This window comes from Arachis hypogaea, chromosome 20 (assembly GCF_003086295.3).
Source record: "Arachis hypogaea cultivar Tifrunner chromosome 20, arahy.Tifrunner.gnm2.J5K5, whole genome shotgun sequence".
In the NCBI taxonomy this organism is placed as follows: Eukaryota; Viridiplantae; Streptophyta; class Magnoliopsida; order Fabales; family Fabaceae; genus Arachis; species Arachis hypogaea.
In genome coordinates, this window is record NC_092055.1 from 77,048,599 (window position 1) to 77,120,687 (window position 72,089).

The 72,089-nt window shown below is 39.6% G+C and overlaps 2 non-coding genes across 2 annotated transcripts; one reads left to right on the forward strand and one right to left on the reverse strand.

Annotated features, from left to right (window-relative positions):
* Positions 1-37,388: 37,388 nt before the first annotated feature.
* LOC112788403 (small nucleolar RNA R71) lies at positions 37,389-37,492 on the forward strand. The gene has a single exon (XR_003195768.1). It is a non-coding gene; the product is annotated as a small nucleolar RNA R71 (small nucleolar RNA).
* Positions 37,493-66,230: 28,738 nt separating this feature from the next.
* Positions 66,231-66,337, reverse strand: LOC112788708 (small nucleolar RNA R71). The gene has a single exon (XR_003196062.1). It is a non-coding gene; the product is annotated as a small nucleolar RNA R71 (small nucleolar RNA).
* Positions 66,338-72,089: the final 5,752 nt, after the last annotated feature.

Genomic DNA, 72,089 nt, shown 5'->3' on the forward strand with positions numbered 1-72,089 from the left:
ACATTTCTTGCAATCTAAGTTTCTGCAATTTAATTTACTTGTTCTTTAAGATTCAACACTTTTACTTTTTGTTCTCTTTAATTTACTGCAATTCTTCCCTCTCCCTTTATATTTCATGCAATTTAGCTTCTGTCAATTACAAACCACTCAAACCAATACTTGATTCGCTTGACTAAATCAACCACTAAACTAAAATTGCTCAATCTTTCAATTCCTGTGGGATCGACCTCACTCATGTGAGTTGTTATTACTTGATGCGACCCGGTACACTTGCCGGTTAGTTTTGGGTGTTGGAATTCATTTTCCAAAAATATACCATCAAGTTTTTGGCGCTGTTACTGGGATTGATTAGATTGACAATGATTAAGTGAAGTGGAGATCTAGATCAAGCACTTTTTCTTTTCTGTTTCTTTAATTTTTAACTAACATACTAACTGTTTGAATTTTTGCTTAAGATAACTAAAACCCCACTTTAGCAATAGAGTGGGATTTTCCTGGCTTTTCTGATTCTATGCGTTTCTTGTATTTCTGCTCCCTGAGTAAATGATAGAAGCAATTTTCTTCAATTGATCATTCAAGCCTATCAACTGTTTGATACATTGTGTCAACTAATCCTCTAACCACACTTTGGCATGAGTATATTCAATTTTTATTTCGAATGTTTGTGATTGTGCAGATCATGGAGGGGAACTCAACGAATTCCAGTAATTGTGGGAGTAGTGTCCTCACCTTAGATGACAATGCAACCCATGATTTGAAGCATCTGCTCATCACCATGAACGATGTTGCTCAATGGCTTGAAGCCTTCCCACAAGGAAATTGGTGAGCTAGAAGCAGAAGTGCAACCATCCACACAAGAGAAAGGAGTGATGGAAATTGAAGGTGTAAATGCAGTTGTGAACCAAAACAAGCAGATGCATCAACAAACTCTGCAACAACTGGAGTTGATGGTCAGAAAAATCAATGAGTTGCGAACTGCTGTAGTAAATGCATACAACCTACCTCAAAATTCACATGGTTGGAATCAACCTAAAAAAGGTTTTGGAGTAATTAACTATGAGCAACAAAGTCATGAGCGATTACACTCTCCAAACAGTACCTCAAGCCTATTCCAACACAAGTCTCAGAGTGATGTGTACAACCCACCCTGGAGGACTCATTCCAACTAGAGGAGGATCGAGCACCAAAATCAAGGACCAAGGGACTTCAATTACAACAACCCCAACTTCACAAACCACCAAAAACACCACCATACCAACAACAACCACTACACACCACCACAACACCCACCTTTCCAACCCCCAACACCCCACAACCAACCAATCTCATAAAACTCTCAGAGGATCACCAACTTGGAGATCTTAATAGAGAGAATGATGAAGCACCAAGAGGTGACAACAAAGAACCAGGAAGCCTCAATCAGAAGAATTGAGAGGCAAATGGAACAACTGGCTAAGAACCTTGCAGAAATGGGGGAAAAGAGGGCAAATACTTTCCCTAGAGCCACTGAAGACAACCTGAAAGACAATGAAAAAGTTGCTAGGTGGGAGAAATAGAAAGAAATCATAGAGGAAAGTGAGAGGGCTACGGAAAAAGAAACAATCATCAAAGAGAAGCACCACAGAGAAGTTTCTCAAGAAGAAATAGAGGAAAGAAAGCCCACAGTAAGAGGAGAAATTCAAAGGCAACATAATTCTCAACTTCCATGATCAGAGGATGGAGGATGTCAAGCTAGTGACAATAAAGAAGCGCTTGTTGGGAGGCAACCCAACCTTAGGTAGTTTTATTTTCATAGCTATTTTAAAAAAAAAAGGGTCAATTAGTTTTATCTGAACTGCAAGAAGCTAAGTTTGGTGTTGCACACCATAACAATCTAAGGGAGAATGAAGGATTTTAAGTTTGGTGTTCCACCAAAAACTTCATCATAAAACACATTCTTACCTTCTGCATAATGCTGGCCTCAAGCAATCAGATAAACTAGTTAACCAATCTGCTATTTCACAGATTTCAGTTCTATCACCTGTAGCAAAGAAAAAGAGTTCCACATATGGTTAATTTGATACATGAGAACTATTGGCAAGGTACTAAGTTTGGTGTTCCCACACCAAAGTAAGTTCAAAAGCCCACAAATAACTCATGCATGCTAACCATTTTTCAAGTGCTTGGGAACAAGCAACTTTCAATATCATTGCAGAGTATCATACAAGTTTTTGAAAGGATTAAGCATCATCAACCAGAAAGAGGAAAAAGGAATGTGAAGACCAGTAATGATGATGATAAGGAGTAAATCAAGCAAACTCCAAAATGTTGTATTGTTAAGTGAGTATTTTGCATTACTGCTATGATTGAATGTGATATTATACCCCTATCTGTCTTTCTGTCTAGTATAATTTTTCTGTAATTCAATAATTAAGATGCTTGATCATTCACAACCCTGTACTCCCCAAACTTGTTTGCACTCAATGTCTCAAAAAAGCATCACATGACAGTTCTTTAAAAAGAAGGATTAAAGAATTAAACAGTTTTGAGGCAAGCAAAAGATTAGGAGAAGTGGTGGTTCTAGTTGTATGATTATGCATTGAGGTTGCATGCTTGTGAAAACTTGCATGGGAGCTCATAGGCAGGACATAGAGTTCAAAGAAGTATTGTGGAGATTTTCAAACATTTATTGATCTAAGAAATAGCAAACAAAAGAAAATAAAGAAAATACACAAAAACAAAAAGAACATTGCCTAAGGTTCTGAGCATCAATTACTAGGCAGAAAAGAAGGAAGAAACAAAGACTCAAAAAGTTGTAATCCTAGTAAATGCTTGTGGTTGAATTGTGTCAAAGAGAGAGGTTTGAGCAAGTAAATCCGTAGGGGTGCTTTAACACCTAATACCTTAAAACCAACTGGTTTAGGAGTAATGATTGAAAGTTTACCTAAAGAGCCGCTTTGAGACATGAAACTTAGAGTCAAGGCCAAAACACAGAAATTATAAGCTGCTTCAAGGTGATTACCTATAGAGAGATCTCCATGATATTATTTGGATGAAAGTTCTAAGACCTAAGACTTCTAAGATGTAGGGACTAGTAAGCACTGAAGCCCTTACATGAGCATATAATTTAGAGTTCACCCCACTGTCACTTAATCACTTCACTCACAGGATAGCACATGTTAGTCTTCAAATCCATTCTAATTGAAAGAATCTTTGAGCATAATTCTTTTCTTGCTTGGGGACAAGCAAGTTTTAATTTTCGTGTTGTGATGACAAGTCATCTTAGCCTAGTTTTACTAGTCTTTTTCTTTGTTTTTATTACGTTTTATGCACTTTCTTGGATTGTAAGTAAGTAATTTTGAATGGAATTGCATGGTTTCTTTGAATCAATCAACCACCATCTAATTGATACTAAATCATGAGGTTTAAGCTAAATTTAATTAATTTTTAGATGATTTATAAACCATGTGAATTTGGTGATACTTTGATTGGTTGTTTTGATTACTTGTAGGTGAAAAAAAGAAGAAAACAAGAAAGCGTGGCCTAATAAGCGTGGCCCAAGGAAGAGAAGAGTGTGGCAAAGGAAACAAGGAAGCATGGCACATGGAAGGAAAAAAGCACAGCGCTATCTTCAGGAGCGGAGCACTCTCTAAAGGAACACAACAATGAACCAAGGAAACAAGGTTTGGATGCTACGCTCTCAAGGAGAACGGAGCACACTTTTGAACCAAGAAAGAAAGGGGAGAAGAATGATGCTCCGCTTTTGCCAAGAGCATTATCGGGCTCCATCCAAAATAATTACAAGGGAAAATATTTGCCAATGCTTGCCACAAGGTTCGAACTCATGAGCAAGGGGAGTGGGGGAGCGCTACTCACAAAGGAAATAAGCCAAAAATGGCTAAAATGCTACCCCCAAGGATCGAACAAAGCACCTTAAGGAAGCAAGGAGTAAGGCGCCACTTCCTTCACAAAGAAAAAGAGCCAGCGCATGCCTCCAACAAGTGTCGAACTTGGGACCTCACCCAAGCAAAAGGAGTGCTACGCTCCCAAGGAGAGCAAAGCGCTACTCTCCTCATTTCCTGCACAAGTTTGACACGACCAGGAGGAATTGGAGCGCACAAGACACACCAAGGCAGCATGATGCTGCGGTCTCCACAAGAGCGGAGCGCTATCCTAATTGCTAGCCAACATTGGCACGCAACAAAGAGCTCCAAGACAAGGCAATTCTCCGCTCCCCACAAGAGCAGAGCATTCCACTAGGAGCAAATACTCTTGGGCTAAAAATTCAATTAAAAATCCAATTAAATTCAATTCTTCACCAAATTAAAAAGCCCACCCAAATTCTAAAATCCAAGAATAGAAAGTGTATAAATAGAAGCTAGTTTGATTTAGTGAGGACCTTTTGCTTCTTTGAGAATTTTCATTTTTGTAATTTTTAGAGTTTTTACTTTGAATTTGGATCTTGGAGAATTTGGAAGGAGAATTGATCTCTCTTCTTCCTTGTTCTTGCTTAAGCACTCTTTACTTCTTGTCTTGGATCTTAGGTGAAGAATTGAAGAAATTCTATTTCAATCTCACCTTGAGATCTCTTGTTTTATCTTTCTGCATAATTCTAAGAATTGTGATTTGATTGCAAATTCTGTTTACTGCTTTCACTCTTCTACTTCTTCTGCAATTTACTTTTCCATTTTCTTTTGCAATTGTTCTTGTTGGATCAAGGAAGGATTTGAGATCTAGACTTATTTTCTAGTCTCTTCCACTCCTGAGATCTTCAATTTCTCTTTTAACTTATGCAATTAAGCTACATTTACTTTCTGTTTTAATTCTTCAAGCATTTCTACTTTTCTGTTTGAGATCTACTTCAATTTAATTCATCTTTTGCTCTTCTGTTTATTGCAATTCACTTGTGATTGTTTAATTTCTACAATCCCAGCTCCCTGAACCCTTTTACAATTCAAGCAATTTATACTCCTTGCACTTTAAGATTCAGTCATTTACATTTCTTGCAATCTAAGCTTCTGCAATTTAATTTACTTGTTCTTTAAGATTCAGCACTTTTACTTTCTGTTCTCTTTAATTTACTGCAATTCTTCCCTCTCCCTTTACATTTCATGCAATTTAGCTTCTGTCAATTACAAACCACTCAAACCAATACTTGATTCGCTTGACTAAATCAACCACTAAACTAAAATTGCTCAATCCTTCAATCCCTATGGGATCGACCTCAGTCATGTGAGTTATTATTACTTGATGTGACCCGGTACACTTGCCGGTTAGTTTTGGGTTTTGGAATTCATTTTCCAAAAATACACCATCAGGGGCAAGGGGGTTTTGGTTTATAAGAGGAACAAGAAAAGGTAAATCAAGCAACTGATTAAAGGAAGCAAGATAAAGAACTCTTGGCTAAGACTTAGGTAATTGAGATCACCATCCTTGTCAACAATTCAAATATTGATAATTAAGAGGAATCAAGCTCATTAGTTTTACTCACTAAAGCCTTAAGTACGCAATGTCTACTCCTAGGCTTGGAGTATATCAAATGGCTTGATCAACATCAATCCATAAGTCCCAACCTAGCTACTAATTAACTTAGTAGTAGGCTAGAGTCAATGGTTATCAAAATGATCCCCAAGGGTTCTAGAATTACCAATTCAATGAAGCCCATGGACTCAAGATCACTCAATCCCTTTGGCCTAGGCCAAGGGTCAAGAGAATTACTCAAAAACTAGTGAAAGCATTCTATCAAACACCTAATGTGCAATAAAAGTAAACATCCTAAAATGCTAAAATTAAGGAAACCCATAACTAACATAAGCAAGAACTCAACAATATCAATGAAGATAAAAACAAAAGAGACATGGAAATATAAATTTGCATTAAAAGGAAATTAGATCCACAATGTTCATCAACATAAAAGATAGCAAAATGAGAATTTAACATTACAACTAAGAAAGACAATATGTAGAATTGAGAAATTATAAAAGAAACAAGATGAAATCAAATAATTAATTCAAGATCCAAGGCAAATTAACCTAATCCTAACCTAATTCTAGAGAGAAGAGGGAGCTTCTCTCTCTAGAAAACTAACTAAAGGCTCATGTTGACTAACTAATTGCTCCTCCCCTTGCTTGGACTTCAATTCTGCATGAAATACACTCAGAAACAAGTTGGATTTGGGCCTGGGCAGCTCAGAAATTGCCCCCAGCATTTTGCCTTTAAGTGGGTCACGTGTAAGTATCGGCGCATACGCGCCATGTACGTGTGCGCGTCGATTGGCTGTTTCTTCATCCGCGCGTACGCGTCAAGTACGCATGCGCGTCTCTATGCGAAATCACTTCTGCGTGTGCGCGCCTTGTACGCGTGCGCGCCCATCGATGCATTCCCAGTTCTTGTTTCGTCATGCATTCTCCACTTTGTATGCTTTTCTCCTCATTTATTCCATCCAATACTTGCCTCATGAACCTGAAATCACTCAACAAACACATCAAGGCATTGAATGGATCTAAAGTGAGTTAAAATCACCAATTTAAGGGCCTAAAAAGCATATTTTTACACTTAAGCATAATTAAAGGGGAAATTATAAAACCATGCTATTTCATTGAATAAATGTGGGAAAAGGTGAATAAATCCCCTAAAATAAGCACAACATAAACCACGAAATCGGGGTTTATCAAAAGACACAATTGGAATGATAGCCAAACAACTTCATATTCCAAGTCTCGCATTTGAGCACAAAGGCTTGATTGTTGAATCCAGTCACTTCCACAACAACCACCAATCCTTCAACGCATGGCTTTTCACAAGTACATGCTCCCCAGCATGAGTAGATTCATCAACCCCGCACAAGTAATCCTAATCTTCTTTTAAATAATCAACTTCAAGAAAAGTTAAGAAAGATAAGGAAAAGGACTACCATGACAAAATAACATATTTTTTCCAAGATTAGCCAATATAAAAATGGCAGTAATTAGGTCATCCAAGTTTGAACAGTTACTGTAACACCCTACCACACAGAGCTTTACGCTTAAGTCATAATTCAAGGGTGGTGAGACATTACGACACCTAAAACAAAGATACATACATAATATTTTGAAAAATAATGATATAACTAGGAGTCTGTGAAAAAAAAGAAAACGAAATGATGTCTGTATCACACTCGAAGCGTTAAAGCGAGAAATGCGATATAGAAGAGAAAAATATATACATACATAAGATCCATATTAGATACATAATAAGAATTACCCTCGACCTGTAAAGAAAAAGTCAGCTAGAATATTACAAACCATAAAGTATGCAAAATGCAATCCTGTTTCTCCAAAATAAATCCTCTAAGAGGATTATCTAATAACAAGCTCAAAATTGGAGAGAGATACTAAGTACAAAATAAATCTCAACAAAAGAGAAATCTTCTTCGCTTGCCAAAAGGGAATCCTGCACACTGATGCAGAATTCAGAGTCTACAAACTAATCGGCAAGTGTACTGGGTTGTACCAAATAATACCTCAGGTGAGTGACGGTCAATCCCACGAGGATTGATGGACCAAACAACAACAATTGAATGATTCACTTAGTCAAACAAGAAGAAAATGGTGTTTTGAGGTTCCAAATGTATGAAACAGTAAATCAGGAATTTGGAAGACAAATAGTAGGTTTGGTGTGAAATGTATGTGAGATATTTATTTTTCGGATTAAGATTTTTTACCAACTATTTTAATCATGCACGGTTCAATTTATGGCAAACTGTAATTGACTAAACCCTACTTCTTTAGTGATTTAGTCTTCTCTAACCTAATCAACCGTCAATTCCTTGGTCACTTAATATATATTAGAGGGATAGGCTCAATTCTAGTTTATTAGCCACAAAAACCCTAATTACCCAAATATAAGAGGATTATATGTCACGTATCCCGTTAAGTCCAGACAATTAGTGATTTAGGAGGAATTTACTTTCAAGCTCATATTCAAGTGAGATAACGTTTCCAATAATCAACAAGAATTCATGTAGAACAAGAGTTATTTTCCAATACACTCAAATTCATAAGATGAAGAACGAAATTAATCCTTGAATTTAAATCAATACATTAATTAAAGTAGAGTGACAATAGTCTTAATCCATAGAATAAACAGAGCTCATAAACTTAACAAGGAGGTGTAGTTGCTCATGGCTTAGAGAGAAAACTAGGGTTCCAAGGTGTGTGAAAAACGGAATGAGGTAGAAGAACAGAGAGGAGAGTCCGAAGGGACAAATCTTTTCCCTTTTATATCTAACCTAATTTGATTTAAAAATAAAATAAAATAATAATTACTAAGTCCCAAAAGATTGTGCTTAGGAAAAGAAATAACAGAAACAAAATAAAATATAATAAAAGTAACCCAAATCTAACTAATGAATCCTCTTCATAGAAGTGGATCCGCGCTATTGGCACTAAACACCAGAATCGGTGTTTAGAGTCCTAGGTAGTAGAAAGCTCCCAAACGTTGCTGTGTTCTTAGTGCTAAACACCAGGCTCGGTGTTTATTGCCCCACGAGGCAGTGAGTCACGAAGCATCTGGCATTGAATGCCCAGGTTCGCGTTTAGCACCACTCGAATAGAATCAAATGGTGAAGTTTCGGGTAACCTGGCGCTAAATGCCAGGTTCAGCCTTTTTAGCGTTGCCTTTATAGAATGGTTGCACACATTACGAGACACATGGGCACTAAATGCTAGATGCGGCATTTAGCGCCAGCTCAACAGATTCAAAATTCTTCTCTTTCCTTGCACAGAACTCTGCCCAATCGATCCAAACTTCACCTGGAATAATTAAAATAGTAGAGCGATTCAAAGTAGCATCCAAATAGGCTTCAAAAACTAAAATCTTAACAAAACTCAATAAATTCATATCTAAAATAGTAAGAAAATAAATAAAAGATGCTCACGCATCACAACACCTTGAATTGTTGCTTGTCCTCAAGCAACTAAAAATAATATATGACTGATAAGTGAATTTGCCCAAGAATTGAGTTTTCAATTAAGCTCCTGTCTATTCACTGATTGGGGTTTGTGACACTGTGATTCTGAATAGGTTCGGTATCTCACTATCCTTTGAAACTCAGAAAATGTCAATATCCTTCAGAACTAAAACTTGGATAATGTTATGGATTCTCTTCCTTTTTAACATTTGATTAATCCTTGAACACAACTTTTTTCTTATATTTTCTTTGGTGCTTTGCACCTCGAGCCTAGCCGTGACTCTAAATATTTTGTATCAAGCTTTAATTGACAAAAAAATACCAGAAGCACTTAATTGGGAAACTCTTTGAGTTTGGATTTTTCTTTTCATTTTCCCAGTTAGTGGTGCTTAGAGCCTTTGGCATACTCTTTAATTGTACTTGTTCTTGACTCTTAGTGATCTATCTCAAGAATTTCTTGACACATTCATACCACAAGCATATGGCTAGGAAAATAAACCTTTGAGCTTTTAATCACATTTGACCTTCCTAGCCCTTAATTCTCATAGCCTTGGACCTTGCTTTTTAAATTTTTTTTCTTTTTGTTGTCTATTTTGCTTTAAGGATTAACTTTTTGTTTAATTTAAAGAATCCATAATACTTTTCTGAATTCCTGTACCTCAAGAATCAACACTCTTAACTTCAATATCCATTATGCAATCTTCTTTTCATATATTTAGAACCACAGATAAATACCACCACAATAGGATAACAAGAGAACTAAGAATATGTAACTCAAATCTCATACATTATACTACTTATGTTCTTTTTCTTTTGATTTTTTCAAGTTTAGTGAGTAATACATAAGACAACTTTTCAAAATAACCATAAGATACCAAATTAATTAACTAAAATAGAAAGACTAAAAATATTATTACTCATGCAAAGGCTTTAAAGAGAAAACAGAAAATAAGATATAATAACTGAAAAAAGAGAAAAGAAGGGAAATAGCAGATAAGAAACTCAACCACCTCATTCATGGTGGCTGCTCCCTCCTGGGAATCCTCTCCAAGCTCCAAAATCATGCCTCAGCTCATTCATATCTCACCTCTGGCTCTGCTGCTCCTCGGCTAGCTGGTAGAGAAGGGTAGAGTGGCCCGCATGGCCTATCCACAACTGATCAACTGATGATGTCAGCTGCCCAATGGATGCTATCAATTGATCCCAATAATCTAGTGGAGGGAAGTACTATCCCTGAGGCATCTCCGGCTGCTCTTGCTGAGGAGGAGGGATTGGCTCTTGAGGCGGTACTCGGGAATACCCCTTAGCATACTCTATACCCCTCTTGGTGATCGAGTTCTCGATGTCAATGGGGGTGTGATGAACGGATATTTTATACACTTTTTGGCATAGTTTTCATGTAGTTTTTAATATGTTTTATTCAGTTTTTATTAAGTTTTTGCAGGTTTTCGTATTAAATTCATAATTTTGGATTCCAATTTGAATTTGTGTGTTTTTGTACTGGTGCACAAAATTGTGATAACACTTTTCACAACTCCGCACAACTAACTAGCAAGTGCACTGGGTCGTCCAAGTAATACCTTACGTGAGTAAGGGTCGATCCCACAAAGATTGTCGGCTTGAAGCAAGCTATGGTTATCTTGTAAATCTTAGTTAGGAGATTTAAATGAGATAATTAAATATGTTTATGAAAAGTAAATAACATGAAATTAATGGTACTTGTGATTCAGTAATTAGGAACAGGTTGAGGTTCCAGAGATGCTCTGTCATTTGAATCTCTGCTCTCCTACTGTCTTCTTCTCCAAACATGCACGGCTTCCTTCAATGGCAAGCTGTATGATCCTCTCGGATGAAAAATACTAGGTATGATCTCTGCACGGCTAATCAACTATCGGATTTCTCATCTCGGATGACAAATACCAGGTACAGCTACCGCACGGCTAATCATCTTTCGGTTCTCACTAGCATCGGAATAGGATCTCTCTATCCTTTTGCACACTGTCACTGCGCCCAACATTCGTGAGTTTGAAGCTCGTCACAGTCATCCCTTCCCAGATCCTACTCTGAATACCACAGACAAGGTTTAGACTTTTCGGATCCTAGGAATGCTGCCAATTGGTTCTAGCCTCTACCACGAAGGTTCTAATCTCACGGACTCGGTCCGTGGATCAAAGACCCAAGAGATACGCACTCAAGCTGTCGCCTAATGACTACTGATAAACCCATATTTCATAAGTTCTTTTGTGCTTAATTTGAGGGATTTATGCAATCCTTCACCTACTTATTCACATTAATTGCATGGTTTTACTTTCCCTTCCTTATTATGCCATATTGTGAAAAACATGTTTCCAAAGCTTTAAAAATTAATTATTTTAATTACCTTTATTTCCATTCGATGCTGTGATTAGTGTGTTGAGTAGTTTCAGATTTTCTAAGGCAAAATGACTTAAAGGATGGAAAAGGAAACATACAAAAATGGAAGGAGAAGGCAAAACGGAGCTTTGAAGGAAACTGGTATTCACGCGATCGCATGGACGACGCGATCACGTGCCAAGCACGAATCAGCAGCGACGCGGCCGCATGACTGTCGCGACCGTGCGCCTTAAGCAGAATGCACATGACGTGGTCGCATGACTGACGCGACCGCGTGGCAAGGAAAAGCTCCAAATGACGCGACCGCGTGACCCACGCGGACGCGTGACAGAGGCCACGCACCAGAAATTGCAGAAAACGCTCATAGCGATTTCTGAAGCCCTTTTTGGTCCAGATCCAAGTAAAGACAGCATAGACCAGAGGTTATAAAGTGTGAGAATGCACCCATTCAAAGAGAGCTTGCATATTTTATTTTTCAATGATTTAGATTTAGTTGAGAGGGAGATATTCTCTCTCTCTCTCTTAGGATTTAGGATTTCTTCTTGTTTTAAGAGTGACTCTCAATCCAGGTTTTATATTTCTTTGTTTTAAACTTCCCTTTCACTTTATTTATTTACTTCAGTATCTGAGTTGGCTATTTACCTTTATAATTGGATCTATGAATTCTTCCATGTTACAGACTGTTATTTGAATTAATGATAATTGAGGTATTTTCAATTTATGATTGTTCTCTTTGATTTAAGTTACCATTACTTCCCATCTAAGGACATTCTTATTATTTCAGCAATTTTACTTTTTTCCCTTTTGGTCTTGGTTAAGAATTAATGAACTCAACAGTTATTAAACTCAACATAATTAATAATCGTTATCTTGCTAATTGAGCTGAGCTTAAGTAATCCCAACCTTTTCTTAAGAAATAAATAAGATTCAAAGGTCAATTTAATTAGTCCCCTAACTTTCCTTTGCCCTAGTAAAGGTTGACCAAGTGGAGTTTAGATTCAACTTTCATTATAGTTGAGAGAGATAACTACGTTGGACCTCCGACTTCTCTTACCTTGCCAAAAGTCTGCTTTACAGTATTTATTTATTTTAATTGCCATTTACTTTAATTGTCATTTAAATTACTTGCTTCTCATCTTCTAAACCCCGATTACAACCCTTATAGCCAATAATAAGAACATACTTCCTCGTAGTTCCTTGAGAAGACTACCCAAGGTTTGAATACTCGGTTAACAATTTCTAAAGGTGTTTGTTACTTGTGACACCCAAAACGTTTGTATGAAAGGACTTTTGAAGGTTTAGAAACTATACTTGCAACGAGGATTTATCCGCAAATTTCTAGACCACGCAAAAGTCTCGCTCATCAACTACATTGAGCTCAGATAGAATAGAAGTGCTTTTCAAGCACACGTTCATAGAATTGAGAATAATGATGTGTGTCACGGATCACCACACTCTCTATATTGAAGTACGAGTGAGTATCTTAGAATAGAATCAAGCGTGATTGAATAGAAAATATTAGTAATTGCATTAATCTATTGAAACACAGCAGAGCTCCTCACCCCCACCTATGGGGTTTAGAGACTCATGCCGTAGAAGATACAATATCCAATAAAAATGTCATGAGTTACTAAAATGAATCTCTAAAAGTATTTTTTATACTAACAAGTAACTTAGGTTTACAGAAAATGAGTAACTAAGTGCAGATAGTGTAGATATCAACTTCCGAGACCCACTTGGTGAGTGTTTGTGCTGAGCTTTCAAGCTTTCACGTGCATATGCCTAAAGTTGGAGTTAAACGCCACCCTGGGTGCCAAAATGGGCGTTTAATGCCAAGAATTATGCCAGTTCTGGCATTTTTCGACAGAAAGTTTTTGGCTGGCTTTTAATGCCAGTTTGGGCCATCAAATCTCGAGCAAAGTATGAACTATTATATATTTCTTGAAAGCCCAAGATGTCTACTTTCCAATGTAATTGAGAGCGCACCAATTGGGCTTCTATAGCTCCAGAAAATCCACTTCGAGTGTAGGCGGGCCAGAATCCAACAGCATCTGCAGTCCTTTCTCAGCCTCTGAATCAGATTTTTGCTCAGGTCCCTCAATTTCAGCCAGAAAATACCTGAAATTACAGAAAAATAGACAAACTCATAGTATAGTCCAGAAATGTGATTTTTGAATAAAAACTAATAAAAATATAATAAAAAGTAACTAAAACATACTAAAAACTATGTAAAAATAATGCCAAAAAGGGTATAAATTATCCGCTCATCACAACACCAAACTTAAATTGTTGCTTGTCCCTAAGCAACTAAAAACAAAATAGGATAAAAAGAAGAGAAAATACAATAAATTCCAAATATCAATGAAGCTCAGTTCCAATTAGATGAGCGGGACAAATAGCTTTTTGCTTCTGAACAGTTTTAGCATCTCACTTTATCCTTTGAATTTTAGAATGATTGGCATCCATAGGAACTCAGAATTTAGACAGTGTTATTGATTTTCCTAGTTTAGTATGTTGATTATTGAACACAGCTACTTTATGAGTCTTGGCCGTGACCCTAAGCATTTTGTTTTCCAGTATTACCACCAGATACATAAATGCCACAGACACATGACTGGGTGAACCTTTTCAGATTGTGACTTATCTTTGCTAGAGTCCCCAGTTAGAGGTGCCCAGAGCTCCTAAGCACACTCTTTTTGCTTTGGACCACGACTTTAACCGCTCAGTCTCAAGCTTTTCACTTGACACCTTCACGCCACAAGCACATGGTTAGGGACAGCTTGATTTAGCCGCTTAGGTCAGGATTTTATTCCTTTGGACCCTCGTATCCATTAATGCTCAAAGCCTTGGATCCTGTTTACCCTTGCCTTTTGGTTTAAAGGTTTTCCGAGGGTTACCTAAAACTGGAGGTCGATCTCGGTTGAGATCTTCTGTGCTGGTCGGAGCTGTTGTGTCTGACTTGTTGGACTGGCTGCACTGCTGATCCTTGGTCACCGGAGGGTGGGGGGTACCTGCAAGAGACTCCGATGCTTAAGTTAGCACGGGTATTAAGCAGGTTTTATGTAGAATTAGAGTATGAGTTATACCTGGGTGCTCCAGTGTATTTATGGTGGTTGTATAGTGACCTTTCTAGATAAGATAAGTTAGTTATCTTATCTTATCTTTATCTTTGAGTTGAGGTCAGCTTATCTTCAAGGGAACCGCCCTTATCTTTATAGGCTTGGACGACCTTTGGATTTGGGCGTGTTCCTCTGTTTGGGCCTTCTTGGGCCTTCCTGTCGATTTGGCCGAGCTCTTTTTGAGAAGAGGTCGGATAGTCTGACCTGAAGAGGTCGGTCGCTTTGTCACCGATCATCCCGGGTCGGATAGCTCGACCCGGGGTATGAACAGTGCCCCTGCTTGAGCTCGGTCTTTCTTGTTGAGGTCGAATCCTTGGCTTCGGTCCTTTTTAGTGAAGCCGAACTCAAGCATTTTGTCGATTCCTTTCTTTGTAGAGTCTTTTTGAATATGGAACGTTTCTTCTTTCGCTTCTTCTGAAAGCGCGCGCTTTTGCCTTTAATATTTTGATTTTGGGAAAACGCGAAGCTTTAAATACCTTCATTAATTGGTTTTAATTGCCCATTTCCCTTGGTTTTTATTTTGAATCTTTCAATCAAAAAACGGTTTCTCTCCTTCGTAACTTCTTCCTTCACTCTCTCACTTTCTGTTTTCATCCGCGTCGTTCTGCCTTTCCTTGCGTGATAGCGTCATTTGGCGATTCTCTGGGTTGATTCTATTTTCCCGTCTTCAGTTTTTGAAGCTTCTGTTTAGTTCCAGGTTGGTTTTCTCCTTCCCTTTCTTTTGCATCATTTTCCTGTCTAATTTAGAGAAAGCCTGATTTGGAGAAAGTTTGAATTTTTCTGTTTTAATGTGCCTGATTGTTGTGTATTCTGGGATTTCTTCATCTTTTTGTGTGATTTCTTTGACTTTCTCTGCTGCTTGATGCCTTTAGAGTTTTGCATGTTGTCGTCGCTTCCGCTTGTGCTTTTGATGATTGTATTTGAAATGATGATTTTTGTTTCTGAAAAAAGGTTGTATCTTTGACGATTTTCCTGCTTTCGGCTTTTTGCTATGCCCTTTTGTTTGGTGAAACTGTAGAAAGATGGTGGCTTTTTGTGTTTTTGCTTCCTTTGCGGTTATTTGAGACCTTCGTAAGCTGTAGAAATTTCCTGAAACCTTGCTTTGTTTCTGCCTCCAAAGGATGCCCCAGGACTTTGGTTTTGAGTCTTGGCGTTTTCCTTTCCTATGTGTTTGCTTGTGTCATTTTTGTCGAGTTATTTTGCTCCTCGTCCGAGATGTTTTTTAGTAATCCAATCTTCTTTTCTTATTTGTAGGATTAGTCGGCGTCATGTCTTCTCGTAATAACATTGTAGAGGTGTCCTCCAAAGTTCCTGAGGGGATGTCTGATTGGCTGGACTCCCTTGTCCTAATGTGTGTCTCTGTCGTGGATGCTGAATTTTGTGTAGAACTGAGGAAACGTCATAGGATTTATAGTGGCAGTACCCGGAAGAGGGATTATGAACTCGTAGCTCCTGATTCCGATGAGAGGGCTTGCTTTTCTTCTTTCGTCGAGGGGGAGCGTCCCTTCTTTTACGCTTATGAATACTTCTTCAGCCAGTTAGACGTTACTTTTCCTTTTACTACTTTTGAAACCGACCTGTTGTGGTCATGTAACATTGCTCCATCCCAGCTTCATCCGAATTCCTGGGGTTTTATCAAAATATTTCAACTGCTTTGCCAAGAGTTAGGCATACACCTTCTGAAACTCTTTTCCTTTATCTTTTCGTCTTGGCCAAGCCCGGAGGCTCCTCCAAAAAGAAAGCTTCCTGGGTTTCTTTCAGGTCGGCCCAGGGGCATAAAGTTTTTGCCATGTATGATGAGTCTTTTAAAGATTTTAAGAACTATTTCTTCCGCGTCCGTGCTGTTGAGGGGGTCCGCCCCTTTTTTCTTGATGAAAATGATGAGCCTGCTTTTCCTCTAGAGTGGTAAAAGAGTGTGAGAGTGCCATGTTATACATGGGAGATGCTTAATGAGGTTGAGCGGACTTTTGTGGTTGTTCTTGAGGATATGTGGGGCAAACCACCCCATCTAGATACAAAAAGATTCTTGAGTGATCCGTCTTTGGTTCGAACTACTTTGGGTACTGTCTGATTTGTTTTTATACGTGCTTTCTGAGCTTTTCTTTTCTTGTGTTGTAACTTGTTGTTATGGTTGATTCTGTTCTTTCAGAGATGTCGAAAAATAATGATTCCATGAAGGCCTATAAGAAGGCGAAGAAGGCTGCTGCTGCTCAAAACATCTCGGCCAAGGCGGCCGGGGAGGGATCTTCCCAAGTGCAAGTGAAGCCGCCCGTGCCGAGTTCTCCTGGGTCGAGGAAAGTGATCCCGACTCCTCGGGTTCGTCTGGCCGAGCCTCCATAGTCTTCAACTGCTACTTCTGGTGCTCCTCCCAATAAGAAACAAAAAACAACTGAGGTTTTCAACCTTGACGCCCCTGATTTTAATGCAATCGAATTTGTAGATCAGCAGATTGGTCCCTACGGTATCCTCCCCATGGATGATGTGTCAATCCTTCCCCATCTGGATTTTATGACCCGAAATAGTGTTAAAATGGCATACATGGGGGCTGCCTTGTACCGAACTGCTCAGAATCTTCCTCTCCATGCCACTAAGGAATTTATGGAGGGGGCTAAACAGGAGTTCGACCGGATGAAGGGCCTGAAGGAGGAGCTTGAGGTAAAGGTAGCCAAGTTGGAGAAGGATCGGGAGAATGAGAAGGCGAGTTCCCTCTCTCTGGCGGCTTCGGTGAGGCTGGCCGAGGATACCGCTATGAGACATAAGGACAGTTATGTGACATCTTATCGGGAGGCGGTGCTCCTGAGGGAGGAGTTGGAGAATGTCCGAGTTGATTACTCTGAGCTCCAAGGTCATCTCATTGGCAGTGTGACCGCTGCTTACGAGAACCTGAAGGAGCAGGTTCGGATTATTGTTCCTGAGGCTGACCTCACTCTCTTCAGGGATGGTAAGGTTGTCCCTGATGATGAGGATGATGATGATGTTGAACCTCTCCCTGTTCCTTCTGCCAAGGTGTCGGCTCCTACTGTTCCTCCTCTGAGGTCGGCCCTCCTGTTTCTGATCCTGACTGCCAGATCTTAAACCGGGACGATGGTACTGTGGATGCTGTTCCTCTCCAGGCTCGCCTCCTTCTCCTGATGCTATTAAAAAGTCTTCTGATCTGTAGTTTTTGGATATCTGTGTAGTTAGCCTGGCTTGTGGGCTTTTAACTTTTTATTTTGTGGTTGGTATCCTTTGATGACACTCTTTTTGGTTGCTTTTAGCAACCCATTAAAACAAACGCAATCGAGTAGCTTCTAAGCTTTTTTGGGTATTTTTTTTGTCATGCTTGCTTGCACTTCTTTATGCGCTTTGAGAATGTTGAGGCCTTGTTGCTCAGCTTCTTTGAGCTATTTTTAAGTGTCAATCCATGACCGGCTTCTCTTATGTTGTCATTTTCCAAGTTTATTTGTAGTTGACCGATACTATCATGTCGATCTTTTGCATAATTTGTTTGAGAGGTCTTTTCGGCCTTCTCTCGTCTTGTCTGTGGTGTCTCTTTTTTGGTTGAGGTAGGACGACTTTCGTTCGACAACTCTTAGTGTTCCTGGCAAAACCTTTTAGGTTAGTCTTGAACAATTTCGTTAGCCTTGTCGGGTGGCTTATTGGGTAAAGCTATGTCCCTTTTAGCACTTGTTTCTTTTTGGTCCGACTTTATTGCCGGTCCTTCTTTAGCTTTCATTGGTCTGATTTCTCTTGTTGGTCCAAGTAGTAGTTTTGTTGGTCCGACTTCTCTTGTCAGTCCAAGATGTAGTTTTCGTTGGTCCGACTTCTCTTGTCGGTCCAAGCTGTAGTTTTCGTTGGTCCGACTTCTCCTGTCGGTCCAAGCTGTAGCTTTCGTTGGTCCGATTTCTCTTGTCGGTCCAAGCTGTAGTTTTTGTTGGTCCGACTTCTCCTGTCGGTCCAAGCTATAGCTTTTGTTTTTAAGTTATTCCTTGTAATCCTCTTTTTTGGACCTTTGTCAGGTCTCTTTCAGGGATTACTTTTATAACTTTCTTTTGTATGAGATCGACTTCGTTAGGTCGATTTCTTCTAAGTTATTTTGTAATCCTCTTTTTTGGACCTTTGTCAGGTCTCTTTCAGGGATTACTTTTATAACTTGTTTGTAGGAGGTCGACTTCTTTGCATCGTCCTCTTTCTAAGTTATTTTTGTAGTCCTCTTTTTTGGACCTTTGTCAGGTCTCTTTCAGGGACTACTTTCATAACTTTTTCATTTTGGGCTGACTTTGTCATGTCGGGCCTTTCTAAGTTAAAGTAATCCTCTTTAATAGGGTTGGCTAGACCTCTTTCCAGGGTTTACTTATAACTTGGGTTGACTTGGTCCGACTTCTTAACGTCGGCCAGTCTTTAAGTTATTATTTTAGCAATCCGTAAGACCTCATCAGGTTCTTTTTTGGATCACTTTCGATAACTTCTTACATTATTATGTGTTCATCTTTGCCGATTTGTAGAAAGTGGTTGTCATTTCTAGATCGTCTTTTGGGTGAATCGCGTTTTCACCTTTATCGGACGGTTTATCTTTATCATGATCGTGCAGTGAAATTGTTTTTCACTTTCCGCCGATCTGTTGCTTTATAATCGGACGATGAATGCTTCAGATTAATGCGTCTTGAGATCTTGTAGAATATCTTCTTAGGATGCAGGTGTGCCATGATCTGGGAAGCTCTCGTCCATCGAGTTCGGACAGTCTGTAGTAGCCCTTCCCAAGTACTTCTACGACTCGGTAGGGTCTTTTTCAGTTTGCTGCCAGCTTTCCTTCTCCTGGTTGAGTTATTCCGATATCATTTCGGATTAGGATGAGGTCATTCTCCTTGAAACTTCTCGGCACTACCTCTTGATTATATCTGGAAGCCATTCGACGCTTTAGTGCTTCTTCCCTGATCCGAGCTCTTTCTTGGATTTCAGGTAGTAGGTCAAGCTCTTCCCTCTGAAGTTGGGAGTTTGCTCCCTCATTGTAATGAACCACTCTAGGCGATCCTTCCTCGATCTCTACTAGGATCATTGCTTCTATTCCATATGCTAACCGGAAGGGGGATTCCTTCGTGGTGGAATGTGGCGTAGTTCGATATGCCCATAGGACTTGTGGAAGCTCCTCTACTCAGGCTCCCTTTACATCTTGTAAACTCCATTTTAACCCGGCCAATATGACTTTGTTGGCAGCTTCGGCCTGTCCATTGGCTTGTGGGAGTTCAACAGAGGTGTACTGGTGCTTTATATTCAAGTCGGCTACTAGTTTTCTGAAGCCTACATCTGTGAATTGAGTGCCATTGTCTGTGGTTATTGAATATGGAACCCCGAACCTTGTGACAATATTCTTGTATAGGAATTTCCGGCTTCTTTAAGCGGTGGCGTTGGCTAGGGAATCTGCCTCAATCCATTTTGTAAAATAGTCTACTCCGACTATGAGGAATTTTACTTGTCTTGATCCCTGGGGAAAGGGTCCGAGAAGATCAAGTCCCCATTTTGCAAACGGCCAAGGCGAAGTCACGCTGATGAGCTCTTCTGGCGGGGCGATGTGAAAGTTGGCATGTTTCTGACATGGTGGACATGTCTTTACAAATTCTGTAGCTTCTTTCTGTAGAGTTGGCCAATAAAATCCCGTCCAGAGTACTTTTTTGAAGAGAGCCCGTGCTCCGAGATGATTGTCACAAATGCCGCCGTGTACTTCTTCTAGCACTTCCCTTGTGTTGGAGGTCGGCACGCATTTTAGTAATGGTATTGGGATTCCTCTTTTGTATAGGATGTTGTTTATGATGGTGTAGTACTGTGCCTCCCTTTCTAACCTCTTTGCCTCCTTTTCTTCTGTGGGGAGTATTCCTGCTTTGAGGTAGTTGATTATGGGGGTCATCCATCCTTGGTCCTGACTTGTTATAGCCAGGACTTTTTCCTCTTCCGAGATTGACGGGTTCTGTAGCATTTTCTATATGAGGCTTCTATTGTTGCCCCCTGGTTTGGTGCTTGCTAGTTTCGAGAGTGCATCAGCTCGAGTATTTTGTTCGCGGGGTATGTGGCAGTTCTTATATTCCTCGAGCTGTCCGAGCTGTTCCTTGTTTTATCCAAATACTTTTCATGGTAGGGTCTTTGGCTTGATAGCTCCCTGTTATCTGTGAGGTGACTACTTGTGAATCACTGTAAATGTTGAGTTTCTGAGCTCCAACCTCTTTAGCCAGCTTCAAACCAGCTAATAATGCTTCATATTCCGCCTGGTTGTTTGAGGCCAGGAACCCGAACATGAGGGAGAGCTCAACTTGGGTTCCTTGATTGCTTTCTATTATCACGCCTGCGCCACTTCCAGTTTTATTTGAAGAACCGTCCATATAGAGATTCTATTTTGTGGGGGTTTCCAAGGCATCTGTGAATTCTGCGATGAAGTCGGCCTGATACTGCGATTTGATGGCCGTCCGAGGTTTGTACTGGAGGTCGAACTCTAATAACTCTACTGCCCATTGTAAAATTCTGCCTGCTAAATCTGTTTTCTGCAATATTCCTTTTATGGGCTAGTTAGTTCGGACCTTAATGGTGTGAGCCTGGAAGTACGGGTGAAGTCGTCGAGATGTTAGAATGAGGGTGTAGGCAAACTTTTCTATTTTCTGGTAGTTCAGCTCGGATCCTTGTAACGCTTTACTTATGAAGTAGACGGGTTGTTGCCCACTTTCGTCTTCTCTGACTAGTACTGAGGCTATTGCCCGGCTTCCTACTGCGAGATACAATATGAGCGGTTCTCCTTTTCGTGGTCGAGATAGGGTAGGCAGCCGTCCTAAAAATTCCTTGATGTCTTGGAAGGCTTGTTCACATTCTGTCATCCATTCGAACTGCTTTCCCTTCCTTAAAGTGGCATAGAAGGGGAGAGACCTTATCGCTGCTCCTGCTAAGAATCTGGATAGGGCGGCCAATCTCCCATTGAGTTGCTGTACTTCTTTGACATAGGTGGGGCTTTTCATGTTGAGTATAGCTTGACATTTATCCGAGTTTGCTTCAATTCCTCTTTGTGTGAGCATGAACCCTAAGAATTTGCCTGCTTCTACTGCAAAGGTGCATTTTGCGGGATTGAGTCACATGTCATGATTCCTTATAGTGTCGAACACTTGAGCCAGGTCAGACAATAATGTATCTTCACTTTGTGTCTTTATCAACATGTCGTCCACATAGACTTCCATGATTTTTTCGATGTGATCTGAGAAGACTTTATTCATTAGCCTTTGATAAGTAGCTCCTGCGTTCTTGAGACCGAAAGGCATCACGATGTAGCAGTAATTTGCTTTCGGTGTTAAGAACGAGGTCTTTTCTTGATCTGGTGGATACATGGGAATTTGGTTGTATCCCGAGTATGCGTCCATAAATGAAAGGTATCTATATCCGGAGGAAGCATTTACCAGAGCGTCGATATTTGGGAGTGGGTATGGATCTTTTGGGCAGGCTTTGTTGAGATCGGTGTAATCGGTGCACATTCGCTATTTCCCATTTGATTTTTTCACCAAGACGACGTTGGCTAGCCATAGTGGGTATTTGACTTCTCTTATGAATCCTGCCTCCAGTAGTGCTTGTACTTGTTCTTCCACCGCTTGGGATCGCTCTGTCCCAAGTTTTCTTCGTCTCTGTTGCACCGGCTGAGATCCTGGGTAGATTGCTAACTTGTTACACATTAGCTTAGGGTCTATGCCTGGCATGTCTGCGGCTTTCCATGCGAAGAGATCAACATTATCTCGTAAAAATTGTATCAGTAATTCTTTTGAGTCTCCTCTTAGGATCGTGCCGATATTAGTTGTTTTATCCGAGGTGTCTCCGATCTGAATCTTCTATATCTCACCTTCTGGCTGTGGACGGAGTTCTTCTTGTTGCTGAACTCTGCCAAGTTCAATTGTATGAAACTCTTCTCCTCTGCCTCTGAGGTTTAGACTTTCGTTATAACAGCGGTGCGCCATCTTTTGATCTACTTTTATTGTATATCCCTTCTGTAGTTGGGAATTTCATGCATAGATGCGGGATCGAGACTATTGCGCGGAGTTGATTGAGTGTTGTCCGACCTATTAGAGCATTGTAGGCTGAACTTACGTCGACCACAATGTAGTCTATTTTGAGGGTCCTGGATTGGTTCCCTTTTCCGAAAGTTGTGTGTAGCGAAACGTATCCCAGTGGTTGTACCGGGGTATATCCTAGTCCGAACAGACTGTTCAGGTATGCTCTAAGCTCCTTTTCGTCTAAGCCGAGTTTTTCGAAGGCTGTTTTGAATAAGATGTCGGCCGAAATCCCTTGGTCTACTAATGTGCGGTGTATATTGGCATTTGCTAGTATGATAGTGATGACCATGGGATCGTCGTGTCCCGAGATGATGCCGGATGCGTCCTCTTTAGTGAATGTTATCGCAGGGATGTCGGGTGCTTCCTCCTTTCCCTCGATGTGATATACTTCTTTGAGATATCTTTTTCAGGATGATTTGGAGATCCCACCTCCTGCGAATCTACCGTGTATCATGTGGACGTGTCTTTCTGGTGTCCGAGGTGATCGTTCAGCTCGTCCGTCATCTTTGTCCCTTCGTCTCTTTCTTTGGTCATCATCTCAGGTAGCCAGAAATCGATCCAATTTTCCTTCTCTCACCAATTTTTCTATGATATTCTTTAAGTCGAAGCACTCGTTGGTGGAGTGCCTTCGGACTCGATGGTATTCACAATATTCCTTCCGGTTTCCTCCTCCCCTTTTGCCTTTGAGTGGCCGCGCTGGGGGGATTTTCTCTGTATGTTTTGAAAAAGATTTAAGAATTTGTTTTGAAAAAGATTTAAGAATATAAATTTTTAAAATTGAAATTTTAACTTGCCTAACAAGAAACTACCAAATTTTAAAATTTTGACTAAGTCAACCTAAGGAATTCGAAAATAATGAGCAAATAAAGGAAAAGATATTTTTTTTTAATTTTTGAATTTAATGAGGAAAGAGAAAAATGATAAAATGACACCAAACTTAGAATTTTTTTAGATCAAAACAAAGAAAGCAAACAAGAAAACTTTGAATGTCAAGATGAACACCAAGAACACTTTGAAGACCAAGATGAACACCAAGAACAAATTTTGGAAATCTTTAAGAAAATAAAAACACAAAGGACACCAAACTTACAAATTTGTATACTTTAGACACTAATAATTCGAAAATGCACAAGAAAAATAAGGAAAGACACAAAACAAGAAAACTAAAGATCAAACAAGGAAAATAAACAAGAACAGCTTGAAGATCAATGAATAACACAATGCATATATTTTCGAAAATTAAAGAGAAATTAAAACATGCAATTGACACAAAACTTAAAGCATGAAACTAAACTCAAACAGAAAACTCAATTATCAGTTTATTAAAAATTTTCGAAAAAATTTAGAAAAAGAAAACAGGGATTTTAAAATTTTAACAAAAACAATAGTAGAAGACTAAATTTTATTGACTCTAAACCAAAAAGATAAATTTTTCCTAATCTAAGCAACAAAATAAACCGTCAGTTATCCAAACTCAAACAATCCCTAGCAACGGCGCCAAAAACTTGGTGCACAAAATTGTGATAACACTTTTCAAAACTCCGCACAACTAACCAGCAAGTGCACTGGGTCGTCCAAGTAATACCTTACGTGAGTAAGGGTCGATCCCACGGAGATTGTCGGCTTGAAGCAAGCTATGGTTATCTTGTAAATCTTAGTCAGGAGATTTAAACGAGATAATTGAATATGTTTATGAAAAGTAAATAACATGAAATAAATGGTACTTGTGATTCAGTAATGAGGAACAGGTTGAGGTTCTGGAGATGCTCTGTCATCTGAATCTCTGCTCTCCTACTGTCTTCTTCTCCAAATACCAGGTACGATCTCCGCACGGCTAATCAACTGTCGGATTTCTCGTCTCGGATGATAAATACCAGGTACAGCTATCGCACGGCTAATCATCTGTTGATTCTCACTAGCGTCGGAATAGGATCTCTCTATCCTTTTGCACACTGTCACTGCGCCCAACATTCGTGAGTTTGAAGCTCGTCACAGTCATTTCTTCTCAGATCCTACTCGGAATACCACAGACAAAGTTTAGACTTTTAGGATCCCAGGAATGCTGCCAATTGGTTCTAGCCTCTACCACGAAGGTTCTAGTCTCACGAACTCGGTCCGTGGATCAGAGACCCAAGAGATACGCACTCAAGTTGCCGCCCAATGACTACATTGAGCTCAGATAGAACAGGAGTGGTTGTCAGGCACGCGTTCATAGAATTGAGAATAATGATGAGTGTCACGAATCACCACACTCTCTATATTGAAGTACGAGTGAGTATCTTAGAATAGAATCAAGCGTGATTGAATAGAAAACAGTAGTAATTGCATTAATCCATTGAAACACAGCAGAGCTCCTCACCCCAACCTATGGGGTTTAGAGACTCATGCCATAGAAAATACAATATCAAATAAAAATGTCATGAGTTACTAAAATGAATCTCTAAAAGTAGTTTTTATACTAACTAGTAACTTAGGTTTACAGAAAATGAGTAACTAAGTGCAGATAGTGCAAAAATCTACTTCCGGGACCCACTTGGTGAGTGTTTGGGCTGAGCTTTCAAGCTTTCACGTGCATATGCCTAAAGTTGGACTTAAACGCCACCCTGGGTGCCAAAACGGGCATTTAACGCGAAGAATTATGCCAGTTCTGGCGTTTTACGCCAGAAAGTTTTTGGCTAGCTTTTAACGCCAGTTTGGGCCATCAAATCTCGAGAAAAGTATGGACTATTATATATTTCTGGAAAGCCCAAGATGTATACTTTCCAACGCAATTAAGAACGCGCCAATTTGGTTTCTGTAGCTCCAGAAAACTTGCTTCGATTGTAGGAGGGTCAGAATCCAATAGCATCTGCAATCCTTTCTCAGCCTCTGAATTAGATTTTTACTCAGGTCCCTCAATTTCAGCCAGAAAATACCTAAAATTACAGAAAAACACACAAACTCATAGCAAAGTCCAGAAATGTGATTTTTGAATAAAAACTAATAAAAATATAATAAAAAGTAACTAAAACATACTAAAAACTATGTAAAAACAATGCCAAAAAAGGTATAAATTATCCGCTCATCATGTACCATTTTAGGTATTTTCTGGCTGAAATTGAGGAGCTGGAGCAAAAGTTTGATTCAGAGACAGAGAAAGCACTGCAGATGCTGTCCAAATCTGACATCCTTGAACTCAAAAGAATTTTTTTTGGAGCTCCAGAAATCCAAACTGAGCATTCTCAACAACTATGGAAAGTTGACTCCCAGAGCTTTTCAGAAATATATAATAGTCTATACATTGTTACTAGAAGGCCCAAAACTGGCATCCAACGCCAGCTACTGCCCCCTTCCAAGCGTCCAGCGCCCAAAGAGTAGAGACCAATGTACAAACACCCACAGAGGACCCCCAGCTGGCGTTTCATGCCCCAGAGATGTCATAGCACGTGGATCTCATCAAAACTCAGCTCAAACACTCACCAAGTGGACTCTAGAAGTGGAATTTAGCACTAAAAAGATTGTTTTACCCTTACTAGTCATTGTTTAGTATTTAAGGGATTTTATTCATGTTATTCGAACACTTTTGACAACTTTTCATGACTTTTACCATCATACACATTTTACCATCAGTATGAGTTTCTAAACCTCCTAGGTTGAGGGGAGGAACCTTGCTAAGTTCTATGAATTATTAAAAGTATTACTGTTTCTTCTTCGATCCGTGTTTGATTTATCTCTAAGATGTATAATCCAATCTTCATCATGGTGGATAGGATGATCTAACCAATTTGCTCTGTTCATTACATTAAGACAAGCTTGCCTGACAAACACCCGCGTCTACTTGGGTTTGTTTGAATACGTGACTGGAAAGCACGAGCCAACAGCTATGTTTATGCATCTCTCAGATGGCTAATCCACGACTTCGTTGGGGACTTTTCGAGACACCAGTTCAGCCAATTTCCAGGGAGATTAGGGTCTTCGTGGTATAGGCTAGTGATGCACATAAACTTGTTATGCTACGATTTAGGAAATTGCACGATCGGCAAAATTCCTTCCGGCAAGTGCACCGGTTATCGTCGTCAAGTAAAAACTCACAATAGAGTGAGGTCGAATCCCACAAGGATTGGTTGAGTGAGCAATTCGGATTAGAAGTGTGTTCTAGTTGAGCGGAATCAAGATTTGAGATGAGAATTGCGGAATGTAAATTTGGCGGGAAAAGTAAATGACAAGAAAATTAAATGGCTGAATCTTAAATTGCATGAATTAAAGAGCAGAATGTAAATTGCTGAAATTAAAAGGGAATGGGGGTGATTGCAAGAATGGAGTTGCAGAATGTAAATAGAAAGTGGAAGTCAGAAATGGGGAATTCATTGGGTTTAGGAGATATTGAAATCTCCGAATCAAAACATGTTTATCTCTTCCTCAACCAATGCGTTCATTAAATTTTGCTTGGCAATCTTATATGATTGGATCCCAATTCCTTGGCTCACCAATGCTCTCTAAAAACAAACAAATTCCCAATCCCTTGGTTTAAATGTTCATAAGAAGAGATGATGCTTGATTACTGATTATACCACACAATTTCATGAACCACAATTTGGTAGGATTACATGTCACAATATCCATCCAAACCCCAATCCAATCCACTGTGAGAAAGCTTCTCTAGCATGAATCCTCCATTCCTTTCCCAAGGCTCCGAAGGATTCCAAGTATGAGTAGTTTCTTTCCCAAGACAACTACTCAATGGAATTAGATCGAGAAGCTTTCTAACAAAATTCAAGAGAAAAGATTGAAGAAGAAGATACACTATTATTGATTCATTGAATTACAATAGAGCTCCCTAACCCAATGAAAGGGGGTTTAGTGAATCATAGCTCTGAATTCAATTACAAAGAAAAGGAAAACTAGCTGAAAGTGAAAAGTAAAAGTTCTCTCTAACTTAACTTCTATCCTATTTATACACTTTCTATATTGAGCTTCAGTTGTGCTTCTTGGGCTTTGAGGCCTCTCCTTGCTTTCCTTTTGCCTTGGGTTTATGATCCATAACCTTGATGAGGTTGTTGATCCAAATCCTGTAACATTTATTGAGCCAACTTAGTGATAATCAAATAATGACACATGACTCAATAAATTGAGATTTCAAACTCATCAATCCTTCAGGCCCAATCCCATAAACCATGATATTCAATTGGGTTTCATACCAAAGTAAGTTTAAGTTAATATTTGTGCTCAAAGACTAACTTAAATCACAATATTTTTGGCCCAGAAACCTTTTCCAAGAGTGGCGTTTAAGTTGTAGTTTAAGCTTAAACTGCAGCTTAAACGCCAGACATTTCCAGTGAGGCCTTTTGTAGAAGCACGTTTAAGCTTCAGTTAAGGTTAAACTGAAGCTTAAACGTGGAAATGGAAGAAGGTAGCCCTGGAGAGTCATGTAGTCGAACACGTTTAAGCTTCAGTTTAAGGTTAAACTGAAGCTTAAACGTGGAGATAGGAAAGGCAGCCCTGGAGGTCGAACACGTTTAACCTCCAGTTTGAGGTCAAACTGGAGGTTAAACGTGGAAAAGGGTGGAGGCATACTGGAGGTCGAACACGTTTAACCTCCAGTTTGAGGTCAAACTGGAGGTTAAACGTGGAAGCTTGGAATGGTGGCCCTGGAGGTGTCGAACACGTTTAACCTCCAGTTTGAGGTCAAACTGGAGGTTAAACGTGGAGATGGAGAGAGCAACCCTGGAGTAGAAAAGCTATCGAACACGTTTAAGCTCCAGTTTGAGTCAAACTGGAGCTTAAACGTGGAATGGCTCCCTGGTACTCTTCCTGGTTCTGGCGTTTAACCTCCAGTTTGAGGTCAAACTGGAGGTTAAACGTGGAACTCCTCCCTGGGTGGCATACTCATTCTGGCGTTTAACCTCCAGTTTGAGGTCAAACTGGAGGTTAAACGTGGAATGCTCCTTAAGTGAGGCTTTTCATTCTGGCGTTTAACCTCCAGTTTGAGGTCAAACTGGAGGTTAAACTTCAATCCCAGCATTTCTTATCCTTTATGATTTTGGCGTTTAAGCTCCAGTTTAGGCTTAAACTGGAACTTAAACTCCACATGTGATATTCAAGCTTCCTTTATTGATTTTGTTGCTTCCTTGCTTAGCCTCTTCTTCCCTGAAATCATCCAAACAATTGCATCAAAGTCTTGCAAAATTTCATGAGAAATCTTTCATTCATAGCATTTAAGTAATATAACTAAAACTCATGGAATTTGCATCAAAATCATATTGTTTGGATGGTTCATTACTTTGTTCTTCATTTAACCATTTTTGGTTACTTTAAGCTCAAGAAAATGCATAAAACAACTAAAACTAACAGAAAAATGCTAGTGAAACTAGCCTATGATGCCTTGGCATCAGCTAGAATCCTAAGAAGCAGCATCCTCTGATCCAGATGATTCAACCTTATCTGTGGCATTTTGAGTAAGATCGCCAAGAGAATGGATGACCACGGCCAATGGCGTTCAATCTGTAGTAGAGGAGATCAATGACCACGGTCCATGGCATTGATCAAATATAGCCTGCTGTTCCGAGGGTTACCTGAAACTATAGGTCGATCTCGGTCGAGATCTGCGGTGGTGGCCGGAGCTGTCGTGTCCGACTTGCGGGCCTTGGTAGTGCTACTGATCCTTGGTCACCGGAGGGTGGTGGTACCTGTAAGAGACTCCGATACTTAAGTTAGCATGGGCTTTAAGTAGGTATTTTGTGGAATCAGAGTATCAGTTATACCTGGGTGCTCTAGTGTATTTATAGTAGTGTGGGCTAACCTTCTTAGATAAGATAAGTTAGTAATCTTATCTTATCATTTAGTGAAGTCATCTTATCTTTAAGGGGAACCGCCTTTATCTTTCTAGGCTTTGGCTGCCTTTAGATTGGGTTGTGTCCCTTTTTTTTGGGCCTGCTTGGGCTTCTTACGTCGAATTGGCCAACCTCTTTTAAAGGAGAGGTCAGGGGTCCTGACCTGAAGAGGTCGGTTACTTTGTCTTCAATCTCCCTAGGTCAGATAGCTCGACCCAAGGTATGAACAGTGCCCCTGCTTGAGCTCGATCTTTACCATTTTTAGGGTCGTGTCTTTCAGACTTCGACCTTTTTTGGAGAAGTCGAGCTCGAGCATTTCTGCCATTTGTCGTTTTGCATAACTTCCGCTGGGCTCCTCTGAATGCGAAGGGTTTTCCTCCTTTTTAACTGCAGCGTGTGTTGCACTTTTCTTGGAAATGTGTGAGGGTTTAAAAGCTCATTTAATACCCCTTCGCCGTTTCCTTTTCCCTCTTTTGGCACCTCACTTTGAATTTTTCTCCTCTCACAATATTCACTTTTACAGTCTCCTTCTCTACCTCTTCTTCGTCTCCTTTGCTTGTTGCTCGCAAGACGTTTCGTTCCTTTGTGCCCTCTGTTTTCGCATTTCTTGCATTTCCCTTTCTTCGCCTTTGAAGGCGGCTATTTGGAGTGGGCTTGTTGCTGTTTTCTTCCTGATCCCCTTCTTGCGCTCGTCTCTTCCTCCTCCTCAGGTTTGCATTTTCTTTTCTTTTATGCTTTTCGTCACCTTTTGTTTGCATGTGACTTTTATTTTGCTTCTGAGAGTCTTGATCCTTTTTGAGAAAAGATTGCCTCTTTCCTTTTGTGTTTTTATGATTTCCTTCGAACAAGCTTGCATCTTTTGTGGTGATCCTGTATTTTGTTGTGACGCATGTGACTAGTAGTTTCTGCTTCCTTAGGGTTTTACTTTGTTTTGGTTGCGTTTTCTTGATCAAAGTCTTGGCTTTTGTTGGAACTGCTTATGGAGGAAGATAGTGGCTTGCTGATGGAGAAGAATGTGTACTGTCTGGTGATCTTGTTTTCCTTTTATCGTTTCCTGACTTCTTTTTGTTCTTGCTTAGCAATCTTCTGATGATAAACTGTTATATCTTTTGTGGTTTTTTGTTGGTGATGATGACTTTCACATCGTGGAGTGTCGATTTTTGTTTGCGAGATGTTATAATTCGTCAGTTTGCTTTTTCCTGGTTCTTGCCTTGTTATTGCCTCCAAAGGGTGCTGATGTGCGGAAAACGATCCGACACAAAACTCACCGGCAAGTGCACCGGGTCGCATCAAGTAATAATAACTCACGTGAGTGAGGTCGATCCCACAGGGATTGAAGGATTGAGCAATTTTAGTTTAGTGGTTGATTTAGTCAAGCGAATCAAGTGTTGGTTGAGTGATTTGTGATTAACAGAAATTAAATTGCATGAAAAGTAAAGGGAGAGGGGTAAATTGCAGAAAATTAAAGAGAACGGAAAATAAAAGTGCTGAATCTTAAAGAACAAGAAATTAAATGGCAGAAACTTAGAATGCAAGAAATGTAAATTGCAAAATCTTAAAGTGCAAGAAATGTAAATGACTTGAATTGTAAAGGGAATGGGGAGTTGGATTTGCAGAAATTAAACAAGGAAATGTAAAATTGCAACAAGCAGAGGAATAGAAGAACACTTGGATTTAATCAGATCTAGAAACAGAATTGTAAATGAGCAAAACAGGGAATGGGAAATGGGGAATTCGGACCCCAGGACCCAAGAGACTAGAAAACCAAGTCTAGATCTCAATGCCTTCCTAGATCCAACAAGAACAATTGCAAAGGAAATTGTAAATTGCAAAGAAAGTAGATGAAAAGCAATGAACCGAAACTGAAATTCAATTAAGCAGAAAATTAAACAAGATCCCAAGGTGAGATTGAAACAGAATTTCTTCAATTCTCCACCTAAAATCCAAGACAAGAAAAGTAAAGAGTGCTGGGCAAGAACAAGGAAGAAGAGAGATCAATTCTCCTCCCAAATTCTCTTGAATTAAACAACAATGCTAAGAAAAATGTTTACACATATCCACCTATGGCATTTTCTTTTTCTTATCAGTGCACTACACATATCCACCTTAGGCATTTTAGTTCACATTTCTTCTTGAGACATTGGTGCCCAGCACCTCTTTGTGTGACTAAATGTTTTGTATGTAGGTTGCTCTTGATAATGGACTTTTGGTTGATAATCCCGGGTTAGTTAACCCAAGTTACCAAGTGTTGAAACACTCCTCAGAACCTATTCATCCAAGCATATCCTTAATACATAAACACCACAGGCATTTGTCTCAGAAGTTCAAACCATTGGTACCTAGCTTATTTTCTCAATTTTTTTGCTTTTTGGTTGCCTTTTTCCGTGGCTTTTTCTTTTTCTTTTTCTTTCTTTTTCATGGCCAAAGACATTTATTCATCAAGATCCATAGACAATGTTCACTTTCTACATAAAAAAAATGATAATTCTACACTCTAATTTTAGTGATCTGACTAAACAATCAAGCATGCATACCCCACTTAATTCTACTTGATTTGTCACTAATTTAGCCAAGTTACTTTTGTTCAAACTTTTCTTTTATTTTTGGAAACAGAACAAGCATGGCACGCACTTGTTTAAGAAGGTGAAGTTATATCCAAACATCTAGGCATTCACTTTATTCAAAGCAATTAACAAACAGACATACTAAAAAAAACTACACATTCCAGAAAGATTCAACATTTACAGTTTAAACCAGAACACGCATGCTTTTGTTTGCCCTTTTTAAAGAATTAGCAAGGAACAATACCACCTTGTGAAATTCCTTGTTTTCTCTTTGTTGTCAGGAAACAATTTGATTTCTCCTTCTTCTTCCTAAATGTTGCTTCAAGCTTTAAGGTTCTTGTTTCCTTTCCTGCAAAGAGTAATGAAGTTGCTTGCTTCTCAAGCACTTGAGTGGTTAGCTCAACTATGTGTGGGTAAGTATCGGATTCTTAGATTGGTGTGTGAACACCAAACTTAGTCTCCCACTTACTTCTCTCTGTTCTTTGAATCCTTGAGTTATCTTGGAATGATGTTGCTACTAAGGGTTTTAAGCATTTCTGTGACTGCTTAGAATAGTTGTTCCTTTCATATAATTCAAAGGTTGTTGTGTTCAGTTGATCTTTATGGTGGAACACCAAACTTAGAGTCACACATTCCCCTTTGACTTATTGATCCATGAATTCTTTGTTTGGTGTGAAACACCAAACTTAATTCTTTGCAATGCACAGAAACTACTTTACCCTTTTTATTGAAACAAACAAAAGAAACAGCAACAAGGTATTACCTCAGGTTGGGTTGCCTCCCAACAAGCGCTTCTTTAACGTCATTAGCTTGACGGTCAGCTTCCTCAGTTGAGGTGATATTTAACTTTGTCCTTCTCCTCCACATCTCCCAAGTAATGTTTGAGTCTTTGACCGTTAACAATGAAGGTTCGTTGTGACTTTTCTTCCATGATTTCTACTTGTCCATAATTGGAGACCTTGGTGACAAGGAATGGTCCAGACCACCTTGATTTTAGCTTCCCTGGAAATAGCTTCAGCCTAGAATTGTAGAGCAATACTTTTTGCTCTTCTTCAAATTTCCTTGGGGCTATGTTGCTGTCATGCTTCTTCTTTGCTCTTTCTTTGTAAATTTTGGCATTCTCATAAGCTTCCGCTCTGAATTCTTCCAACTCTTGAATTTGCAACATCCTTCTTTCTCCAGCGGCTTTGTTGTCCAAGTTCAGAAGTTTCAAGGCCCAGTATGCCTTGTGCTCCAACTCCAGTGGCAGATGGCACGCTTTTCCATATACTAGTTGGTAAGGAGACATTCCAATTGGTGTTTTGAAAGCTGTCCTATATGCCCAAAGAGCATCATCTAGCTTAATCGACCAGTCCTTTCTTGAAGTTCCCACAGTTTTTTCCAGGATTCTTTTGAGTTCTCTGTTAGATATTTCGGCTTGCCCACTTGTCTGTGGATGGTATGGTGTGGCTACCCTGTGTTTGACTCCATATTTTAGGAGCAATGCCTCTAATGGTTTGTTGCAAAAGTGGCTTCCTCCATCACTGATGATTGCTCTTGGAACCCCAAAACGGCAAAAAATGTGTTTTCTGAGGAAGTTCATGACTACCTTATTATCATTGGTTGGAGTTGCTATTGCTTCAACCCATTTAGAGACATAGTCTACTGCCACAAGAATGTAATTATTTGAGTATGAGGAGGGAAAGGGTCCCATGAAATCTATCCCCCATACATCAAACAATTCAAGTTCCAGAATGAATTGTTGTGGCATTTCATTTCTTCTTGGCAGGTTCCCAGCTTTCTGGCATTCATGGCAGTGCTTCACTAATTCTTTTGCATCTTTGAAGATAGTAGGCCAATAAAAACCACACTGTAACACCTTAGCTGCTGTTCTTTCTCCTGCAAAGTGCCCTCCATAAGTAGAGCCATGGCAATCCCATAAAACTTCCCTTCCTTCTTCCTCGGATATGCATCTTCTGAGTATGCCATCGGAACATTTTTTGAACAAGTATGGTTCGTCCCAGATGAAGTATTTGGCATCATTTACCAATTTCTTCCTTTGATGTTTGTTAATTTCCAAAGGTACACTCCCAGTGGCCTTGAAGTTTGCTATGTCTGCAAACCAGGGTGCTTTGTGAATTATCATGAGTTGTTCATCAGGAAAGCACTCATTTACATGTGTGCTTTGTGTGCTTCCTTCTTCACATGGTATCCTTGATAAATGATCTGCCACCTTGTTCTCTACACCCTTCTTGTCTTTGATTTCAATGTCAAATTCCTGCAACAAGAGAACCCATCTAATAAGTCTCGGTTTAGATTCTTGTTTAGCAAGTAAATATTTTAAAGCTGAATGATCAGTGAAGACAATGACTTTAGATCCAATGAGATAAGATCTAAATTTTTCAAATGCAAAGACTATTGCCAAGAGTTCTTTTTCAGTGGTTGTGTAATTCCTTTGGTTAGCATTCAAGACTTTACTAGCATAATAAATCACATGTACCAAATTGTCTTTCCTTTGTCCTAACACTGCCCCAATAGCAAGGTCTGATGCATCACACATCAGTTCAAAAGGTAAATTCCAATCAGGTGGTGCAATGATAGGTGCAGAGGAAAGTTTTTGCTTCAAAAGTTCATAGGCTAGCATGCAATTTTTATCAAATACAAAGGGTGTATCAGAGACAAGCAAGTTACTCAAAGGTTTGGCTATTTTAGAAAAGTCTCTAATAAACCTTCTGTAAAAACCAGCGTGTCCCAAAAAGCTCCTAACTGCCTTGACATTACTTGGTGGAGGTAGTTTTTCAATGATTTCCACCTTAGCTCTGTCCACCTCCATGCCTCTATTAGAGATTTTGTGGCCAAGGACTATTCCTTCTGTGACCATGAAATGACACTTTTCCCAGTTTAATACTAGGTTAGTCTCTTGGCACCTCTTAAGCACCAAGGCAAGGTGGTGTAGGCAGCTGGGAAAAGAATCCCCAAACACAGAAAAATCGTCCATGAAGACCTCAATAAATTTTTCAATCATGTCCGAAAAGATGGACAGCATGCATCTTTGGAAAGTGGCAGGTGCATTGCACAATCCAAAGGGCATGCGTCTATAAGCAAAAACTCCATATGGACAAACAAATGATGTTTTCTCTTGATCACTAGGATCAACTACTATTTGGTTGTAGCCTGAATATCCATCCAAGAAGCAATAGTAAGCATGTCCGGCAAGCCTTTCAAGCATCTGATCCATGAATGGGAGTGGGAAATGATCTTTTCTGGTGGCTTCATTGAGCTTCCTGTAGTCTATGCACATCCTCCACCCAGTAACGGTTCTTGTGGGTATGAGTTCGTTCTTCTCATTTGGCACCACAGTTATGCCACCTTTCTTGGGAACTACATGGATGGGACTAACCCATGGGCTATCAGAAATGGGGTAGATTACCCCTGCCTGCCATAACTTCCTGACTTCCTTTTGTACCACTTCTTTCATGACGGGATTCAATCTTCTCTGAGCTTGAATGGAGGGTCTAGCATCCTCTTCTAATAAGATTTTATGCATGCATATGGATGAACTTATCCCCTTCAAATCAGCTAGGGTCCATCCAATGGCATCTTGATGAGTTTGCAGCACCTTGATCAATTCTTCTTCCTGTTCTTGGCTCAAGTCCGAGCTAATGATAACAGGGTGACTCTCATCACTACCCAAGTATGCATACTTGAGATTAGGGGGCGATGCTTTGAGCTCAGGTTTTGGTGCTTCCTTTTCTTCTTTCACTTTCTCTGGCATGCTTAGCATGGTTGTGTCAGCACCCTTGATATCACTAACTTCAATATCCTTGGTGAACTCCTCCTCTGCCACTTCCTTTATTGTTTCCTCAAAAGTTTCTTGTACTGCAATGTCCACTACATCAACCCTCATGCATTCCCTTAGTGATTCTGATGGATAGCTCATTGCCTTGAATACATTAAACACCAATTTCTCATCATGTAGTCTAAGAGTGAGTTCACCCTTTTGTACATCTATGATGGCTCCAGCAGTAGCTAGGAAGGGTCTTCCCAGAATTATTGAAGCTTTGGCTTCTTCCTCCATATCTAACACTACAAAATCAGCAGGAAATATAAATTCTCCCACTTTCACCAACAAATCCTCAACTATCCCATGAGGGAATTTAAAAGTTCGATCTGCCAGTTGGAGGGCCATTCTTGTTGGTTTGGCTTCCTCAATCTTCATTCTTCTCATCATTGTTAGCGACATCAAATTGATGCTGGCCCCTAAGTCACACAAGGCCTTCTCCACCATGACTTCTCCTATAATGCAGGGGATTTGGAAACTGCCTGGGTCCTTCAATTTCTGAGGCAATTTGTGCTGAATGATGGCACTGCATTCTTCAGTTAACAACACAGTTTCCTCATTTCTCCAGCTTCTCTTCTTGGTCATTAATTCTTTTAAGAATTTTGCATAGAGTGGCATTTGCTCTATTGCCTCAGCAAAGGGAATGTTGATTTGAAGCTTCTTGAAAATCTCCAAGAACCTGGAGAATTGGCCATCCTTTTCACTTTTCATCAAACGTTGAGGATAAGGTGCTTTAGGTGTGTAAGGCTTCAAGACCTCTTTTTCTTTTTCTTTTGTTGCAAACGGTGTAACAGATTGTCCTTGTTCTTTGTCTTTCACATTTTCCTTTGCTTCATCCTCTGTGGTTTCCCTTGAAATCTCCTTTAGATTCTTTCCACTTCTGAGGGTTATGGCCTTACATTCCTCCCTTGCAATAGCCTTGGCAGCATGAGAACCGCTTGTCCCAGGGGCTTGCTTAGTCAAATACAAAATTTGATTTTCTAGCTTCTGGATGGCAGCTCCTTGGTTTTGCAGGTTAGAATTTATTTCTTCCTTAAAAGCTTTCAATTCAATTATGTCTTGGCTCATGGTTGCAAGCATTCCTTCTATCCGGTTTAATTGTTCTTGAAATTGTTGGTTCGGATTAGGTTGGGTATGTTGATTATTTTGGCCATGATATGATGGTTGGTGGTAAGTGTTTTGTGTGGCTTGGTATGATCTTTGGTTGGAGTTTTGGTATGTGGAATTGTTATGTTGGTTGTGGTTGTAAGGTTTGTGGTTTTGTGGTGGGGTTTGTTGGTTTCCCCACCCAAAGTTTGGGTGGTTTCTCCAGCCTGGGTTGTAAGTGTTGGAATGTGGATCATATGATTGCCTTTGTTGGTTTCCCACATAGTTAGCCTCATCCCAATCACCTCCTTCAATGCCTACTTCCTCTTGATCTTGTGTGTGTATTGCAGCCACTTGCTTTGTTTCTAATTGCCTGGTAAGCTCTGCTAGTTGCTTGGCAAACACCTTGTTTTGGGCTAGAATTGTATCAACATGGTTCAGCTCCATGACTCCCTTAGTGTTGTGTCTTTCTGATGCATAGTAGTACTCATTCTCAGCCACTGTCTCGATCACTTCAATGGCTTCTTCCACAGTCTTTTTCCTGTTCAATGAACCTCCTGATGAATGGTCTACAGCCTTCCTTGATTCATAAGAGAGCCCATCATAGAAGATGTGCAGTTGCACCCAATCATGGAACATGTTTGGTGGGCATTTCCTTGTCAAGTCCTTGAATCTCTCCCATGCCTCGTAGAGAGTTTCACCATCTTGTTGTCTAAAAGTCTGAACCTCAGATCGAAGCCTATTGACCTTTTGTGGAGGGTAGAAACGTGCCAGAAACTTGCTTTCCACCTCATCCCATGTTGTTAGACTCCCCCTTGGGAATGATTCCAGCCACTTAGCTGCTTTGTCCCTAAGTGAAAACGGGAACAAAAGCAGTTTATAGGCATCTTCCTGGACTCCATTGGACTTCACAGTGTCACAAATTCTCAGGAATTTTGTGAGATGTTGGTTTGGGTCTTCATTAGCACTTCCTCCAAAGGAACAATGATTTTCCACAAGTGATATTAGCTGTGGCTTGAGCTCAAAATTGTTGGCCTGAATGGGTGGTTTCTGGATGCTACTACCACAATTCCCAGAGGTTGGGTTTATGTATGAACTAAGAACCCTCCTCTCAGGGATGGCATCGTTTCCATCAGCTCTCTCATGGTTGTGAACTTCTCTATCCATGTTGAGATCTAAAGCTTCCTCAAAATTGTCCTCAGATTCTCCTTCAGATTCCTCTTCTCCCACTACTCTCTTCCCTCTTGCTTCCCTTCTAAGTCTATGAAGGGTCCTCTCTGGTTCGGTATATGGAGGAGTTGATGTCTCTCCTCTCCTACCTGTCATACAAGAACACAGCTCAAACACAAACAAGTGAAATACTCTTGGTTAATGGAAGAGTATGGTTAGCTCAATTGAGGAATTAATTCAAACAGTTAGTGAGTCAGTGAGTTAGTTGCATGAGTTTAAAGGCATAAAGAAGGAAAGCATGTAACCAAGTGCAGGAATTAAAATTCAACAAGTATCTTGAACAGAATTAACAAAGCAAGAGAAAATTGCTCAATCTAGTTAGCTTCCAATTTGAGAATTGTCAATCGAAAACCAATCCCCGGCAACGGCGCCATAAACTTGATGCACATAAACTTGTTATGCTACGATTTAGGAAATTGCACGATCGGCAAAATTCCTTCCGGCAAGTGCACCGGTTATCGTCGTCAAGTAAAAACTCACAATAGAGTGAGGTCGAATCCCACAAGGATTGGTTGAGTGAGCAATTCGGATTAGAAGTGTGTTCTAGTTGAGCGGAATCAAGATTTGAGATGAGAATTGCGGAATGTAAATTTGGCGGGAAAAGTAAATGACAAGAAAATTAAATGGCTGAATCTTAAATTGCATGAATTAAAGAGCAGAATGTAAATTGCTGAAATTAAAAGGGAATGGGGGTGATTGCAAGAATGGAGTTGCAGAATGTAAATAGAAAGTGGAAGTCAGAAATGGGGAATTCATTGGGTTTAGGAGATATTGAAATCTCCGAATCAAAACATGTTTATCTCTTCCTCAACCAATGCGTTCATTAAATTTTGCTTGGCAATCTTATATGATTGGATCCCAATTCCTTGGCTCACCAATGCTCTCTAAAAACAAACAAATTCCCAATCCCTTGGTTTAAATGTTCATAAGAAGAGATGATGCTTGATTACTGATTATACCACACAATTTCATGAACCACAATTTGGTAGGATTACATGTCACAATATCCATCCAAACCCCAATCCAATCCACTGTGAGAAAGCTTCTCTAGCATGAATCCTCCATTCCTTTCCCAAGGCTCCGAAGGATTCCAAGTATGAGTAGTTTCTTTCCCAAGACAACTACTCAATGGAATTAGATCGAGAAGCTTTCTAACAAAATTCAAGAGAAAAGATTGAAGAAGAAGATACACTATTATTGATTCATTGAATTACAATAGAGCTCCCTAACCCAATGAAAGGGGGTTTAGTGAATCATAGCTCTGAATTCAATTACAAAGAAAAGGAAAACTAGCTGAAAGTGAAAAGTAAAAGTTCTCTCTAACTTAACTTCTATCCTATTTATACACTTTCTATATTGAGCTTCAGTTGTGCTTCTTGGGCTTTGAGGCCTCTCCTTGCTTTCCTTTTGCCTTGGGTTTATGATCCATAACCTTGATGAGGTTGTTGATCCAAATCCTGTAACATTTATTGAGCCAACTTAGTGATAATCAAATAATGACACATGACTCAATAAATTGAGATTTCAAACTCATCAATCCTTCAGGCCCAATCCCATAAACCATGATATTCAATTGGGTTTCATACCAAAGTAAGTTTAAGTTAATATTTGTGCTCAAAGACTAACTTAAATCACAATATTTTTGGCCCAGAAACCTTTTCCAAGAGTGGCGTTTAAGTTGTAGTTTAAGCTTAAACTGCAGCTTAAACGCCAGACACTTCCAGTGAGGCCTTTTGTAGAAGCACGTTTAAGCTTCAGTTAAGGTTAAACTGAAGCTTAAACGTGGAAATGGAAGAAGGTAGCCCTGGAGAGTCATGTAGTCGAACACGTTTAAGCTTCAGTTTAAGGTTAAACTGAAGCTTAAACGTGGAGATAGGAAAGGCAGCCCTGGAGGTCGAACACGTTTAACCTCCAGTTTGAGGTCAAACTGGAGGTTAAACGTGGAAAAGGGTGGAGGCATACTGGAGGTCGAACACGTTTAACCTCCAGTTTGAGGTCAAACTGGAGGTTAAACGTGGAAGCTTGGAATGGTGGCCCTGGAGGTGTCGAACACGTTTAACCTCCAGTTTGAGGTCAAACTGGAGGTTAAACGTGGAGATGGAGAGAGCAACCCTGGAGTAGAAAAGCTATCGAACACGTTTAAGCTCCAGTTTGAGTCAAACTGGAGCTTAAACGTGGAATGGCTCCCTGGTACTCTTCCTGGTTCTGGCGTTTAACCTCCAGTTTGAGGTCAAACTGGAGGTTAAACGTGGAACTCCTCCCTGGGTGGCATACTCATTCTGGCGTTTAACCTCCAGTTTGAGGTCAAACTGGAGGTTAAACGTGGAATGCTCCTTAAGTGAGGCTTTTCATTCTGGCGTTTAACCTCCAGTTTGAGGTCAAACTGGAGGTTAAACTTCAATCCCAGCATTTCTTATCCTTCATGATTTTGGCGTTTAAGCTCCAGTTTAGGCTTAAACTGGAACTTAAACTCCACATGTGATATTCAAGCTTCCTTTATTGATTTTGTTGCTTCCTTGCTTAGCCTCTTCTTCCCTGAAATCATCCAAACAATTGCATCAAAGTCTTGCAAAATTTCATGAGAAATCTTTCATTCATAGCATTTAAGTAATATAACTAAAACTCATGGAATTTGCATCAAAATCATATTGTTTGGATGGTTCATTACTTTGTTCTTCATTTAACCATTTTTGGTTACTTTAAGCTCAAGAAAATGCATAAAACAACTAAAACTAACAGAAAAATGCTAGTGAAACTAGCCTATGATGCCTTGGCATCAGCTAGAATCCTAAGAAGCAGCATCCTCTGATCCAGATGATTCAACCTTATCTGTGGCATTTTGAGTAAGATCGCCAAGAGAATGGATGACCACGGCCAATGGCGTTCAATCTGTAGTAGAGGAGATCAATGACCACGGTCCATGGCATTGATCAAATATAGCCTGCTGTTCCGAGGGTTACCTGAAACTATAGGTCGATCTCGGTCGAGATCTGCGGTGGTGGCCGGAGCTGTCGTGTCCGACTTGCGGGCCTTGGTAGTGCTACTGATCCTTGGTCACCGGAGGGTGGTGGTACCTGTAAGAGACTCCGATACTTAAGTTAGCATGGGCTTTAAGTAGGTATTTTGTGGAATCAGAGTATCAGTTATACCTGGGTGCTCTAGTGTATTTATAGTAGTGTGGGCTAACCTTCTTAGATAAGATAAGTTAGTAATCTTATCTTATCATTTAGTGAAGTCATCTTATCTTTAAGGGGAACCGCCTTTATCTTTCTAGGCTTTGGCTGCCTTTAGATTGGGTTGTGTCCCTTTTTTTGGGCCTGCTTGGGCTTCTTACGTCGAATTGGCCAACCTCTTTTAAAGGAGAGGTCAGGGGTCCTGACCTGAAGAGGTCGGTTACTTTGTCTTCAATCTCCCTAGGTCAGATAGCTCGACCCAAGGTATGAACAGTGCCCCTGCTTGAGCTCGATCTTTACCTTTTTTAGGGTCGTGTCTTTCAGACTTCGACCTTTTTTGGAGAAGTCGAGCTCGAGCATTTCTGCCATTTGTCGTTTTGCATAACTTCCGCTGGGCTCCTCTGAATGCGAAGGGTTTTCCTCCTTTTTAACTGCAGCGTGTGTTGCACTTTTCTTGGAAATGTGTGAGGGTTTAAAAGCTCATTTAATACCCCTTCGCCGTTTCCTTTTCCCTCTTTTGGCACCTCACTTTGAATTTTTCTCCTCTCACAATATTCACTTTTACAGTCTCCTTCTCTACCTCTTCTTCGTCTCCTTTGCTTGTTGCTCGCAAGACGTTTCGTTCCTTTGTGCCCTCTGTTTTCGCATTTCTTGCATTTCCCTTTCTTCGCCTTTGAAGGCGGCTATTTGGAGTGGGCTTGTTGCTGTTTTCTTCCTGATCCCCTTCTTGCGCTCGTCTCTTCCTCCTCCTCAGGTTTGCATTTTCTTTTCTTTTATGCTTTTCGTCACCTTTTGTTTGCATGTGACTTTTATTTTGCTTCTGAGAGTCTTGATCCTTTTTGAGAAAAGATTGCCTCTTTCCTTTTGTGTTTTTATGATTTCCTTCGAACAAGCTTGCATCTTTTGTGGTGATCCTGTATTTTGTTGTGACGCATGTGACTAGTAGTTTCTGCTTCCTTAGGGTTTTACTTTGTTTTGGTTGCGTTTTCTTGATCAAAGTCTTGGCTTTTGTTGGAACTGCTTATGGAGGAAGATAGTGGCTTGCTGATGGAGAAGAATGTGTACTGTCTGGTGATCTTGTTTTCCTTTTATCGTTTCCTGACTTCTTTTTGTTCTTGCTTAGCAATCTTCTGATGATAAACTGTTATATCTTTTGTGGTTTTTTGTTGGTGATGATGACTTTCACATCGTGGAGTGTCGATTTTTGTTTGCGAGATGTTATAATTCGTCAATTTGCTTTCTCCTGGTTCTTGCCTTGTTATTGCCTCCAAAGGGTGCTGATGTGCGGAAAACGATCCGACACAAAACTCACCGGCAAGTGCACCGGGTCGCATCAAGTAATAATAACTCACGTGAGTGAGGTCGATCCCACAGGGATTGAAGGATTGAGCAATTTTAGTTTAGTGGTTGATTTAGTCAAGCGAATCAAGTGTTGGTTGAGTGATTTGTGATTAACAGAAATTAAATTGCATGAAAAGTAAAGGGAGAGGGGTAAATTGCAGAAAATTAAAGAGAACGGAAAATAAAAGTGTTGAATCTTAAAGAACAAGAAATTAAATGGCAGAAACTTAGAATGCAAGAAATGTAAATTGCAAAATCTTAAAGTGCAAGAAATGTAAATGACTTGAATTGTAAAGGGAATGGGGAGTTGGATTTGCAGAAATTAAACAAGGAAATGTAAAATTGCAACAAGCAGAGGAATAGAAGAACACTTGGATTTAATCAGATCTAGAAACAGAATTGTAAATGAGCAAAACAGGGAATGGGAAATGGGGAATTCGGACCCCAGGACCCAAGAGACTAGAAAACCAAGTCTAGATCTCAATGCCTTCCTAGATCCAACAAGAACAATTGCAAAGGAAATTGTAAATTGCAAAGAAAGTAGATGAAAAGCAATGAACCGAAACTGAAATTCAATTAAGCAGAAAATTAAACAAGATCCCAAGGTGAGATTGAAACAGAATTTCTTCAATTCTCCACCTAAAATCCAAGACAAGAAAAGTAAAGAGTGCTGGGCAAGAACAAGGAAGAAGAGAGATCAATTCTCCTCCCAAATTCTCTTGAATTAAACAACAATGCTAAGAAAAATAAAGTGAACTCTGAGCAAAACTGAAAAGAAAGCTATTCTGAAAAATGAAAAGGGAAGCTCCCCAAAAACTTCAAATCCTAAGCTATTTATACACTTTCTTCAAATGATCATTAAGCCTTGAATTGGGCCTTTAGCCTTGATGGAATTGGGTTGATAGTGGCCTCTGTTGATTGCTCTTGGTGTTGGGAGGAAATCTATTAGTGAACCAGGCCATGAACCATTCACGTTTGAGCCAACGTTTGAGGCAAACGTTGACTCAAACGTTACTTGAGTGAGGCATTATGCAGCTAGGCCATGTGCTGTCTTCCACGTTTGGCTCAACGTTTGAGGTCAAACGTGAGCTCAAACGTGGACCTCCCTTCTTGTATGCTTCTTGGGGGCTACTTTGTCCTCTTGTCGCATTGCCAATTTTGTGCCCAATAGAGACTATTATATATGGTTGGAAAGCTCTGAATGTCAGCTTTCTAACCCACTTGGAATCACCTCAATTGGACATCTACAACTCAAGTTATTCTTGTTTGAAGTATGCCCCTTCATGCTGTTTGGTGCCAACGTTTGACCTCACGTTTGAGGCAAACGTTGGCTCAAACGTTGCTGCCTCCAGGGATGCCATTTTTCTTCTTTTTGGAGCAAACGTTTGACCTCACGTTTGAGGCAAACATTGGCTCAAACGTTGCTGCCTCCAGGGATGCCATTTCTCTTCTCTTTGGTGCCAACGTTTGACCTCACGTTTGAGGCAAACGTTGGCGCAAAAGTTGGCTTTTCCCCAGGGTGTTCTTTAACTGCTACTCACGTTTGAGTTGACGTTTGAGGCAAACGTTAGCTCAAACGTGAATTCCATTTTCTCAAACCCATTCTTGCAACCTTCTTCCATAATGTTGGCACACCTTTTGTTTCCTTTCTTCACCTACAAGTGATCAAAACAACCAATCAAAGTATCACAAAATTCACAAGGTTTATAAATCAATTAATTATCAACTAAAGTTAGCTTGAACCTCATGATTTTGTATCAATTAAAAGGTGGTTGATTGATTTAAGGAAACCATGCAATTCCAATTCAAATGGTTAATTTATAATGCAAGAAAGTGCATAAAACTAAATGAAAACAAAAGAAAAAGGCTAGTGAAACTAGGCTAAGATGACTTGTCATCACAACACCAAACTTAAAGCTTGCTTGTCCCCAAGCAAGAAATGAATTATGCTCAAGGTTCTTTCAATTAAGACGGATTGAAGAACAACTTGTAAAGTCCTGTGAGTGAAGTGATTAAGTAACAGTGGGGTGAACTCTAAATTATATGCTCATACAAGGGCTTCAGTGCTTACTAGTCCTCACATATTGGGAGTCTTAGGTCTTAGGATTTTTATCCAAATGGTATCATGGAGATCTCTTTATATGTAGTCACCTTGAAGCAGCTTATAGTTTCTTTGCTTTGGCCTTGACTCTAAGTGTCATGTCTCAAAGCGGCTCTTTAGATAAGCTTTCAATCAATACTCCTAAACCAGTTGGTTTTAAGGTATTAGGTGTTGAAGCACCCCTAAGGATTTACTTGCTCAAGCCTCTTTCTTTGACACAACTCAACCACAAGCATTTTACTAGGCTAACAACTCTTTGAGTCATTGTTTCTTCTTTCTTTTCTGCCTAGTAATTGATGCTCAGAGCCTTGGGCCATGTTCTTTTTGTCTTTGTATTTTCTTTTCTTTCTTTTGTTTTGTTTGCTGCTTCTTGGATCAATAGATTTTTGAGAATCTCCACAATACTTCTTTGAACTTTATGTCCTGCCTATGAGCTCCCATGCAAGTTTTCACAAGCATGCAACCTCATTACATAATCATGCAACTAGAACCACCACTTCTCCTAATCTTTTGCTTGCATCAAAATTGTTTGATTCCTAAATCCTTATTTTCAAAGAACTTTCATGTGATGCATTTTTTTTTTGATTGTTGAGTGCAAACAAGTGTGAAAAGTATAGTGTTGTAAATGATCAAGCATCTTGCTTATTGAATTACAGAAAAACTATGCTATGCAGGCAGGCAGGGGTATTATGTAACTTTCAATTTAGCAACATCTGATACAAAATAATCACTGAACAATACAACCTTTTGGAGTTCGCTTGCTTTTCTCTTCCTCATCATCATTGCCGATCTTTACATTCCTCTCTCTTCCTTTTGATAGATGATGCTTAATCCTTCCAAAAGTTTGTATGGTACCCTGCAGTGATATTGAAAGTTGCTTGTTCCCCAAGCACTTAGAAACAATGGTTAGCATGCATGATTTATTTGTGGGCCTTTATACTTACTTTGGTGTGGGAACACCAAACTTAGTACCTTGCCAATGATTCTTGTTCATCAAAATAACCAGCTGTGAAACTCTTTTTCTTTCTCAAAGGCAATTAAACTGAAAACAGCAGAATGGTTAACTAGTTTGTCTAAATGCTTGAAGCTAGCATTATGCAGAAGGTGAGAATATGTTATATGATGAAATTTTGGTGGAACACCAAACTTAGAATCCTTCATTCTCCCTTATATTGTTTTGGTGTGCAACACCAAACTTAGCTTCTTGCAATATAGATGAAGTTAATTAACCTTTTTATTAAAGTAACTATGGAAAGAAAACTACCTCTGGTTGGGTTGCCTCCCAACAAGCGCTCTTTTATTGTCACTAGCTTGACATCTTGCTCTTTGATTATGGAGGCTGGAAATCATAATGCCTCAGTTTTTCTCCTCTTGCTGTAGGATTCCTTTCCTCCATGACCTGCACAATCACAAACAATCCAAATGAAAATTGGATATTCTCATGCCAGAATGTAGTCAGAGGATTAGTTGACACCATGTGTCAAACAGTTGGTAAACTTGAGAGATTAATGAACGAAAATCACTTCTCTCGTTTATTTATCAAGCTATGAGAATCATATTCAGCAAGATAAACCAAGGAAACTTCACTCTATTGCTAAAGTGAGGTTTCAATTAGCTCAGGTAAAAATTCAAACAGTTAGTGTGTCAGTCAAAAATTAAAGAAAAAGTGCTTGATCTAAATTGCCACTTCACTTAATCATTGTCAATCTAATCAATCCCCGGCAACGGCGCCAAAAACTTGATGTGCGGAAAACGATCCGACACAAAACTCACCGGCAAGTGCACCGGGTCGCATCAAGTAATAATAACTCACGTGAGTGAGGTCGATCCCACAGGGATTGAAGGATTGAGCAATTTTAGTTTAGTGGTTGATTTAGTCAAGCGAATCAAGTGTTGGTTGAGTGATTTATGATTAACAGAAATTAAATTGCATGAAAAGTAAAGGGAGAGGGGTAAATTGCAGAAAATTAAAGAGAACGGAAAATAAAAGTGCTGAATCTTAAAGAACAAGAAATTAAATGGCAGAAACTTAGAATGCAAGAAATGTAAATTGCAAAATCTTAAAGTGCAAGAAATGTAAATGACTTGAATTGTAAAGGGAATGGGGAGTTGGATTTGCAGAAATTAAACAAGGAAATGTAAAATTGCAACAAGCAGAGGAATAGAAGAACACTTGGATTTAATCAGATCTAGAAACAGAATTGTAAATGAGCGAAACAGGGAATGGGAAATGGGGAATTCGGACCTCAGGACCCAAGAGACTAGAAAACCAAGTCTAGATCTCAATGCCTTCCTAGATCCAACAAGAACAATTGCAAAGGAAATTGTAAATTGCAAAGAAAGTAGATGAAAAGCAATGAACTGAAACTGAAATTCAATTAAGCAGAAAATTAAACAAGATCCCAAGGTGAGATTGAAACAGAATTTCTTCAATTCTCCACCTAAAATCCAAGACAAGAAAAGTAAAGAGTGCTGGGCAAGAACAAGGAAGAAGAGAGATCAATTCTCCTCCCAAATTCTCTTGAATTAAACAACAATGCTAAGAAAAATAAAGTGAACTCTGAGCAAAACTGAAAAGAAAGCTATTCTGAAAAATGAAAAGGGAAGCTCCCCAAAAACTTCAAATCCTAAGCTATTTATACACTTTCTTCAAATGATCATTAAGCCTTGAATTGGGCCTTTAGCCTTGATGGAATTGGGTTGATAGTGGCCTCTGTTGATTGCTCTTGGTGTTGGGAGGAAATCCATTAGTGAACCAAGCCATGAACCATTCACGTTTGAGCCAACGTTTGAGGCAAACGTTGACTCAAACGTTACTTGAGTGAGGCATTATGCAGCTAGGTCATGTGCTGTCTTCCACGTTTGGCTCAACGTTTGAGGTCAAACGTGAGCTCAAACGTGGACCTCCCTTCTTGTATGCTTCTTGGGGGCTACTTTGTCCTCTTGTCGCGTTGCCAATTTTGTGCCCAATAGAGACTATTATATATGGTTAGAAAGCTCTGAATGTCAGCTTTCTAACCCACTTAGAATCACCTCAATTGGACATCTACAACTCAAGTTATTCTTGTTTGAAGTATGCCCTTCATGCTGTTTGGTGCCAACGTTTGACCTCACGTTTGAGGCAAACGTTGGCTCAAACGTTGCTGCCTCCAGGGATGCCATTTCTCTTCTTTTTGGAGCCAACGTTTGAGCTCACATTTGAGGCAAACGTTGGCTCAAACGTTGCTGCCTCCAGGGATGCCATTTCTCTTCTCTTTGGCGCCAACGTTTGACCTCACGTTTGAGGCAAACGTTGGCGCAAACGTTGGCTTTTCCCCAGGGTGTTCTTTAACTGCTACTCACGTTTGAGGCAAACGTTAGCTCAAACGTGAATTCATTTTCTCAAACACATTCTTGCAACCTTCTTCCATAATGTTGGCACACCTTTTGTTTCCTTTCTTCACCTACAAGTGATCAAAACAACCAATCAAAGTATCACAAAATTCACAAGGTTTATAAATCAATTAATTATCAACTAAAGTTAGCTTGAACCTCATGATTTTGTATCAATTAAAAGGTGGTTGATTGATTTAAGGAAACCATGCAATTCCAATTCAAATGGTTAATTTATAATGCAAGAAAGTGCATGAAACTAAATGAAAACAAAAGAAAAAGGCTAGTGAAACTAGGCTAAGATGATTTGTCATCAGGTGCCCCTGGGCTTTTGGTGTGAATCCTGGGGCTTCCCTTTTACTAACTTCTTGATGTTCATATGTTATTGTCCGAGTTCTTTCCCTATTTGTCCGAGTTGTCTGGTAGTAACCCATTTTATTTTTTCTTACTGTAGAAATAGTTGACCGATGTCACATCGAAAAAACATTGTTTCAATGTCTTCTAAGATCCCGGATGGCATGTCAGATTGGCTGGATTCCATTGTTCTGATGTGTGTTACAGTTGCTGACTCTGAGTATTGCGTGCGGCTTAGGAGACACCATAGGATTTGTAGTGATATGGATCAAGAGAAAAACTATGAGTTTGTGTCACCTGACCCTGAGGAAAGGGTTAGCTTTCCCTCTTTAACTCTAGGGGAACACCCTTATTTCTATGCTTATGACTATTTTTTTAGTCAGTTGAATATTACCATTCCTTTTACCCCTTTGGAGACGGAGTTGATATGGTCTTGCAATGTAGCTCCTTCTCAGCTCCGCCTGAACTCTTGGGGCTTTATTAAAATCTTCCAGTTGTTGTGTCAAGAACTAGATATCCAACCTACCCAAACTCTTTTTCTTTATCTCTTTGTATTGACGAAGCCTGGGGCAGCGAAGAAGAAAGCCTCCTGGGTTTCTTTCCGAGCTACTCAAGGCAAAAAGGTTTCCTCTATGTATGACGAGTCCTTTAGGGACTTTAAAAACTACTATTTCAAGGTCCGGGCTATTGAGGGAGCTCGATCCTTCTTTTGGATGAAAATGATGAACCCACCTTCCCTTTGTGCTGGCAAAAGAACGTAGTAGTTTCCAGGTATTCCTGGGAAAGTCTAGATGAAGTTGAGCAGGCCTTTGTAAATGTGTTGGAGGAAAACTGGTGGGAGCCCCCACATCTTGATACAAAGAAGTTTCTAGGGGATCCCTCCATTCTTCGAGCTGAAATGGGTAGTGGTCGATTTCTTTTCCATAATTGTGTTTCGTGGTTTGAATGTTTATCTTTATCTGTTTGTGACTTGTTTTCTTGGTTTCTTTTTTGTAGAGATGGTGAAGTCTACGGATTCCATGAGGCATTTTCGAAAGGCCAAGAAGGCAACGACCGCTCAAAACATTTCGGTCCAGACTTCTGGAGAGGAATCGACTCAGGCTTCTCTGAAGAAGCCGACCTTGGACACTGCAGAGCTGAGGAAGGTCATCCCGACTCCCCAGGTTCGCTTGGTTCCCTCTGATCCTCCCTATTCGACTCTTGGTGCTGCTTCTGGTCCTCCACCCAAAAAATAGAAAACTGTGGACAAACAAAAAACTGTGGATCCCTTCAACTTGGATGCTCCTGATTTTGATGCCGTGGGGTTTGTTGACAATCGAATAGCTCCTTTTGGTCGACTTCCGATGGATGACGTGTCCCTCCTTCAACACTTGAATTTTATTACTAGTAGTAGTATCCGGATGTCCCATATGGGCGCGGCCTTATATCGTACTGTCCATGCAACAAAAGCTTTTCTTGAGGATGCCAAGTCTGAGTTTAATAGAATTAAAGGCATGAAGGACGAGCTGGACGCTAGGGTGGCTAAGTTAGAGCTGGACTTGGAGAAGGAGAAGTCTCGAGCTGTTGAGGCTGAGGCGACTGCAAAATTGGCGGAGGAGATGACGAGAAAACCCAAAGAGAGTTATAGCCGCACGTATGCTGAGGTGTTGGAGCTAAGGGAAAGGCTTGAATCTGCTCTTGTGAATTTTACTGATCTTCAGGGACATCTGGTGGATACAGTTATGGGTGCTTATGAGATCCTAAAGGCACAGGTCCGAGTTCTTGCTCCTGAACTCGACATGACGCTTTTTAGCTTGGACAATGTAGTAGAAAATGGTAAAATAGTACCTGCCCCAGATGACGAGGATGATGAGCCTCCCCCTTCTGCACCACCAGCGAAGGTTTCTGCAACCACAACTTCTTCAAATCCTTCTACTGAGGTCGACCCTTCCCAGCCTGATCCGGATTGTGAAATTATTAACCGTGAGGATGGGACCGTGGACGCCGTCCCTGTGAATATCATTCCTCCTCCTTCTGCTACTGATGCTGCCACTGGGGAAACCTTGCACCCCTTATGGATTACTTTTTATGGATTACTTTTCATAACTTCTTGCGTTGGTCATTTTGTCTGATCTCTTTGTAAGTTATTTTTAGTATTCCATTTTTAGTCAGACCTCGTCAAGCCACTTTTTATGGATTACTTTTTATAACTTCTTGCATTAATCTATTTTTATCGCTTTCATCTTAGCCGATTTTGTCGAAATCAGGCGATGAATTATGCTTTCATGTTTTTTTGCCGACCTTTTTGAAATCGGGCGATGAATTCTGTTTTCATCTTTGCCGACTTTTATCGTCATCGGGCGGTGAATTTGGTTTTCACCTCGCCGACCTTGTTGTGGTCAGGTAGTGAATTTTTGTGCTCAGATTAATGCGTCTTGGTAGGGAATTTTTAGAATCTAAAAAACTTTATTCAGGTAGAAAAATAGGCATGTAGACAGGAATATATACATATAAGTGCTTACCCTTCTAGGTCGGGGAATTCTATAGATCTTAGTTTGGTGCCTCATTAAAAAACCTTTTCAGGAAAAAGAGTGCGCCTTGACCTAAGATCTTTATTGCTTTCTAGCTGTAGTACCTTCTTAGATTATAGGCATGCCATGACCTTGGTAGCTCTCGTCCCTCGAGGTCGGATACCTTGTAGTAGCCTTTTCCCAGTACCTCTACAACTCGGTAAGGACCTTCCAGTTATCTGCTAGCTTCCCTTCTCCTGACCAACCTGCTTCGATGTCGTTTCGAATTAGGATGAGATTGTTGTTGGTGAAGCTTCGCTGGATTACCCTTTGGTTGTACCTTGAAGTCATGCGACGCTTTAACGCTTCTTCTCTAATCCGAGCTCTTTCTCGGACTTCCTGAAGTAAGTTCAGTTCTATCTGTTGATTTTGGGTATTGGCCCCTTCATTGTAGAGGATCCTTCTGGGGGATCCTTCCTCTATCTCTACTGGGATCAGTGCCTCCATTTCGTAAGCAAGTTAGAAGGGAGATTCTTCTGTGGTGGAGTGTGAAGTTGTCTGATATGCCCATAGGACTTGGGGGAGCGCTTCAGCCCAGGCTCCCTTTTCGTCCTGTAGTCTCCATTTGAACCCAGCTAGTATGACTTTGTTGGCAGCTTCTGCCTGTCCGTTAGCTTGTGGGTGTTCTACAGATGTGAATTGGTGCTTTATTTTCAAGTCAGCTACCAAGTTCCTGAAATCTGTATCAGTAAATTGAGTGCCATTATCCGTGGTGATGGAGTATGGGACCCCAAACCTTGTTATAATGTTCCTGTATAGAAATTTCCGACTTCTTTGGGCGATGACATTAGCTAGGGGCTCTGCCTCAATCCATTTTGTGAAATAGTCTACCCCTAAAATAAGGAACTTGACTTGTCCTGATCCTTGGAGAAAGGGTCCGAGGAGGTCTAGTCCCCACTTTGCAAACGGTCAAGGTGATATTACACTGATGAGTTCTTCTGGTGGAGCGATGTGGAAGTTAGCATGCTTCTGACATGGGTGACATGTCTTGACGAACTCTGTCGCTTCTCTTTGTAAGGTTGGCCAGAAGAATCCAGCTCGGAGTACCTTTTTTGAAAGAGCTCGTGCCCCCAAGTGGTTGCCATACATGCGATTGTGCACTTCTTCTAGGACTTCCCTTGCATTTGAAGGTGCTACGCATTTTAGGAGGGGTGTTGAAATCCCTCTCCTATATAAGATCTCACCCATTATAGTGTAGTACTGTGCTTCTCGTATGAACCTCTTTGCCTGTTTTTTATCTGCGGGGAGTGCCTCTGACTTGAGGTAATTGATTATGGGGGTCATCCACCCTTGATCCTGACCTGATATGGTTAGAACCTTCTCTTTCTTCGAGATTGATGGGCTTTGCAGTGTTTCTTGGATGAGGCTTCTATTATTACCCCCTTGTTTGGTGGTGGCTAATTTTGAGAGGGCATCAGCTCGGGCATTTTGCTCTCGGGTATATGTTGGACATCAGATTCCCTCAATCATCCGAGCTGTTTTCTGGTTTTGTCCAGGTACTTTCTCATGGTGGGATCCTTAGCTTGGTAGTTCCCTTCTATTTGTGAGGTAACTATTTGTGAGTCACTAAAGATGGTGAGTTTTTGAACTCCTACCTGCTTAGCCAGCCTCAAACCAGCCAGTAATGCCTCGTATTCAGCTTGATTATTTGAAGCAGGGAATTCAAATTTTTGTGAGAGTTTGATTTGGGTCCCCTGATCACTTTCTATTATCACACCTGCGCCACTCCCGGTTTTATTTGAAGAGCCGTCTACGCAGATATTCCATTTTGTGGGTTTTCCCGGGATATCAATGTACTCGGCTATGAAGTCGGCTAGATACTGTGATTTGATGGCGGTCCGAGCTTCATACTGAAGGTCGAATTCAGACAACTCAACCGCCCATTACAGGATTCTTCCAGCAAAGTCTGTTTTCTGTAGGATGCCCTTTATGGGCTGGTTGGTCCGAAACTTGATAGTGTGCGCTTGAAAGTACGGGCGGAGTCATCGAGAAGTGAGTATGAGTGCATAGGCGAATTTTTCTATCTTTTGATAGTTTGTTTCGGCCTCTTGTAACACTTTGCTAATAAAGTAGATGGGTTACTGCCCACGTTTGTCTTCTTTGACTAGTGTTGAAGCAATTGCCCGATTTACCACTGCAAGGTATAATATGAGTACTTCCCCTTCCTGTGGTCTGGTAAGAATGGGTGGTTGCCCCAAGAACTTTTTGAAATCCTGGAAGGCTTGTTCAGATTCGGTTGTCCATTCAAACCTCTTTCCTTTCCTTGATGTGGCATAAAAGGGGAGAGATTTGATGGCCGACCCAGCTAGAAACCTGGACAGGGCGGCAAGCCTTCTGTTGAGTTGCTGTACTTCTTTGATGCAGGTAGGACTTTTCATGTTGAGTATAGCCTGACATTTATCTGGGTTCGCCTCAATTCCTCTTTGCGTGAGCATGAAGCCTAGGAATTTTCCTGCTTCTACCCCAAAGGTGCATTTTGTGGGATTAAGTCGCGTTCCATGCTTTCTGATGGTGTCGAACACTTTGGTGAGGTCGGGCAACAATTTTTCCTCATTTTGTGTTTTTACCAGCATATCGTCCACGTAAACCTCCATTAGTTTCTCCATGTGGTCCGCAAAGACTTTGTTCATCAATCTTTGGTAGGTAGCTGATGCCAGGGCATTTTGGCCAGTTTCACTAACCTTTTCTTTACTGTTTTTAAGATAGTTTCATGCATTTTCTTAGAAAATAAGCTAGTTTTGGGTAGATATTCACTTACATCTTGATTCAAGCATACATTGTGCACTTTACATGATTTCATGAGAATTTTGCATGAATTATATGACAAATTGGATGATGCATGACTCATGACTTGGACTAGAACTTTGATGCACTTTGTTGCTTGATTTCAGGACAAAGGAAGCAAAGAAGAACCACGTTAGCAGTCACATTAGTGCCACTAACGTGACCTCTAACGTGGAATGGGTGATAACTTGCAAAGTTAATGAGAAAGTTAACGTGAACTCTAACGTGGAAGAAGACAACGAGGCCAACGTTAGTGACACTCTCCTTTGTCACTAACGTTGGACCAAGCTCATAATCGGCCACATTAATTGCCACGTTAACTTAGTTAACGTGGACTCTAACGTTAAGACGTAAAAGAGAAGCCAACGTTAGTGACGTTCACCTTTGTCACTAAATTTCTGTTGAGTTAATTCGCTTTCAGTTTTAGTTAATTTCTTCCCTTCCCCCTAATTTTTCGTTTATTTTTTTAGTTATTTACAATTCAGTTCACTAACCCACTAACTATTTGATATATTGCATCACTCACACTAACAGTAATTCTAACAGAATACTTTCTGGATCTATTTTCCTTGCTTGTACCTTGTTGGTTGTATGACAGGGAGGAGAAGCGGGGCTTCAACTTCCTTTGATTCTGAACCTGAGAGGACCTTCCTTAGATTAAGAAGGGATGTAACAACCCTGATTTTCGAGTATACGAGATCTTTTTCGAAGGCACGGAATCCTCCGGAAGATCAGTAAGGGGAGAACCTCTGATATATCATCAAGTATCTCAATCCTCATTGTCATTATGTCAACTTTAAGATAGAACCTTTTATGAGGCAAGCTCAATAACGCAGTCACGAAGAACCTAATTTTCAAACCGTATCGGTTAGGAGTTTTGATTCGGTTTTTCGTAAATAGTCTAAGTTTGACAAACCGGACCCGATTTATGAGAGAAGAGAGATAATAGGATGATATTATCATTATATTAGTATTAGAAGCTTCTTGAATGATATTATAAGGTTACTTGGTCTGTTTTAGTTAAAAATAGAAAATCAGTTTAACCGGGTTCACAGTTTACTGGTGCAGCAGAGCACCGGCACTCTCTGATGACTTTAGCAATGATAAGGCCTCATCATACATATTTTATTCTCATAATAAATATTTTATTAGTGTCATTTATGATAGTAGCTCAGAAAATAATTTTTAGAGATATTTTTACAAGTGTTTCGATACATCTAGGTTTAGTAGTTATACACCTGAGATATTTTAATATTATTTTAATCCACCTCCAAGACAACCAATCACAACTAACCCTACACCCCCAAAACCCTCAAGGCTGGCTCATTTTCACTTTGTGGCCGAAAATAGGTAGAGAGAAAAAGTGAGAAAAGTTTTTGTTCCAAATCTTCAAAGCTTGATTTCTGCTAAACTAAAACTCAAATCAAAATTCCAATCCGACCAAAATGATCCTCTCTTCTTTCTCTACATGATCATATGACTTATCAAGGCTGGAATCAAGGTGAGTTGGCTGCACCATCTCTCTTTTGATTTGGTTTCAAGGAAACATCGTTAAATATGTGTTTTCTTGATGTGATTTACGAGGAAAAAGTGCTTAAGGACCACCTGAAAGTTTAATTGAATTAGGAGCAGCAAAACCAGGTAGGGTGTCACAAAATTAATCTTGATTATTTGTGTTTGAGTTGTGTGAATGTTGTATAAATTGGATGTGCTAAAAATTGGTTGCATATATGATTGATTCTTGGTGAAAATTTGGTGAAATTTTGATGAAATTTGATGAAATTCAAGCTTTAAAGTTCATGTTCTTGGGCAGCTGGAAAAACAAAACCCTAGGGTTAAATTGAGGTTCAATTTGTGTTGAAATCATGTAGAAATGATGGGGTTTTAGTGGCTGCTAATTTATTATGAATTATAGTAAAAATCGGTTGCTGAAAAGACTGAAAAACGGCTAAAAACAGAGAAAGAATCTGAAGAATTTATGAAGAACATGAAGAACACTTTGAGTGTGATGAAGAAAAATGAAGAACACCTTTTTGATTCATAAAAGGGCAAGGAAGTAATTAATTTGGTGTTTCGGGAGTTATTTGGTAATTTCTAAAAGTTAGGGTGGTAAAAGTAGAAATATTAAAAGTTACGGGTGGTAAAAAGTGAATTTTAAAGGTTAAAAGTAAAAGTAAGTTAATTTTCGAAAATTTAATGACAAAATAATAAATAATAATAAAATATTAAATAATAATATTTAATTAGAAATAATATTTTAATAAAATAATAAAATAATGCGAAAAAGGCAGTTTTCTGTAAAAGCTTTAGAAAGACAACTTTAAGTACAGAATCTCATAATTACTTTTCATAAAACACTTAGGGAGTGGTAAAAAGATATTAGTGAGGCAAAGATAAATAAAAGATAAAAAGTTGAAGAAAAGATAAAAACCAAAGAAAAAGTCTGTAAAGTTTTAATGACAGAAAAACAGACAGAGACTAGTGAACGAACTAGGGCAACATAGTTAGTCCTGGAATTACGAATAGGGTTAGGTATTATATGAAAAGTTAAACTGTTTCAGTATAGACTTAATGAACCTATACTTGGGACAGACTAACTATTCATACCGAAATTTACATAAGCTTTAAATATATACGTTAAACAGAGAAATCAGAGCAGAGTAAAGAAACACAGAGAACAGAGTAACCAGAGCAGAATAAAGAGATACAGAGAAAAGAATAATTAGAGCAAAGTAAAAAGACAAAGAGAAAAGAGTAATGTGATAAAGAGAAATGGTTTGAATTAAGATGTTGTAAAAGTAAAAGCTGTAGAGTTTGTATAGCATGATTGAACAGAGAAAGAAAGAAGTACTGCATAAGAATGTGAAAGTGATGATGAATAATGAGAATGTTAATGAATGATGATAATGAGAATGATTATGAAAGAATCTACAGCAGAGAGGCAGTCAGATAGATGGTGGTACGACCACTGAGAACGCTTTCCTGGGATACCTTGCTATAATGCTTTGCTGTAAGACAGAGGTTGCTTACAGAGGTATCGAGATGAGTGTGCTCCTGTAAGACAGAGGTTGCTTACAATGAGTGTGTTGTTGCTCCTATAAGACAGAGGTTGCTTATAGTGAGTGTGTTGTTGCTCCTATAAGACAGAGGTTGCTTATAGTGAGTATGTTGTTGCTCCTGTAAGACAGAGGTTGCTTACAATGAGTCTGTTGGATGTATATCGGCTAATAAGTGCCGCCCTGCAAGACAAAGGTTGCTTGCAGTGGATACCCTGTAAGACAGAGGTTGCTTGCAGTGGATATTGCCAACAGGAAAGCCTTATCCAGACAGAGGCTACTGGGTAACGTTGGGAGCGGGTATGTAACCGACAAATGAGCTCATTACCTGCACTAGGGCTAGACATGCATCATACTTGGCTGTGCATTTTCCTCTGTTATGATTGTTGTATGAATGTATGCTTCCCTTGTTTGTATTCTATTCTCTGTGTTTGTGTTGTATTTTCTTGTATTTTTCTGTTTGTGTTCTGTTTTCTATTTTCTCTATTTCCTCAATTTATATGTATCTTCTATTTACTGCTTCTTGTATTCTGCTATTTGTCTGCTAAATAACATGGAATTAATGAACTTAACTAATAACCCCGACCCTACTAAGAACTCCCAAGTTCTTACCCCTTCTCTCTCCCTTCCCCCTTCAGATGGAAGCTTGGGTACACTTCCGTAGTTCGCTGATGACCGTTCACAAAGAGGATTCCGCTCTAGGTAGTCTTCTGTGTCTAGGGTAAATCCCGTTCTCTGTTCATATGTATATACAGTGAGACCAGCCAACGTCTGCACCCCGTTTGTACGCGAACTCTAACCTAAATCCTATGTACGAGACTCTTGTTATGTGGCTACTTGATGAGGTACTGGAGTGATGTCATATGGCAATATCTGATCATGTAGAGGAGTAGAAGATGATGTTCCACCTTTTGATGACGATCCACCTGACTTGAGTTTTGAAGACCTATAACTTACTTTCCCTCGCTTTAGTAGTTTAGAGGGACTAGGTGAGTATAGAGTCTAGGCTAGCCTGGGTGCCAGCTTAGGGACCTCTTGAACAGGTCAGGACCTGGGATGTTGTATAAATGTCTATGTATATAGTTATTATCTAGCTATATCTAGGGGTGTCCTAACCAAAGATCTTTACTCTAATAAAGGCTGGATAACCGAATGTTATTAACTGCTTGTGATATATTTTTGTGAGATTGTTTATAACTATTTTATCTGTTATTATTTGTGAATTGATTATGAATGATTCTGTTTATTAATCCAAACATTTAAAAAAAAAGTACCTTGCAAAATAAGTACGTTTTTAATAACGAGTCAGGCTCATATAATAATTAATAGATAAAAATTAGGAAGACAAGTTGGTAGCACTCAGTTTCTAGTATGATCATGACGTACCAGAAATTGGGTCGTTACAAGGGAAGCAAGAGGAAAAAGAGTAGTGGGTGCTGAGAAAGAGGAAAAGTACTTTGAACTAGATATGGAGGAGAATATGGAGAACATTCATGAAGAAGAGGCTCACAACCATGGCAGAGAAGGTCTAGCAAATCATGCTGGGCAAGAGAGAAGAGTTCTAGGCTCCTACATCAACCCAAACCCAGGAAACTGTGGGAGTAGTGATAAACCACTATTTTATGGTTTATCTTGTGCTCAATTAAGTGGATTTTATCAACTCTTTACCCACTTATTCATAATTTTTGCATGGTTTTATATTTCCTTCTTGATTTTGTGCTATGATTGAAAACATGCTTCTTTGATCTTATATTTGCTTATTATTAATCCTCTCTTATTACCATTAGATGCCTTGATATGTGTGTTAAGTGTTTTCAGATATTATAAGGCAGGAATGGCTTGGAGATGGGAAGAAAGCATGCAAAAGTGGAAGGAATGCAAGAAGTTGGAGAAATTGCTAAGCTGTCCAGCCTGACCTCTCTGCACTCAAACGGCTATAACTTTTGCTACAGAGGTCCAAACGACGTAGTTCTAGTTGCGTTGAAAAGCTAACATCCGGGGCTTCGATTTGATATATAATATGCTATAGTTCCCCTGACGCTAGGCAACGCGACCGCGTGATCCATGCGGCCGCGTCGCAGTGACGGAAATCCAGCGTGGCAAAATTCGAAACCAGCGAATTCTGTACTGTTTTTGACCCAGTTTGCGGCCCAGAAAAAATAGATTAGAGGCTATAAAGTGGGGGAATACATCCATTTATGGGGAGGCTCTCACAATTCACAATTTTAGGAGTAGATGTAGTTTTTAGAGAGAGAGGTTCTCTCCTCTCTCTTAGGATTAGGATTTAGGACTTCTCTTAGTTTTAGGAGTGACTCTCAATCCCAGGTTCAATGTTCTTTTTATTTATTTCTCCAATTTAATTTGTATGTCAGATTTAAGTTCCTTTGTGAATGCAATTCGAGGTATTTTCAGACTTAATTTTGCCTTGCTTTATTTATATGAATGCTTTTAATTTAGATATTTTCCCTTTTGGTCTTGGTTAAGAAATCAGTAACTCAGGAATTATCCAACTCAATAGCATAATTGATAATTGTTATCCTTGCTAATTGAATTGATCTTCAATAATCCCAATCTTTTCTTAGAAATTAACTAGGATTCAAAGATCTGACTAATTAGTCCCTTGACTTTCCTTTGCTTTAGTGAAGGTTAACTAAGTGGAATTAAGATTCAAATTTCATTATTATTGATAAGGATAACTAAGTCTGGACTTCCAATTTCTCATACCTTACCAAAAGTTTATTTTTCAGTTATATATTTATTTTTATTGCTTTGAAAATATACCTGTGCCCATTGCCCAAAATCCAAATCTCCCCAATTTACAAAACTCATAACCAATAATAAGAACATACCTCCCTGCAATTCCTTGAGAAGACGACCCGAGGTTTGAATACTCGGTTATCAATTTCAAAGGGGTTTGTTACTTGTGACAACCAAAACATTTGTACGAAGGGATTTCTGTCGGTTTAGAGACTATATCTACAACGCGACTGTTTTTATGAAATTCTTTACTGGCAAAAATCCTAACGTCAAAATGGCGCCGTTGCCGGAGAATTGCAAACGTGTGCCTTATTATTGGTTATTGTAAATATTTTTCTTTTGCTTGTTTATTTGTTTTTATTTTTGTTTTTATTTTTTTTTTTACTTTTTCGTAAATTAAGAGGTTATTGATTTTTAAAATTTTTTTTATCTTATCTTATTTCAAAAATCAAATTTCAAAATTCAAATTTAAAAATTTTTTAAAAAATTCAAATTTAAAAATTTTTCAAAATTCAAATTTCAAATTTCAAAAATTCAAATTTCAAAAATTCAAATTTCAAAAATTTAAAATTCAAAATTTCAAAATTTCAAATTTCAAAAAAAAATAATTTAAAATTCAAATTTCAAAATTTAATTTTCAAATTCAAAATTTAAATAACCTTTTAATTTCAATTTGTTTTTATTTTTGTTTTTAATTTTTATTTACTACTATGAACTCTCACCCCTTTGGCTATGAGTCTGGTTACAATAATGTTGCAGGAAGAAGAAATTACAATGAGAACAGGTATCAAGGTTGGAACAATCAAAGATGGGAGGAGCCACAAGGATTTGATCAACCCTCATGGCAACAACCACCTCCAATGGACTATCAACAACCACCACCATATGCCTATGAACCCTCTCCTCAACATGACTTTGGACCACCATACTCACAAGCCCCTTTCCACCATTCACCTCCATATGACCCTAACCCACATCCACCATACCAACCACCTTATGAACCAAATGAACCATACATAGATCCACCCCAAACCTCCATGGAGAAAGCACTTACCAATCTAAACTCTACTATACAAGCTCTCGTTGCCCAAATCAGACCACCAAATACCTTCAACAATCAACCCTCAAGCTCTAGTGCACTTCCTTTTCAACCACATAATGATCTTTTCATCCCATCACCACCCTCCATGGAAGAACACCCACATCCATCAATCCAAAAGCAAGATGATCCCAATTATGCTATTGATATGGAACAGGAAAGAAGGAATCATCTTCGCGAATCCATACTTCATAAAGAGCTAGAGGAGGCCCTACGGGTAAGGGTAGGAGAGACCCTTGAAGATGAAAGAATAGTTGAAAGGAGTTGTCATAGAAAGAAAAACATCGAGGATGAGTACGATTTTATACTTAAACAACTGGACAAAGCAGCAATTATTAAAAAGGAAGAAGTGGTTGCAGACTTAAGAGATGCTGTACCTCCATTGGAAAGTCCAGTCACAGAGCCTCCTTCCACGGTGTTTGATGTTGATGTTGAGAAGAGCGTACAGCCTCCAAGGCAGATCATGGTTAAAGATTTTGTAGAGGTTGATCAAGAGGTAGAAGATGTCAAAGAAGAGCACAAGGGAGTGGAGCTTGAAATTACCTTGCCAAAGTTGTTGGAAACCCCTCCCCCTAAGTTGCCATCATCCTTCACAACATTCAAGTGGGTAAAATTCATATCCCATAGCTTTCTAATCCCACTTGAATATGGGCTACTGGAGACGGATGGTCAACTTAGAGCTCTTTGTGGCATTAAGAGTAAGAGGAAGAAGGCCAGTGATAAGAATTGTCAAGCAAGGTTCAACATGGTTGTGTGCTCAAAGTTTAAATGCAAAGGTTGGTGTAAAGCTCAACTGAATGGGTCTAGGAAGTTGTTTGGCCGCTTACGTGAGAATTCAGACTGCTTGCCACCCAGAGGGAACAATATTGCTCAACCAAAAGACGGGTGCAAAGGCAAGGTCTGGGACCCCGGAATCCATTATATCAATCACCACTCTTGGGGCCTGGTCACTTGCTTTAACTTACTTGAAGGCTTTTTGCGCCTAGTTTGGGATCTCGGAGGCCATTGGAATCACAAACATTGGTGGAGATTCCTAGATGAGTTCAAGCACAAGCCACCATAACAGGAAGCTCCCCAAATGTCCAACTTAAGGACTTTAAATAAAAGTGCTAGGTGGGAGACAACCCACCATGGTATGATCGTTCATTTTTCATTTTTATTTAGTTTTATTTGTTTTTGAGTTTTATTTTATTTTATTGAACCTGGAGTTTTGCATCACATTCATATTAACACTGCATTCATCATTTTTCAGATTTAAAAAAAAAAAAAGCGAGCACGCGACGCGACCGCATCAGCGACGCGTCCGCGTCGCAAGGAGATGGGAGACAATATTAATATGAACAGAGAGTTTTACAGGAGCAGCGCTGGAGGCGTGCCAATGGCACAAATCACCCCACGCGACCGCGTCATATGGGAATAATGGCCTCCCACGCGACCGCGTCACCCACGCGGCTGCGTGACCTGAAAATCGACGTCAACCGGGTGCATGGCCGAAAGTTAAGCTGGAGTTGGGCGGGAATCGTGCTGGAAGCCCAAGCCTCACCACGCGAACGCGTGCCCCATGCGTCTGCGTCATATCCCCATGATGGCCGCTCACGCGATCGCGTCCCCCACGCGATAGCGTCACCCAGGATTTTGGCAATACTAAGTTTTGAACAGAGAGTTGTGCGACCGCGAGGCTGCACTCACGCCACCAGCACAAATCAAGTCACACGATCGCGTGTCCCACGCGTCCGCTTCGCCTAACCTTATCGCGCACCACGCGACCGCGTCACTCACGCGTCCGCGTCGCCAGCGTCGCACAACCTATCCAGATTAGTGCCAATTATCTTATTTTCCTTTCCCAATCCTAATTTCTTCTATCTTTTCTTCTTTCCTCTTTCTTTCTTAATTTATTTCTTTCGCTTCTCATTCTTCTTATCTTTTATTTTATTTTATTTATTTGCATACTTTTATTCATTGCATTTTAATTTTGTGCGTATTTTTATTTTTCTAAAATTATTGGTGTTCAAATTCAACTGTTATATCTTTTCTGGTATTATCTTGGTGCTTATGACTTATTTTATTCTGATTGGGTAACATTATTTAAATCAATGCTAATTTTTATATTACTGATATTCCTTTTGCGTTGACATGAACTTACATTGCCTTTTATTACCCACTCTCTTCCCCATTGTTGCAAATTTTGCACCACTGGTATGCCATGGCTTCTATTGTTTTCTCACGTACATGTTGAAGCTTCCATGTAAATGAGACCCTTATCATTTGGCATTCACACCCATATTTTATTTATTTGCTATCTTTTGGGTTACTTTTCTTCTTTTTTTTATTCTTTCAGGCTGGCCACCGAAGACGGACAAGGGAGAAACTGCTATAAGGGGAGACAGACAAGTCCATCTGCAAAATCTTGAAGAAAAGCATCAGTTGAAGCAACCCGTCTACCTGCACATCTCAGCATGCACCGAGGACGGTGCAATCTTTAAGTGTGGGGAGGTCGATACTAATCTCCACGGGTTAGCTATTTCTTGACTCAACACCAAATTTTTTATTTTATTTGTTTGATTGTTGCATTTGCATGTTTGATTGCATATTTATTTGATTTTTTTTTTGCATATTTTACCACTTGGTTGAAGTAATATTTTCTTTTTCAAGAAACCTTTTAAGAGTATTTCACTAATTTGAATAAATTTAATGTTATACTTGTTTGAAGAGACATTATACTGGAACATGGTTTAGAGCTCGAACACACAAAACCTGTGAGATTTTGAGCCTATTTGAATTGGTTGCATTTTTGAACCAATATTTTATTTTTAGTGTGTATTTTTCTCTCTAAAATTGTGATCTTTGTCTTGCTTCATTCTATATTTCCATTATTTGATGTATGCATACACTTACATGATTGAGGCCTTTGTTTCACTGAGCTTACATACCCATATGGCCTTACCTTTCATTATCCCTTGCAAACCAATTTGAGCCTATTTTACCCCTTTGTTCTTTACTTTAGCATATCATTAACTCTAAGCGGAAAACAATAATGTCCTTAATTTGAATCCTTGGTTAGCTTAGACTAGTGAAAGTGCTCATGAATTAAGTGTGGGGAAAAGTGGGTTTGGAAACAATTGATTTAAGAATTGGGTATTATATATCTTTATGAAACTGTGAAAGAAATGTTTAGAACATGATTCATGCATTCAATAAATTAATCATATGCATTGAAAAAAAAATAATATAAAAAAATTGAAAATGAAAAAAAAAGAGCAAAATAAGTGAAAGGGGACAAAATGCCCCAAAGTAAATAGTGAAAGCAATGCATATGTACTGTACTTGAAATTAGAATGCATGAATATGTGGAAAACATGGTTAATGGATAGTTAGATGTGGTATTACGATTACATGGATTGTCTAAAGTTAGGTGGAAAGTTTAAGTTAATTAAGGATTCAGATTTTAGTCCACTTGGCCAAATACAATCCTACCTTGACCCTAACCCCATTACAACCCTTAAAAGACCTCTTGATATGTGTATCTGTCATTAAATTTATGTTGATTGTTAGATGAAGAGCAAGCCTTAGAAAGCAAGGTTAGTAGAGAATTGAGAGAATCGAACCTAAAACACTTGAGTGATTAGAGTGTATACACTACCAGTGAGGGTTCGATGCTCAATTCCTTGTTCCCTGCTTTCATGAGCTATTTTCTTCTTGCAAGTCTATCTGTACTTCATTTTCATGATTTGAATTAGTGAAATCCAGTTCATATTTCCTCTTGAAAGATTTGTTTACTTTTAACTAAGTAGGTAGAAATATTTTGCATGTAGTTACATTCATAGATTGCACTTTATACATTCTACCATCCCTCTTCATCTTTATAGTTTCTCTTGAGCTTAGCATGAGGACATGCTAATGTTTAAGTGTGGGGAGGTTGATAAACCACTATTTTATGGTTTATCTTGTGCTCAATTGAGCGGATTTTATCAACTCTTTACCCACTTATTCATAATATTTGCATGGTTTTATATTTCCTTCCTGATTTTGTGCTATGATTGAAAACATGCTTCTTTGATCTTATATTTGCTTATTATTAATCCTCTCTTATTACCATTAGATGTCTTGATATGTGTGTTAAGTGTTTTCAGATATTATAAGGCAGGAATGGCTTGGAGGATGGGAAGAAAGCATGCAAAAGTGGAAGGAATGCAACAAGTTGGAGAAATTGCTAAGCTGTCCAGCCTGACCTCTCTACACTCAAACGGCTATAACTTTTGCTACAGAGGTCCAAACGACGCGCTTCCAGTTGCGTTGGAAAACTAACGTTCGAGGCTTCGATTTGATATATAATATGCTATAGTTCCCCTGAAGCTAGGCGACGCGACCACGTGATCCATGCGGCTGCATCGCAGTGACGGAAATCCAGCGTGGCAAAATTCGAAACCAACAAATTCTGGACTGTTTTTGACCCAGTTTGCAGCCCAGAAAACACAGATTAGAGGCTATAAAGTGGGGGAATACATCCATTCATGGGGAGGCTCTCACAATTCACAATTTTAGGAGTAGATGTAGTTTTTAGAGAGAGAGGTTCTCTCCTCTCTCTTAGGATTAGGATTTAGGACTTCTCTTAGTTTTAAGAGTGACTCTCAATCCCAGGTTCAATGTTCTTTTTATTTATTTCTCCAATTTAATTTATATGTCAGATTTAAGTTCTTTTGTGAATGCAATTCGAGGTATTTTCAGACTTAATTTTTCCTTGCTTTATTTATATGAATGCTTTTAATTTAGATATTTTCCCTTTTGGTCTTGGTTAAGAAATTAGTAACTCAGGAATTATCCAACTCAATAGCATAATTGATAATTGTTATCCTTGCTAATTGAATTGATCTTCAATAATCCCAATCTTTTTTTAGGAATTAACTAGGATTCAAAGATCTGACTAATTAGTCCCTTGACTTTCCTTTGCTTTAGTGAAGGTTAACTAAGTGGAATTAAGATTCAAATTTCATTATTATTGATAAGGATAACTAAGTCTGGACTTTTAATTTCTCATACCTTGCCAAAAGTTTATTTTTCAGTTATATATTTATTTTTATTGCTTTGAAAATATACCTGTGCCCATTGCCCAAACTCCAAATCTCCCCAATTTACAAAACTCATAACCAATAATAAGAACATACCTCCCTGCAATTCCTTGAGAAGACGACCCGAGGTTTGAATACTCGGTTATCAATTTCAAAGGGGTTTGTTACTTGTGACAACCAAAATGTTTGTATGAAGGGATTTCTATCGGTTTAGAGACTATATCTACAACGCGACTGTTTTTATGAAGTTCTTTACTGGCGAAAATCCTAATGTCCAGTAGCATTCAAAAGCCAACCATACATGCCAACAACTTTGAACTAAAACCATAGCTCATCACCCTTGTTCAGAACAACTGTTCATTCGGAGGAGGCGTCCAAGAAGACCCCAATCAACATCTAACCACCTTCCTGAGGATATGCGATACTGTGAAGTCTAATGGTGTTCATCCTGACACCTATAGACTACTTTTGTTCCCTTTCTCACTCAAGGATAAGGCATCTAAATGGCTGGAATCCTTCCCTAAGGAAAGTTTGACAACCTGGGAAGAGGTGGTGAACAAATTTTTAGCCAGATTTTATCCTCCTCAAAGAATCAACAGGCTGAGAGCTGAGGTTCAAACTTTTAGGCAGTAGGATGGTGAGACTCTATATGAAGCATGGGAGTGGTTTAAGGACCTAACAAGGAGGTGTCCACCAGATATGTTCAATGAATGGGTGCAGCTACACATTTTCTATGAAGGCCTTTCTTATGAATCAAAGAAAGCAGTAGACCACTCATCCGGGGGATCTCTGAACAAGAAGAAGACCATTGAGGAGGCCATAGATGTCATTGAAACTGTAGCAGAGAATGACTACTTCTATGCCTCCGAAAGAGGGAACACTAGAGGAGTGATGGAGCTAAACAGTGTAGATGCTCTGCTGGCCTAAAACAAGCTCATTACCAAGCAATTAGCTGACCTCACCAAGAAGATGGAGAGGAACCAAGTAGCAGCGATGACTACCTCATCAACAACCCAAGAGGGAGTGAATGTAGAGGCAGAGAGTGAGCAAGAGCAAGCCAACTACATTGGGAATTCACCTAGACAAAATCATGACCCATACTCCAAGACCTACAACCCTGGTTGGAGGAATCACCCAAACTTTGGGTGGGGGAATCAACAAGATCAAAGCCAAGATCAGAGACGTCACAACCCCAACAACAATACAGCTCACCAACAATTCATACAGAGAACATATCAACACCACCATAATAACACCTCTCCACATCCATATCAAAACCAAAATAACACTCCTCATCCTTCTACCTTCAATCCCAACCTACCATCATCTGATGATAGACTCTCAAGGATTGAGAACCTGCTTGAAGGCATATGCAAAGAGATTCAAGACAACAAGGTGTTCAAGGAGGAAGTGCGAGCAAATTTTAAGAACCAGGGAGACACCATCAAGAGGTTGGAATCTCAAGTGGGGTATCTCTCTGAGCAGATTTCCAAACCTACAGATGGATTCCCAAGTGACACAGAGAAAAATCCGAGAGGTGAAACAAAGAAAGTAAGATGGGAAGATTGCAAGATGGTCACTATAAGTGGTAAGGAGACTGAGGACAAGCCAAACAAGCCGTCAGAACAACCTGGAGATACCTCAGCAGAGAAGAAAGAAAAAGATCACCAAGAACCAAAAATCTCACAACAGGAGCTGCTGAGACTCTATGCACCCTTTCCCCAACTGCTCAATGGTGCTGTGGAGAAGAGAATATACTCAAGATTTCTTGACTTGTTTGCATCTCTGCATGTAAACATACCATTCATCAAGACCATCCAACAAATTCCTGCATACATTAAGTATATGAAGGAACTGCTTCCCAGGAAAAGCACATTCAAGGGAGGCCAAACTATAGTGATGAACAAGGAGTGCAGCGCCCTCATTCAACCAGAGTTGCCTACAAAATGAAAGGACCCAGGGAGTTTCTACATTCCTTGTGCCATCGGAGAAAACATGTTTGATAAGGGACTCTGTGATTTGGAAGCAAGCATCAACTTAATGCCCTTATCCCTTATGAAGAGGCTGCAGATCAATGAGATAATGCCCACAGATGTAGTCATCAGGCTGGCTGATAAAACTCAAAAACAAGCAATAGGAGTGGTGGAAAATGTGTTGGTAAAGGTTGGGAAATACTTCCTCCCAACAGACTTTGTCATATTGGACATGGAAGAGAGTCACACTCACCCAATCATATTGGGAAGACTATTCCTAGCTACAGCTAGAGCACTCATAGATGTAGAGCGAGGGGAGCTATCTTGAGGATCCATGATGAACAACTCAGCTTTAATGTCTTCAAACTCTCACAAGAAACAGATCAAGAGAACAAGGAACCAAGAAAGAATCACAGTGAGATACTAAAGGAAGAAACAAGCACTGAAGCACAACCAGCACATCTGGGAACTCCCTTGATTGATGAACAAGGCAAACAGCAATTGCCACAGCTCAAAGAAAATCAGGAGGAACCCAAACCACCAGAATCATATGAGACCAGTAACCACATTTCCTTAGAGAAGGAGGTCACAAAGAGTAAGACAACATCACAAGGAACAAAGAAGAAGGTACCCAGGAGGTGGAGGAACAAGAAGATCCCTACCGATGACTTCTCTCCAGGGGACAAAGTGATCTCAGCTTACTTCCCAAATATCCCCCCTGGTCTTCACTATCAACAGAGTTCTCTCCTTGGAACATGTAGAGATCATTGATACAACCACTGGATATAGGTCTACTGCCAGAGGAGAAGACTTGAAGCATTATCAACCTCCCTGATGAAGGAGAAACATCAAGCTAGTGACGCTAAAGAAGCGCTTCATGGGAGGCAACCCATGTTTTATATGCTTTTAGAAAATAGTGAATAAGTCAATATTCATGAATTCCTACCCAAACTTGACAAACACTTGGTGAAATCCTTATTAGGCAGTATATAGTGAAGAATAAGTTTGGTGTTCAAAGCATGCCGAGAGAGCATGAATGCAAACCAGAGCATGCTAATCTTGGAGCCTTGAACAAAACTTTTTCATCACAGTGCTACAAACTAAGTTTGGTGTCACCCAAGGTGCCACCAATGTGTATATAAGGATACACAGTTAGTTAGTTAGTTGGTGTTCATGAATAAACAATCTAGTTCATTTTCTTTATTATTCTAGCCATAAAGTTTAATTTCTCAATGATATTAATTTTTCTTATTTTTATAGGAAAAAGGAAAGGAGCATTGAAGGGGATTGATTGGACAATTAAATGAGGAAGGTTCGGACACCACAAAAGGAGGGTACTACATACGAGCACTCAAGAGGGACACAAAGAGGACAAACAAGGAGGGGAGCATGGGCATCCACATGAGTAAAAGGTGGTGGAGTTCCTTTGGTCCTTTTTTTCTATGCTTTAAATAAGAAAGATCTTGTATGAAATAGAACATGCTTCCATGTTAGTTTGAACCTTTTTCAATTCTGTCTTTTAAACTTTTTGTTGATTAGGGCTGTGTTTTCTAGTCTGAATGTCATTACTGCATCATTTCTTTACTTAATTGTATCCTTGTCCTTTTGAATCAAATGAAAAGAGAATGAGTGTTTTATAAAAGACCAGAGTGGAGTTCATACTATGGAGTAAGTTCTTGAGTTTATGGTGTGGTCATAAGTTAGCTAAGTTGGTTCAACCACAAGGTGGGAAGACAACTATCTGTCATGAATCATATGCTTGAACACACCCCATGAGACTAGCTAAATAACAAGATCCTAATAAGAAAAAGGGAAAAAACAATCAAAGTTGTAGAATAAAAGAAAAATAGCAAGAAAAGAGGCTAGGCACCAAGGGTTTGAGTCTTGAGGGATGTGTTTGTGGTGTTCCTATACCAAGGATCTGCTTAGATTACTAAGCTCTCAGGGGTGCTTTATCACCTGGTAACTTGGGTTAACTAACCCAGGATTATCAGCTGAAAGTCCACTATCAAGAGCAATCTTTGCTACAGAACATTTAGTAACCCAAAGAGGTGCTGGACACCAAGACCTCAAGGAAAGAAAATAAACAAACCATGTGCCTGTGGTGTGTATGTATGGGGGAGAGACTTGAGGAAGTAAGTCCTTAGGGGTGCTTCAACACCTAGCACCTTGAACCAACTGGTTCGGGAGTGTTGGCTGAAAGCTTATTCTAAAGAGTTGCCCCCGGATGAGCGGATAATTTATACGCTTTTTGGCATTGTTTTTAGTATGTTTTTAGTAGGATCTAGTTACTTTTAGGGATGTTTTCATTAGTTTTTATGTTAAATTCACATTTCTGGACTTTACTATGAGTTTGTGTGTTTTTCTGTGATTTCAGGTATTTTCTGGCTGAAATTGAGGGACTTGAACAAAAATCAGATTCAGAGGTTGAAAAAGGACTGCTGATGCTGTTGGATTCTGACCTCCCTGCACTCAAAGTGGATTTTCTGGTGCTACAGAACTCGAAATGGCGCTCTTCCAATTGCGTTGAAAAGTAGACATCCAGGGCTTTCCAGCAATATATAATAGTCCATACTTTGGCCAAGCATAGACGACGTAAACTGGCATTCAACGCCAGCCTTCTGCCCAAATATGGCGTCCAGCGCCAGAAAAGGATCCAAAACCAGAGTTGAACGCCCAAACTGGCACAGAAACTGGCGTTCAACTCCACAAATGGCCTCTGCACGTGCTACACTTAAGCTCAGCCCAAACACACACCATGTGGGTCCCAGAAGTGGATTTATTCATCAATTACTTACTCATGTAAACCCTAGTGACTAGTTTATTATAAATAGGACCTTTTACTAGTCTTTTAGACCATCTTGGATTGTATTTTGATCCTGTGATCTCGTTTAGGGGGCTGGCCATCTCGGCCATGCCTGGACCTTCACTTATGTATTTTCAACGGTAGAGTTTCTACACTCCATAGATTAAGGTGTGGAGCTCTGCTGTTCCTCAAAGATTAATGCAAAGTACTACTGTTCTCTATTCAATTTTTCTTATTTCGCTTCTAAGATATCCATTCGCACCCAAGAACGTGATGAAGGTGATGATTATGTGTGACGCTCATCATCCTTCTCCCTTATGAACGCGTGCCTGACAAACACTTCTGTTCTACATGAATTAAGCTAGAATGAATATCTCTTAGATCTCCTAACCAGAATCTTCGTGGCGTAAGCTAGAATGATGGCGGCATTCAAGAGAATCCGGAAGGTCTAAACCTTGTCTGTGGTATTCTGAGTAGGATTCAATGATTGAATGACTGTGACGAGCTTCAAACTCGCGATTGTTGGGCGTTAGTGACAGACGCAAAAGGAGGGTGAATCCTATTCCAGCATGATCGAGAACCGACAGATCAATAGCCGTGCCGTGACAGGGTGCGTGAGCATATGATTCACTGAGAGGAGGGGATGTAGCCACTGACAACGGTGATGCCCTTGCATACAGCCAGCCATGGAAAGGAGTAAGACTGATTGGATGAAGATAGCAGGAAAGCAGAGGTTCAGAGGAACGAAAGGCATCGCCATTCGCTTATCTGAAATTCCTGCCAATGAATCTACATAAGTATCTCTATCCCTTTTATTGTTTATTTTAATCTAATAAAGTATCATGTTTAAATCCGCCTGACTGAGATTTGCAAGGTGACCATAGCTTGCTTCATACCAACAATCTCCGTGGGATTCGACCCTTACTCACGTAAGGTATTACTTGGACGACCCAGTGCACTTGCTGGTTAGTTGAACGGAGTTGTGTCCACACATAGAGCCACAATGAGGATTCAATACAATTATATATTGTTAATCTCACACAAGTACAAAGAACATGGAACACAATTTCGTGCACCAAGTTTTTGGCGCCGTTGCCGGGGATTGTTTGAGTTTTCGGCAAGCTTTTGGTCCGGTAACATCAGTGCCAGATTCCCTTTTGATCCGGCAACAACACCAAGTTTTTGGCGCCGTTGCCGGGGATTGTTTGAGTTTGGACAACTGACGGCTCATCTTGTTGCTCAGATTGGGTAACTTTCTTTTCGTTTTCTTTTCAAAAAATTTTTCAAAAATATTTCTAAAATTTTCTCATCTGTTTTCGAAAATAATAATATAAAAATGTGTTTTCAAAAATAAATTATTTTATGGCTTCAGAATTTTTAAGAATGAATTCTAGTGTTTCATGAAGCATGAGAAGCCTGGCTGGCTGTAAAGCCATGTCTAAATTCTTTTGGACTGAGGCATGCAATTTGTTATCAAAGAGCAATATACTCTCGTGTTAAAGACTAAAGCTTGGCTGGCCATTGGCCATGTCTAGTGTTTTGGACTGGAGCTTTCATTGAAAGCTTGGCTGGCTAGTGAGCCATGTCTAATTCCTGGACTGAAGCTTTAGACTAAGAATGCAAGATTCCTGGAATTCATATTAAAAATTTTTGGAATCCTTATTTTTCCTTTTAATA